This window comes from Jaculus jaculus, chromosome 12 (assembly GCF_020740685.1).
Source record: "Jaculus jaculus isolate mJacJac1 chromosome 12, mJacJac1.mat.Y.cur, whole genome shotgun sequence".
NCBI lineage: Eukaryota > Metazoa > Chordata > Mammalia > Rodentia > Dipodidae > Jaculus > Jaculus jaculus.
The window spans coordinates 101,671,325-101,742,948 of record NC_059113.1 but is presented as its reverse complement, the minus strand read 5'-3'; the positions used below and the strand labels follow the sequence as shown (position 1 = coordinate 101,742,948).

Below are 71,624 nucleotides of genomic sequence, written 5' to 3'. Positions count from 1 at the left end.
AAAGTCCCGAGAGGTGAAGTAAATTTTGAAAGGGTGAATAATTAGAAAGTTTCAAACTGGCAGGTTACATCATGTCTGCCCGTATTGTGTGGCTGACAGCATGGGCTGATGTCTCGCTGGGGCTCCCTTAGCGAGGGTTTCTTTGCTTGAGGAATAACACTTCTGTCCCATCCACAGTCTAAGGGGGTTCAGATCACGTCCATTGTGCACGCTCTGCTGGCTGTACATATCTCCCAGTGAGGATGCCGCCTAATAGTACGTTTGGTTGGTCTGCAAGTCAAAGACATGAAACCAGGGACTGTAGAGATGGCTCGGCAGTTAAAAGACCTGCTTGCAAAGCATGACAACCCAGCTTCCATTCCCCAGTTCCCACGTAAAGCCGGACGCCACCACATGGGTCTGGAGCTTGTGTCTAGTGGCAGGCATCTCTGGCATAAGCATTCTCTCTCCCTCTCTATAAATAAATAAATATTTTTAATATTTTATAATTATTTATTTATTTATTTGACAGAGAAGGAGGGAGGGAGAGAGAAAGAGAGAGAATGGGCACACCAGGGCCTAAAGACACTGCAGATGAACTCCAGATGTGTTCACCCCCTTGTTCATCTGATGAACGTGGGTCCTGGGGAATGGAACCTAGGTCCTTTGGCTTTGCAGGTAAACACCTTAACTGCTAAGCCATCCCTCCAGCCCAAAAAGCAAATAAATAAAGAAACAACTGTTATGAAACCAATTTTCAAAAAAAAAAAAAAAAAGTAAATCAATGTCCAGGAGCTGACCAGGTGTAGTTCGTTTGCTCATTCTGGCGTGTCCCCTGCCTCCCTTCTCCAGGTGGACATTGACATCAAGATCCGGTCTTGCACAGGGTCGTGCAGCCGGGCTTTAGTGCGCGAGTTAGATCTGAAGGACTACGACGATCAGCAGAGGCAGCTGGAGCAGGTGCTTGCCAAAGACCTGCTTCCATCCAGAGACCGGCAGTACTTGCCCGTGTTGAAAATGAGTCCAGTCCCAGACCTGATCCCAGGGAACTTCAAGAGCCAGCTGCAGAGCGCCCCGCCCGAGTGGAAGGCCTTAACAGAGATGAAGCAGATGCAGATGGAGCTCATGGGGACTGGGAGGGATGCGACCCGCGGAGACGAGGCAAATCGTGGGATAGGGTCGGTGGCAGAAAACCCCCGGAACCCGAGGCCTGGTGCTGATGCTGGACCCTGGCAACCTGGATACCTTGGGCCCGGAGGTGATGCGCATCCGACCCCTGGGACCACTGGATCGGATGGTGCACCCTGGCACTCTGGGAGCTCTGGACACGAGAGTTTCAGGCCAGACAGCCCCAGCCACGGGAACATCAAGCCGACCAACCCCAACTGGGGCGCATTTGAAGAGGCATCGGAAAGCAACAGCCCGGCGGCCAAGAGAGAATTCCACACGGGGAAACTGGTCACCTCTAAAGGAGACAAAGAGCTCCTGATCGGCAGCGAGAAGGTCACGTCCACCGGCACCAGCACCACCACCCGTCGTTCCTGCTCCAAAACTGTCACCAAGACCGTGGTGGGTCCCGACGGCCGCCGAGAAGTGACCAAGGAGGTGGTCCACTCGGAAGATGGGTCTGACTGCGGGGACCCCTTTGGGGGAGAGCCGACGCACACCTTCACCGGCAGCCTGGACGAATTTGAGCTGAGGCACCCAGGTGCCTCCTCCTTCTTCCAGCCGGGTCTGCTCTCGCCTTCCCTCAAGGAGTTCGGCAGTAAGGCCCAGTGGCGGGACTCCGAGTCCAGCATCTTCACGGACATCGACGCCCCTGACCACGCGGCCAGCGGAAAGGTTTCCACGCACCGAAAGCTGGTCACCAGCAGCTCCGCGCTGCACCGAGGCGACTCCACGTCGGAAGCCAAGAGCTACAAGCTGGTGGAGGAGGCTGGAGGCGAAGTCCCGGGAGAAACCCGGAGCACCAAGCGAGGCCGGGCTCGATCTCGCCCTTCCAGAGGTATCCACACTTCTTTCGGGGAGCCTTCCTTGATCTAGACTTAACTCCTTCCGCAGAGGGCTCCCAGAAGCACCTTGCACTTTTTTTTTTTTTCCTAACCCTCTGTTGGATGCCCTTGAGCTCACACATTTTGATCTTCTGTTCTGGGGGGGGGGGGCAGGGATTATGTGTGCTGTGTCCCCCTCTCTGTAACTCCCGAATGCCTGACAGTACCGGTGGTCATCATTCAATAAATACATGCCAAATGAATGAACGAGTCCTTCTGAAAGTCAGTTTTGAGTGTGCTTAACCAGATTCACCACTCAGAAGGTGTGTTGTGGGAATCGCCACACACTAGGTTAATCAGATGCTCAGTGTGTGTCTCCGCCGACACTTAGATTGGGGTAACAAGATTTATCAGTGTTAAACTGATGTTCACCTACCTTTGATGGTCACTTGCTATTAGTTAATTCGTTCAATACCTCTGAGGGAAGATTGCATTTTAAAGATATAAATGTCCCTTGTATAATTTGGTATCTCAATGTAAGGACATGTTTTCCCCATGGGAAAAAGGAAGGGAAGATGGAAGGGGGATGGAGGGAGGGAGGAGGGAAGGAAGGGAGGAAGGAAAGAAGGAAGGAAGGAAGGAAGGAAGGAAGGAAGGCAGGCAGACAATATTTACCTTCCTTAATCTGGGTCTTGCCTATCTTTGTGAAGTTAAATTAGAGTAACTTCTTCCAACCAGCTTAATTTTCTTTTTAGACTGTGATGATGTCCTCCAAACACATCCTTCAGGTGCCCAAAGTGGCATTTTCAATATCAAGCCACCTGGATCCAGTAAGATTTTATCTGTGTATTGCGATCAAGAGACCACTTTGGGAGGATGGCTTTTGATCCAGCAAAGAATGGATGGATCACTGAATTTTAACCGGACCTGGCAAGACTACAAGAGAGGTTTCGGCAGCTTGAATGACAAGGGGGAAGGCGAATTCTGGCTAGGCAATGACAACCTGCACTTACTCACGCTGAGGGGCTCTGTTCTCAGGGTGGAATTAGAGGACTGGGCCGGGCAAGGGGCTTATGCAGAGTATCACTTCCGAGTAGGCTCCGAGGCCGAGAGCTATGTCCTGCAAGTCTCTTCCTACCAGGGCACTGCAGGAGATGCTCTAAGGGAGGGTTCTGTGGAGGAGGGGCCCGAGTACACAGCCCACAACGGCATGCGCTTCAGTACCTTCGACAGAGACGCGGACCTGTGGGAAGAGGACTGTGCTGAGGTCTACGGGGGAGGCTGGTGGTACAACAGCTGCCAGGCAGCCAATCTCAACGGCATCTACTACCCCGGGGGCGCCTATGACCCCAGGAACAGTCCTTATGAGATAGAAAACGGAGTGGTTTGGGTCCCCTTCAGAGGGGCAGATTATTCCCTTAAGACGGTTCGCATGAAAATCAGGCCCCTGAAAGCCCAGGATGAATGAGCCGGACTTGGTTTTCCTGGTTTAGCAAAGTGGAGAGAAAAGAGGGAAGAGAAGGGAGTCAACTTAAAAAAACAAAACAAACAAACAAACAAAAAAAAAACAGGTGCTATTTTATTATTCTTTGTACTGTAGCTAAGTGTAACTGGGGCATATTAGTACTGTGAAAAATAAAAATATACAACTTTGTTTTTTTACCTTTAAAGAGATGTGTGGATTTTAGGGATGCCCAGGGGCATTTATTACATCAAGAAGACAGAATTGGAAAGAGGTCTTCACTACCACCTTAAGATGCTTCTCTTCCCCAAGGCATATAAGCCCTTTGCTGAATAGAGAAGTGAGCACATGCATTTGAGTTGAGTAGTTTTAAATTACTTTAAGTTAAAAGCTCACTGAGTTCAATGGGAATGGGAGAGAAACTCACCATTACAGAGTCTGTTCGTCTGTTTGTTACCAAGCAAACCAAAGAAGGCAGGGAAAACATTTTAAGGAGAATTCAGTCTTCAAGTCTCCAAGAAGAAAGCATGATGCAGGATAAATTGTTTTACAAAACCTAATTTCATTCAGAAGCACAGGGAAAATGCATTTAAAAGATTTAAAATCTCTAGAACACAATTTATACGCTGATAAACAATCTCCCAGTATAGATGTGGTTTTATTTTCCTACCTAGCATAAATATAATCTCATTATTTACTAAACCATGAGTTTGAAAGCATCTCACTAAATATGATTTAAACCATTTTCACAAATTCATTTCTACATTGGTCAATATTTTCTTTGATCAAAATTGCATCTACAGTCTTGATGGCCTTGGCTCTTGCCTTCAGATTCTTTTTTTTTTTTTTTTTTTTTTTTTTGGTTTTTCCAGGTAGGGTATTTCTGTAGCCCAGGCTGACCTGGAATTCACTGTGGAGTCTCAGGGTGGCCTCTAACTCACGGCAATACTCCTACCTCTGCCTCAGATTTTTATTCTTTTGAAAAATATTTTTGTTTATTTGAGACAGAGAGAAAGAGGAAGACAGAGAAATCAAATGAGAGAGAGTATGGGTGCCCAAGGCCTCTTGCCACTGCAAATGAACTCCATATGCATGTGCCACTTTGTGCATCTGGCTTTACATGGGAACTGATGAACTGAACATAGAACATCAGGCTTTGCAAGCAAGTGCTTCTAGCCACTGAGCCATCTCTCCAGCCCCAATTTTAAAAATTCTTATCCATTTCTAGTAAGAACTACTTGCCACTGGCCCTTGAAAGGTCTACTAAAACATTCCAAGCACATCAGCTTTACCTATATAGCTTCTAGAAATTGTATCCCTTCTCTAAAGGGGAAAGAAGGAAGAGAGGGCGGGAGAAAGAGAAGGGGGAAACAGACATGAGGAGGGAGAAAAATGGAGGAAGCAGGCGAGGAGGAAGGAAGGAAAGGAAATAGTGGGATGTAGGGAGGAAACACACAAAGTATGCTAACAAGCCCCATGGGGTTCTGGAAACTCCTCATACAAATCAAAGATCCGATTCACCTCTAACTTTTGGATAATTAGCAAGCAAACATCTTTAACCACTGAGCCACCTCCCCAGCAACTGATGAACAGTTGGGTAAGAACTTCCTCAGAATTAAAAGAAGTTTCACTTCTTTCAGATATTAGAGGTTTGGGTCACCTCTGCCCCACTCAGTTATACACACACACACACAAACACACACACACCTACACCAAATTTGCATTGGGAACCAGCAAATATTTCACTTTTCAGAATAACACACTATGTAGGAACAGATAATTAATGATTGGTGTGATTATAAATAGGGAGAATCATTAATTCCTAATTAATTTGGAACATCTTATTAAAGGGTTAGGTCAACTTTTAAGTCAGTAAACCATAGCCAATATTCATAGCATCGTGATAATTGGAGACATCCATGATCTGTAGACAAACACACCACCCAACTCTTTTGCACTTTACCTGTCTTCGTCTAATAGGTAGTTTATTTACCTTCTCTTGAAAATAAATTATTTCCTGTGGTACTGGGAATGGAACCTTGGAACGAGCACATGCTACTGGTAGTGAGCAAACACTTGACCACTGACTTATGTCACTAGCTGGCTAAGTTGCTCAGGCTGGTCTTGAACTAGAGCTCCTTTAGCCTCAGGCATCATAGGAGCTGGGAGTATATGTCTGTGCTACCAAGCCACATTTGAAACTATTAGCTTAGCTTCTCTCTCTCTCATTTTCTTGGCAGCCTGCTTCAAACTGCTTGTTGCTGTCTTGGGGATGCTTACCTAAGTCCATAACAATTATTCTGTAAATTTCATTCATGCCTCTTTCTAGTTGGCTCATTTTCACTATCTGTTATTTCACTTCTATCCCTCAGCATGAGTTTGTCTTTTTCTCTTGGATTGTGTCTGGTATGCAACTCCTTTCTATTTCAGTTTTTTAAAACTGATAATGTCTTCTCTCTCAGGCAGCTCTTTACAACAACTTCAGCATCCATCTTTACATCTGGGATTACAATTGTTCCATCAGTCAACCTCTAACAAGAAGAAAGTTATTTCTTTGTAAAAAAGAAAAATACTTATTTGAGAGAGACAGATGTGTGTGAAAGGGAGAGAGAGAGAATATGTGTGTGCCAGGGCCTCTTGCCACAGCAAATGAACTCCAGATGCCTATGTCACTTCGTGCATTTGGTTTTACATGGGTACTGGGTAATTAAACCCAGGGCTGTCAGGCTTTGCAAGCAAGCATTTTTAACTACTGAGCCATCTCTCTAGCCCCAGAAAGTTATTTCTTATTCAGAGAATTGTCTACAAGAATATGTCCCACCATCTTTAAGAAGCCAACTTTCTGACAAAGCTTCCACACATCAGCTCACCCAATGGTCCAAACAACGGTCGCTCTGGTAGGCCTGGGCCAAGAAGACAGACTGCAGGAGAAGAGCATGCCTTTTCTCTCTTCAGGAACTTTCTAGGCATTATTCCACATAGCACTTCTGCTTCTGCCTTATTGGGGACACAATGAAGCAAGGAAAGCTAACCTGTTCTGCTTTTAGGTTAGACTTAGACCATTCCAATTAAAATCAGAATTCTGTTTGTAAGAAAGAGAGTATGGGTAAGTATTGAGAGCCATGAGGACTGCTCTTGGCCAAGCCATGTTTCCTCACCCCATGGAGACTCAATGGCCTTTATCTCTGGTTATGTGACTGACATGCCACGTCAAAAGGCTCTCAGTAGTGTAAGCAGGAGAGGCTTGAGATTAAGTGAGATTTTCTCTGCTTTGTATATGAATGCTTTCACAAATTTGTCCATTTTCAACTTCAGCAGTCATTCATGCTACACTTCAGTTACACTGCGTTTTTCACCAGCTCTGGAATAATGGGCTTTCTAACAAGTCTGCTTGTTCTCATACACTGACCCAAAAGCGCCCGTTCATTCCTTTAAAAATAGTTCCAATAAGTTGCTTCTGTGGGCCCTTCTCTAAGCCTGATACAGAGGAAACTGAATTGTTAGTAAGGGCCTCACTGTTTCTGTTCATAGCTCAGAAGTGACTTGGTCTGTACTTAACCCACAGATGTTTGGTACCTGTGGCGCTAGATGGTGAGTTCTTTTAGGCCATAGTTCATCTATGACATGTTTTATGGAGTGGAAATAACAATTTTATTGGTACAAAAATTTCTTTGGATCTATCTATAGTCTCCATCCTATTTTAACTACCCTGCTCAATTTTTTCCATCTTTAAACATAACATTTTCCTTAAGCATAGCCTAAATTGGCTTTGAACTCCCTATGTACTGCAGACTGGTCTTGAACTTCTGATCTGCCTTTCTCAGCCTCTGAGAGCTGCTGGGATTATAGGCATACATCACCAAGTCCAGCTTTAAAGTGCAACTTTCAGGTGGATATGATGCCTTTTACACCCAGATTTTTGTTTATTTCTTTGTTTAGAAATATGCTTTACAGTTTTACTTGTATTTTTCATCAAGGAAGAAGCTACTTAAACAAGTCTTTAAAAAGTATTTTATTTGGGCTGGAGAGATGGCTTAGCGGTTAAGCGCTCGCCTGTGAAGCCTAAGGACCCCGGTTCGAGGCTCGGTTCCCCAGGTCCCACGTTAGCCAGATGCACAAGGGGGCGCACGTGTCTGGAGTTCGTTTGCAGAGGCTGGAAGCCCTGGCGCACCCATTCTCTCTCTCTCCCTCCATCTGTCTTTCTGTCTGTGTCTGTCGCTCTCAAATAAATGAATAAATAAAAATTTAAAAAAAAAATTAAAAAGTATTTTATTTATGCTGGGCATTGGTGGTGATGCCTTTAATCCCAGCACTCGGGAGGCAGAGGTAGGAGGATCGCTGAGAGTTCGAGGCCACCCCGAGACTACATAGTGAATTCCAGGTCAGCCTGAGCCAGTGAGACCCTGCCTCAAAAAACCAAAATATATATGTATATATATTTTTTAATTTACACTGGGCATAGTGGGGCATGCATGTAATCCCAGCACTTGTGAGGCAGAGGTATGAGGATTTCAATGACCTCAAGGAGGCTATCCTGAGACTATGTATCGAATTCCAGGTGAGCTTGGGCTACAGCAAAACCTTATCTCAAATATATATGTATGTATGTATGTATGTATGTATGTATGTATGTATGTATGTGTGTGTATGTATATATATATGTATATTTGAGATAGATATATTTCTCTGTGTATGTAAATCATGTATACATATATACAGAGAAAATATATATATAGAAAATACATATATAGAGAGAAAAAAGATAGAGAAAGAAAATTAGAAAGAGAGAGGGAAAAATGAGTGTACCAGGGCCTCTAGCCACTATAAACTTACTCCAGATGCATGTGCCACTTTGTGCATCTGGATTTAGGTGGGTGCTGGGGAATAAAACGAGGTCATAGGCTTTGCAGCGAAGTACCATATCTGTTGAGCCATCTATCCAGCTCTTAAACAAGTCTTATAATTTATATTCATTTATTTATTTGTTGATTTGTATACACACACACACACACACACACACACATATATATATATGTATGTAGGTATGTATGATATGTATGTGCAGGTGTGTGCTGTATAGGCCAGAGGACAACCAAAGTTTGTTTATTCTCTCTCTTTCAAACTTCTTTTGAGACAGGGTCTTTCTTATTATTTTTGCCACTGTGTGCTCCAGTCTAGCTGACCTGTGAGCTTCTGAATTCTCCTGATTCTACCTCGCACTGCCATAGGCACATTGATAACGTAGACACATGTGCCACATTACATCCAACTGTATGTGGGTTCTGGGGAGAATCAAACTTGGCTCATCAGACTTGGAAGCAGGTATCTTTAACAACTGTGCAGTCATTCCAGCCCCTAGTTAGTTGCTTTTTAAAACCCTACCTCAAAATCTAAAAATATATATATGCATATATATGCATATATATGTGTGTGTATACATCTATAGGTATAAATATATATGGATATAGATATAAATATTTTAAAGAGAGAGAAGGAAGCAGAGTGCTGGGGGGAATAGGTAGACCAGGGCCTCAGCCACTGCAAATGAACTCCAGGCTCATGTGCCACCATGTGCATCGGACTTTACGTAGATGCTAGAGAATTGAACCTGAGTCCTTTGGCTTTGCCAGCAAGTGCCTTTTTTGGTAAATCATCTCCCCAGCCCATAGTTAGTTGCTTTTTAAGAGAGCACTGAAAACTAGAACCCAGGCCAGTAGGTTTTGCAAGGAAACCCCTTTAATAGTTGAGCCATCTCCCAGCCCTGGTTTGACTTTTAACAAGACTTTGTCCCCAAGCCATCATCAATTCTAATCCTCTGTTAATCCTTCATCATCAGACCTTTATCCTTCAATTTCTGGGGTTGGGAACCTATAGCCATCTTTTTCCCTTCTTTCCCATAGACTTTCTGCTGCCGGGTAGACACCCACTGTCTTCTATCACTGCAAAAGTCATCTCATGGTATTTGGGAATCTTTTCATCCCTCCTAGGTTTGAGTTGTATTATATTATAAATATCACTGTTATTATTATTTGGTCTTGCTATGTAGCATGGTGTGGTGGTTTTATTCAGGTGTCCTCCATAAACTCAGGTGTTCTGAATGCTAGGTTCCCAGCTGATGGAAAATTGGGAATTAATGCCTCCTGGAGGGGGTATATTGTTGGGGGTGGGCTTATTTTTGTTATAGCCAGTTTCTCCATGTCAGTGTTTGGCACATTCTCCTGTTGTTATTGTCCACCTTATGTTGGCCAGGGGGTGATGTCCACCTACTGCTATTGTCATCGTTTTCCCCTGCCATCCTGGAGCTTCCCCTTGAGACTGTAAGCCAAAATAAACCTTTTTTTTCCCACAAGCTTCTCTTGGTTGGGTGATTTCTACCAGTAATGAGAACCTGACTGCAACACACAGGTTGACTTAGAACCTTAACTCGAGATCCTCCTGCCTTGGCTTCCTGAGTCCTTCAATTTCAGGGGAGCATGACTATAAGTGGCTGGCTCAGGTCTGGACTTACTCTTAACCATCTTTTTGTTTCCTTATTATTTATTTATTTGAGAGAGAGAGAAGCAGTGGAGAGAGAGAGAGAGAGAGAGAGAGAGAGAGAGAGAGAATGGGCATGCTAAGGCCTCTAGCCACTGCAACTGATGCACGTGCCACCTTGTGCATCTGGCTTTACATGGGAATTCGGAACTGGTTCTGAGTCCTTTGGTTTGGTGGGCAAGCACCTTAACCACTAAGCCATCGCTGCAGCCCTCTTTCCTCATAATTTCTATCACGGTGCCTTCCGTTCAGAATCCTGGTCGCCTCTGGGATGGTACAGCCCCTTCATCGTTCTCCCTGGCTGCAGTTTCCAGGAACATCGACTCCCAAAGGTCATGCTGACTTCTGTCCTACCTACGTGACTGGCGGATGTTAGTGGCTCTTTTTCTTCATCGGTGTCCTCTGCTTTTAGCTTCTGGAGGAGGGAAGACCCAAGCTCTTGTGTAATCTTCATCATCAGATTTCCTGAACTGTCAACAATCAAACTTGCTCCTGTTTTCTCACAGGCCACACACACACACACACACACACACACACACACTGTCAACTCTACCCCATGCCCGCCTCCTGATGGCGAGGCAGGGCAGCTGGCTTCCCAGCAGGGCTCTCTCCTGAGATCAGGGCCTTGGCATAAGATGCCCTTCTCCACCCCTGCCAGCTATTGAAAATGAACCTGAACATTTTACCAGGAAAATGTGATGGTCAATATTGCTGCTGAACTGGAGATTTTGATCCTGAGTCAGGAATGTGCAAGATGTCTTGCCACATTCAAGTCTTCCAGTTAGTAAAGCCATCTCTACCTTCCAGCCTGCAGCTCTGAAACTGTGTTTTATTTTCAGCATTGAACACAACACCGGACACAGTAGTAACTCAGTGCATTTTTATGAATTAAGAACTATTTTTCTATACCTACTCAGTGGATAAAATCCTTCCTATACCTGGTGATGGAGCTAAGTTAATTAAAGGACATATCCATTTTCATTCAAGGTATCATTCCATTTTAATTCATTTGTTGAATTAACTGTATGTAGTCCAGGTTTCTGGAAAGCCTTTAGAATAAGGAATTTGGGTAAATAAGTAAATAAGGGTACATTTGATTAATAACCAATGACTACTAGAATTTCCTTAACAAAGATAAGAAAATTTGATGAATACCTATTTTTTAGGTGAGAAAGTGGATGTTAAGGAAGGCTGGATCATGCCATGAGAAGGGACACACCTTGGTGAAGGCCAGCATATCATTCTTACAGGTTCTAATTGACTACATTGTGTCATGTATGACCCGTTCGGGAATAATGATCCAGTAGTTCATAGATATGTTTGAGACTATTGTGTAGAGCAATTGCCTTTAACTATTTCCCCCAGTGCAGCCACTGTTCTGATTATCTGTCATAGGTTTTGCTACAATGCAGTGTAATTGTGAAAGCTGTCTACTGCTGGGCATATGCATCTGGTGAATCAGAACCAAGGACCCACCAGCCAGTTCACTGACTTCAAACCAGGCCAACACAAGTCTGAAAGGAAACATCACCATATCAAGAGAAGCACATGCAAGATGGGAAAAACCAAAATCATGCCTCAAATCCTTGGTGTGGTCAAGCAAGTTCACATGATGTTTAGCACTGGCTGAAATAGCACGAGATTTGTAACATTAACTATTGGGGGCTGTATTGGTTTGATTCAGGTGTCCCCCATAAACTTAGGCATTCTGAATGCTAGGTTCCCAGCTGATGGAGATTGGGGAGTTAACGCCTCCTGGAGGGGGCGTATCGTTGGGGGCGGGCTTATGGGTGTTATAGCCAGTGTCCCCATGCCCGTGTTTGGCACACTCTCCTGTTGCTATTGTCCACCTGATGTTGGCCAGGGGGTGATGTCCACCCTCTGCTCATGCCTTTGCTTTTCCTGCCATCATGGAGCTTCCCCTTGAGCCTGAAATATAAAATAGACCTCTTTTTCCCACAAGATGCTCTTGGTTGGGTGATTTCTGCCAGCAATGTGAGCCTGACCGCAACAGGGGCCATGAAAATATGACATGAACCTTATAGCCAATGAACTTCAAAGAAAACCTATCCTCGATATCTCATGTTTTGTTTATTTGTTCATTAGTCATGAATTCACTACTTCACTTACTGCTTGCTTCCAGTTGAATTACTTATAAATCTTACAGATGGAGAAAAAAAAAAAAACATAATGAATTCAAGATAGGAGCAAAGATTGGCCTTCAAGAACATAGGAAGGGGTAAGGGGAGAGGAATGCACGCTTGGGAAGGAGAACCGAATGAGTTCTTGCACAAGAGCAGGTCATTGAATCTTCCATGTCTACATAGTGAAAGCAACAACGATTCAAAGCCTCAGAGCAAGTCAACTTAAGAGCCCCTGCTGGGCCTGAGGCGGGAGTCAGGCAGGGCTGCTCCCAAGCAGCGCTGGGTCTCCCTCTTCCTCAGCTCCCTGCTGAGGGTGGGTCACGGTGATTGCGACAGAGTGCTCAGAAAAATATTTGCTAGGTTCACCTTTGACTCAGCTCTCCTCAGGTCTTTGACCTCAAGGTTACATGCCTGCACAGCTCTTGCAAAATTGCGTGGAAGGATCTCCACTGGTGAGGTAGAGCAAACTGCGGCAGTGGGTGAGGCTGGGTGAAGGACACAGGGCACTCATTAAACGCTTCCTAAAATTCCTCTTATGTCTCAAACTTTTCAAAGTAATTTTTTAAAAAGTTAAAAGGCAAGCCGGGCATGGTGGTGCACACCTTTAATCCCAGCACTCAAGAGACAGAGGTAGGAGGATCGTCGTGAGTTCGAGGCCACCCTGAGACTCCATGGTGAATTTCAGGTCAGCCTGGACTAGAGTGAGACCCTACCTTAAAAAAATATATAAAAAAATAAAGTTAAGAAGAGAAATAAATATAATTCAATAGACAAACAAAAATTCATTACCTCTTAACCACATTTGGCTGGGAGGAGATAAATGGTATGATGGCTAACGTAACAAAGTTGTACAAGTGATGGGTACAATTCAAATGAATTAAAGTCCAACTTAAAAAAAAAAATAAAGTCCAACTTAGACGAAGAGGCAATAAAGTAGAAACAAGGATTTTACCCTTTGGAGAAACCTTAAACCCAGGTCCACTCGAAAGCATAGGACGTGGCCCCTATGAAGTCATGGCAACTTCAAGGATGGTCACTTGCTCAGCAGATGCCTCCCGGGAGCCCTCTGAGTGAAACAGGTGCCAGATAAGAATACGATCACAGATAAATACAAAGTCCTAGCTTGTAGCAGCAACCCCAAAATCTAGCTAGTGTTCAGAAACACTGGGGGATATTCGGTAAAAAGCAGAGGATCTTTGTAATGGAGACTCTGATGGAATCTATCTAAGTTAGTAGCAGGAGATGTATACTTTTTTGTTTTGACATCTGCATATTTAGATGACCAGCATGCAAGACATTGATGTGTACTGACTACTGAGGTTACCAGCTGAGCCACATTGCTTGCTGCCAGCAAGTCATAACACCCGGAGACTTGTCCTCAGGGTGGGATCTGTGGTCAGCTTAAAAGACAAGTCATTAATTACATTAACTAGCTGTTTCCCATGGCTCCTAGGGGCAGAAGAAATAGATGTTTGTGTCTCAAGTGTATCAACACTTTGTAGTTACAGTTGGTTGTATACTTTAGTCCTAATTGTATAAAAAAGCATTTTTTCTCAAGATGTGACACATGGTATGGGGTTAGGCAGGTAAGTAATTTTAATGAATTTTATGTTATCTTCATAATGTCATAGTTTTTCTTTCTTTTTTCTCTTTTTTGGAAGCAGAGTCTCACTGTAATCCAGCAGACCTGGAATTCACTGTGTCACCAAGGCTCACTTTGAACCTACAGAGATCCTCCTACCTTACTCTCCAGAATGCTGTGATAAAAAGTGTGTGTCACCACACCTGGGTCTGTCGTAATTAAATATTCTATTTAGATGCTGTTTTATATATTCAAAGATGAATGAGAAAAATTAAAGATATAGGCTTTCTTAGCAAATGCTGCTTTAAGGAGGTTTGCTTCTTTCTAGATGGACTTACATATGGCATATCATTGAGGAGGAATCGGTTTATACTATTTGTACATAGGTGATTACCATGAAATCGCCTTCTACTTTCATGGTTTTAATTTGTGGCTTAATTTCAGGCTCTAGGGACACATTCTGTCCTCTGTGTTTATGTAAGGGCAGAGCAGAGATCCAAGGACAGCACTTTCCCATCCCTTCTCCCCTGTATTTTATACTCTGCCCCCATGTGGGGCTTCACTGGAAAGTTACCACTACATAAAAATAAGGACATTCTGCCTGGTGTGGTGGCACATGCCTTGAATCCCACCACTTAAAAGAGAGAGGCCGGAGGATCGCCTTGAGTTCAAGGCCACCGTCAGCTACATAGTGAATTCCAGCTCAGCCTCACTAAAGTGAAACCCTACCTCAAAAAACATATAAGTGTGTGTATATATATACATCTCCAAGGCTTTTCTAAATCCTGAGATTTGTTCATTTAGTGTTTGTGAATTTGCAGGTTGCTGATTCTGGAATCAAAGCTAAGGAAGAAGTGTTTATTGTTAATGGAGAAAAATGTGGGTCAAACAAACAGATCAATATCTGACATCGTTGTCAAAAACTAACAAATTACCTAAGAGTTTCGCAAAGGCACGAGGTTTCAGAATGAAAAGTAATTTGTGTCGGGGGCAATGTGTGGTTGGCAATGAGAGCATTCATATAAATACAAGAGGATCAAGGATCTGGCCAAGGTGAAAGATAACAATCAGGACAAGAGTACAGCTAGCTCTTCATGACCCTTATTTCAGCTTTTCTGAACCATATATATATATATATATATATATATACATATATATATATATGTGTATATACACATACATACACACACACACACATATATATATATGTGTGTGTGTGTGTATGTGTATACACACCCATATATATATATACGAATATGTATATATTTACATATGTATAAATGTTTTCTTTATTTATATATTCAGAAAAGAGATTGCTGGATCATTACATGAATTCGGTTTAAAGTTTCCTGGAGACTTATATACTATTTTTCATGGCACCTACACTATGTGTGTTTTCAGCAACAGTGAACAATGGCACCACATGGTATCTAAAAGAATCAAAGGAGGTGCTGCAGAGACGGCTCAGCCATTAAGCACTTACCTAGAAAGCCTAATGACCCGGGTTTGATTCCCCAGTACCCACATAAAGCCAGATGCACAGAGCGGTGATGTTTCTGGAGTTTGCAGCAGCAAGCAGTTCTGCTGTTGTCTCTCTCACTCTCCTCTCTGCCCTCTGTTTGCAAATAAATAAATTTTAAAAATAGTCAAAGTGATTGAAGCAGAAAACAAAATGTTAGTAGCCAAGGAATGGGATGGGGGAAGATGGGAAACTTTTGGAAGAGGATCAAGTTACAGCAATGAACATGTTCCAGAAATCTCCTATGTAATAGTCTATGCAGGCAGTGATATAACATGGTGCACTTAAAAAATTACCAAAAATGTCTGTACTGCAAAATAATGAAACAAAACACAGTGAGACTATGAAACAAAGAGGTAAAAGGTGTGTTTAATACCTTAATTGCAGCGATAGCACGTCAAGTGTGTGTGTGTGTGTGTGTGTGTGTGTGTGTGTGTGTGTGCACGCACGCGCACAAGTGCACATGCTACCAGGCATCAAACTGAATGGTATTTTTTTGTTTATCAATTATATAGTAAAGCCATGAAAAAAATGTAAGGGCCTGATCTATCCTGGGGTGATGAAAAGCAAATTATGACAAAAGTGTAGGTGTGTAATGAAAAGGTCAAGAGATGGTACTAGCAGTAAGAAGTGACTATTTTGCCTCAACTACAGAATTGGGCTTAAGGAACTGGAGTGCAGAGAGCAAGGAGGTGAGGAACTTTGTCAGAGTTGGTCAGTTTTTGAGAAGTGTAAGAGATGACAGAGTGATGAGTTGGGTGCAGACTGTAGGGGACAGAAGGTGCAGCAGAGAGAACACGTGCAGACGAAACCAAGTTGACAAGGGACTGAGGAAGAGCTAATCTGCCCCGAAAGAAATCAGCAACCTTTGGTTAGGTGCTGGGATGGAGCAGATAGCCCCAGGACACCGCGCTTCATGAAAATAGGTGGCAAAGGTGACAGGAAGGAGGGAGGACTAAGTTGAAGTTCACTGAAGAAATGTGGGTGTCATGGTTCCCCCCACACAGAGAAGTAGAAAGTAGAAAGTCCACTGTCACATTAGGTCTAGTGTGATCATTTAAAAGAGAAAAATCGGGCTGGAGGGATGGCTTAGCAGTTAAGGCACTTGTATGCAAAGCCTAAGGACCCAGGTTTAATTCCCCAAGACCCACATAAGTCAGGTGCCCAAGGTGGAGTATGTGTCTGGAGTTTGTTTGCAGTGACTGGATGCCCTGGTGTTCACATTCCCTTTCTCCCTCTCTCTCTCTCTCTCTCTCTCCTCAAATAAACAAGTAACATATAAAATCCTTTTAATAATATTAAGTATAAAAATAAAAAGAAAGAAATCCAATTGAGAACAGCAGAACTCCTGCATGTCTATTTCACTTAAAAAGCACACAATGAAAGTCTCATCTGATTGTTCTCTGGGAGGCTCAGACCTTGAGGTATTCTTAAGGGACAGAGAAGTGGTTTTGCATGCTGTGGAGTGTCATTGTGATTAGCCAAAGGCTCAATGCCAGCCCATTAGATATTTGAGATTGTGAAAACTTTCTTGACCCACAAGTTCAAGTCTTCATTGATTGGCATCAAAGATCACAAAATAAAAGAACATTGATTTATTACAACAGAGATTGGTTTAATTAATCATCTGTCAGGAAATGTTTTTAGTGACACATCTTAGATAAATAAGTAAGATTCTTTAAAGTAGACTTTTAAACATTGGTTTCCACTTTGCCTGACTGCTCTTCTACGAGGTTAGGTGAACCCTCTTCCTAATTTGAAGCTTTTCACAGTCAGCTGAAATCAACTGACTCCACCCATCAAAAAAAGTGCTTTCCATCAGTTCTTGTAGGTAAGCCAAATGAGAAGTACAAAAGACAACTGTGAGCTGATTTTAATGTCCTTTATCCTGTACCTTTCCCAAAAATACACACTCAACTATTGAGTTTCAATGGATGTAATACACCCAAGAAAATTCCAATAACATAACATAAAAAAAACCACAAAGTCAAACATAGAAGAATGAAAGTCTGTTTTGAAGAACTATTGCTGAGGGAAGAAAGGCCTGATCTTCATAGATATCTTCTTCATTGAGTACCACGACCCCTTCCAATTCATCCACACCACACCATCATCTGTGCCGTGCTTGGTCATGTCCCAGGAGTAAGCACCGCCCCAGTAGTATCTCCCATTCGGATTGGCTGCATGACATCTGTTGTACCACCATCCACCACCATCTTCTTTTGAGCACTGCTTTCTTGGGTCAGCAGATACCCTGGAAGGAAGTGCATTTGGGGTTATTCAACATAGAAACACTATTGTCAAGTTAATGCTTTATAGAGAACCCACACAAGAGTACTAGACACAGCCAGACAGGGTATTGTTCCCTTAGCGTCTTATTATAAAGGACCAACAAGTCCTTCCCAGCCTATGACAAGAAGGGAAGGCAGCTGGGCATATGTGGCCAATTCATGAAGGGTTTATATTGGTTACTTTATACTAAAGGATAATGTTTCAGATATCTTAGTAATAGAAAAACAAAATAAAAGTTTTGGTAGGCACATTAGAAGATATAAATACAGATGTTTATCTAAATGTCACAACTCAAAAACTGTCAGTGCTCTGACTCCATCCCTTAGTGGTTATGTGACTTTCGGGTAAATTACTTAACTCTCTTAATTTATCTGTAAAATGAGAAAATAACTGTGTCTTTCATTTTATTCATTTATTTATGTATGTATGTATTTGTTTGAGAGAGAGGAGAAGAGAGAGAGAGAGAGAGACAGAGGGAGGGAGGAAAAGAGAACAGACACACCAGGGCTTCCAGTCACTGCAAACAAACTCCAGATGCGTGCACCACCTTGTGCATCTGGTGTATGTTGGTACTGGGGAATTGAACCCAGGTCCTTGGGCTTCACAGGCAAAGTGTCTCTCCAGCCCCTGATATGCCTTTAATACTTGAAATGCTCTAGAGTGCTATGCACATAGTTCAAGGCCAGTGGCTGACAGATACATAGTAAGTGCCAAGAAAGGGCAGTTGAGAATAGGCTGCTGTCTGTTGTTGAGGTTGCTGGGTGGCAGTGTTAGCGGGGACCCTTACAGCAGGGGTGAGGGCTGCAGCGCTTACCAGCCGTCATGGTCTCTGTCGTACGTGCTGAAGAACATGCCGTTGTGGATGGTCATGGTCCGGTTCTCCCCCACCAGCTGCGAGGCGCCGTCCATGAGCGCGTTGCCAGCTGTTCCTTTGTACTTGTCCACCGAGACCTGGTACCTGCCGGCCTCGTTCTGCACTGTGAATCCGCCGTACAGCGCCTTCACCTTGTCTCCCTTCCAGTCCTCCATTTCAATCAGAAGTTCCGTGGGGCCCATCTTGGTAAGCTGGCTAATCTTATCATTCCCAAGCCAGTATTCACCTAGAGGAAAAATGAAGCAAAATCTCACCAAAAATATAATTTCTGGAAACAAAAATCTGCTCTCCCCACCGCTCTTTAGCTTCCACGCTTTTACAATTCAATTCCTCTGAGTGTCCTAAAATCTTAAAACAGATAACCCATATTGGATGTTGTTGAAGGAGGAAAATCTCATAAATAGAACAATTTTATTTTGTACCCCTCATCTTTACCTGGTAAGCCACAGTATTTTTTCCCATCTTCGTTGGTTGCAATATTTCCAAATCCTCTTTTATATGGGTCCCATTTCCTGCCAAAGTCAACACTACCATCTTGACGGTTCTGTATTATGGTCCATCCTTAATTGATGGAAACAAAATTAGCATGAGTTAACCAGTAACAATACTGCTATAAATGAAAGTCTAAATCCATTGTCCATTCATTTTATTTTATACTCACTAAATTTGGTTCTGCAAGGATGATGATATAATAAGGAAATCAATATGAGAGGACAACTTTTAAAATATTTGGAAATGCAAGTGTTTTATCTTATTCCAAATCATGAATCATGGCTATTTAAAGCTTTTAATGTACCAGGTTGAATTCCAAATCAAATAGCTCATCTCCATCTATATCATAGAAAGGAGTTATTTCCTAGCACACAAAATAATCGCAGAATGACAGGTCAACTGCTGTCTAATACTTACCTCCATTTTCTGTGTTCATGTCACAGTATACTTTATATGGCTTGATGGAACTGTCAGGCTGGATGAGATACATTTCAGATGTTTCACCTCCTTTCCTAATAATTTCCTCACATTCTGTAAGAACAAGGCAACACACTATGTTAGCAGCAACAACAAAGTTACATGGTCTTTAGTTACTCATTCTTTAACGTCACTGATGACACAGTTTACAGAGTATTGTTTTGTTATAGACATCTAAGAATAATATTGGAGAAATGGGATCTACTTCTTACTATAAACCAAACTTAGTTTTGAGGAATTCTACCAAATGAATGCAAAGAACAAAACAAACAAACATCCCTTTTCTACCACCTCTTTTTGTTTTTCCCTGGCATATCCACAGAACACATAGGACGGGGCACTCCAATGTCTGTCCATGATTCTGCCATCTGTTCCCACGGGCACATGCCCCTGCCCCTCACAGCATCCTTATCTTCCACCCTGCTAGGCAGAAACTGGTGGCATTGTCAGCCAAGGCAGACTAACCCTCGTGAAGGGTATTGTCATGACGTACTAGGGTATTCTTGCTCTGCCAGAGAAAATGCAGTCCACTCTTCAGTTCTTATCTTTAGAGGATGTGAGTCTCTCTAGAACCTTATGGAAATTTGCTTAATAGCTACTTACCTTTCCCAGACACCACGGGAATATTGCAACTGACAGTACATGGAGTGCGGCAGTATTCCATCTGAGCCGAGACATCAGATTCGAGTTTTTGAATTTTGCTTCTCAAGTTTTCCAGGATTGAGCGGAGGACACGCAGATTAATTGGGATATTTTCATTCACAGTCTCATCGATATATAACCGCTGGTCTTCCAGCACTGAGGAGAACTCATTTATGACGTTTTCATTAGCTGGAAAAAAAATGAAAATATGCAGGAATGGTCAGCATTTTGCCTCATAAAAATGCATCCTGCCATACAATGATGATCTTGATTTCCTGAGAATAAACCAGTAGACACTAAGCTGCTATCATGATATACAGTTGAAGTTAAGGGAAGTCATTTGATCAAAAAAGGTTGTGTGTGTGTATGTGTGTGTGAAAGAAAAGAGTATCTGGATCTTCCATCTCAAAGCAAGGTGTCTTGGATTAAATGCAGTTGATTTACTTATGCATCACATGTAAGTATTACAGAGCCTCAAAATTCATAAGGGCAATACATGATTCCTTTGACCAATCTCCAAACTTGGGTAAGCTACTCACTGAGATACCTATGCCATATTAGCTTTTCAACTTATTCCCTAACCACTAAGCCAGTAGCACTTTTCATTCACATGCTAGATATCATTATTCCCAAGTCTATTTGCATATCATAGATTACTCTTCCATTATTCAAAGCCCCAACTGTTACATTTATAAATGATCATATTTTTTCACCCTTGGGCTATTCTGGGTCACAAGACAAATTTCTTACAAACTAGGGCTGGAGAGATGGCTTATCAGTTAAGACCCTTGCCTACAAGCCAAAGGACCCAGGTTCAATTCCCCAGTACCCAGGTAAAGCCACATGCACAAGGTGGCACATTTTGTGGAGTATGTTTGCAGTGGCTGGAGGCCCTGGAATAGCCATTCTTTCACTCTATCCGTCTCTCTCTCATAAATAAACAAAATATTTTTAAAGGTTTTACAGACTAAAAAATAACAGAACACATTGAAACTTTCATAGAAATCATTCTTATAGGACTGGAGAGATGGCTTAGCAATTAAGGCACTTGCCTACAAAGCCTAAGGATCCAGGTTCAATTCCCCCCACCCCCACCCAGTACCCACGTAAGCCAGATGTATAAAGTGGCACATGTGTCTGGAATTCATTTGCTATGACTAGATGCTTTGATGCAGCCATTCTCTCCCCCCTCCTCTATCTAAATGTAAATAATATAAAATATTTTAGAAATCATTCTTATAGAGGGAACTAAGACTTGAGTAGTGTTTTTCTGGCTAATTGAACATGAAAGCAACCAAGAGAAGGCCAGGCAGGGCAGGAACCTGCAGACTCAAAATAGTATGAATGTTCAGGCAAGCATTGAAACGCCAGCCTTATAGTGCGCATTCTTATAGCTAACAGTCCTGACTTAAACGGAGACCCCAAGACAAGCTACCTTTGACTTGCGCTTGCCTCTTTTTCCACATGTCCTTTAGCAGATTCATGTACTGGAAGGTGGTAGTGGACGTCTGAGAAATAGTCTCCACCTTATTACTTAGCTCTGCAACACTGGTTTTGATTGGTCTTTCTTGGCTTAACAAAGTTTCTTGCAACTGACATCCTGTAGGACACAACACTCCCTATAAACAAACAGGAAAAAAAAATTATCAGGTATGAGAGGAAAAATTTTTATTGCCGACTATTGTTAAAATAGTACATAGTAAAAACTTACTGATCTCATGAGTCAACATAAAAGCTAGATATTTGGGGGCTGGAGAAATGGCTTAGCAGTTAAGGCACTTGCCTGCAAAGCCAAAGGACCTCAGTTCAATTCCCCAGGACCCACGTAAACCAGATGCACAAGGTGGCTCATGCATCTGGCGTTCATTTGCAGTGGCTGTAGGCCCTGGCATGCCTATTCTCCCTCTCTCTGTCTCTCTCACACATAAATAAATAAATAAATAAATAAATAAATAAGACATTTGATTTTCTTTATGGAGTCTCATAAATTACCAGCATAGTTTTATTTTTACTTATGCATTGGTTTTAAATATTTTACTTATTTTGTTTGCAAGCAGACACATACACACACAGAGAGAATGGCCACACAAGGGCCTCTATCCACTGCAAATGAACCACCGACACCTGTGCCAGCTTGTGCCTTTGGCTTTACATGGGTACTGGGGAATCTAACCCAGGACCTTAGGCTTTGCAGGCAAGTGCCTTAACTGCTGAGCCATCTCTCCAGCACCCATCATACTTTTATGGAGAGTAAAAATAGTCCTTACCACAGAAGACATTTGACTGGACTATAAAAAAGTAGGGGAAATACAAAAGTAATAGGAAAGAACACAAGAAAAATGGCATAAACAAAAAGGACTCAACTTTTTGTTCAGAATTGTATGCTTAAGGAAACTAGCAATGATGGAAAGGTGGGCCCAAGAACCATTAGGCTTTCTCTCCATAGTACATCTGCCCCTGCAAGAATGCCGGTGGCCTACCAGGTCTGGGTCAGCATGAAGACAGCCTCCGGCATCAGGGGGTCTTCTTTCCACCTTCTTTTGGCTGGCAGCTACTTTGGCTGGGCGGGCCCGATAGCCGCCTCCGCTAATGGGAGGAGGAACAGGTCTCAGGCTGGGAGGCTCTTCCCTCCTCCTGTCAATGGGTCGATGTCCGCGGGCATCCATGATGTCCTACAGGAGCCAGACAGGAACAGAACACAGTGCTACAGAAGGTGAGAATGGTAATTGTCCCAAGCCCTTGCTTTGTAACTGAGGGAAGCACAAGTCCGGCCACGGGCTCCAGGCCCATCCACTGGCTATTTGGTGGGGAAGCAGGCTACAGGGTCTCTTCAGTAGCTGACGAGAGACCAGCTGTGCATGAACTATCACAGCCACAGAGGGTTTTTCAGTGGCTCTATGACAAAACTGCCTCAAATTGTGAAATCTAGGCGTTGGAACACCCAAAATCATCATCAATACTAAAGGAAGGACACAAATTCCCAAGCCACTGGGATCACTCAATTCCTATGATCATTATCAACCATTTTCCTACTTTCAGTTTTCATAAATTGATGATCAGACCATTACATAAACATATTTGAGACAATAACATTTAATGCAAAATAAATTTTACTCAAAATTGACTTGGAGTAGGACAATGTATGAACCTAACATGTTACAGGAGGACCAGGGTACTCTGGGATACGGTGCTGCTTGAGTTCACTTGACTGTCCACAAGCTATGAGTCCTTGGACAAGTTGCTTTGTCTATGACTCAGTTTCCGAATAATAAGAAACAAAATCATAATAAAGTCTATAATGCATATATATGACATCCTTAAGTAGGAATTGGCACATTTTAAGTGCTCATTATTATTTTTGTTCTGATTGTACATAACAGATACTATTAAGTAACTTTGTAAATTCTTTGTCATCAACAAAATTATGTTTTAAACCATCTCATGAAATACCCTATCTAATTTCTATATCAAACACAATTATTTTTCATATGTAAGATAATTTTCATAGTTGAGGTGTTGGGATTCAAATTATTTGCAAATTTAAAAATATCTAAGGGCTGGAGAGATGCTTAGCAATTTAGGGTGCTTGCCTATAAAGTCTAAAGACCCAGGTACCCCAGTAAATCCCCCAGTACCCATATAAACCAGATACACAGGGTAGTTCATGCATCTGGAGTTTGTTTGCAGTGGCTGGAGGTCCTGGTACACCCATTCTCTCTCTATCTGCCTCTCTCTTTCTCTCTCTCAAATGAAATAAATAAAATATTTATTTTTTAATCTTAAAAAAAATTAAAATTATGAAGAAGAACAAAATACACAGTGCAGAATTAAAGTTTGGCTTTGATTAAATATATTCCATATGTTGTCAGTAGTTATACTCAGGGGCTCACTTGCAAATTTATAAATTTCAAAATGTAGAACAACAGCTGCGCTTCCTTGCAATTGTGTGAGTCTAAAAGTTGTTGGATGAATGGGATCTGGAATTTTGTCATTTGTACATGAAATTATTATTATTTTATTTAACATTTAGTAGGGTTGTGCTTAGACAGAGTACAGAAGGCCTGGCTCCAGATTCCCCTGCTTAATGACTGAACCACATACACACATGACATTAAAGCATGAAGCACCCACCCGGAGGAATGAGTCACTTCAAATATATGGTATTTGTTTGTTTGTTTTTATAGAGATGTGGTCTCACTCTAGCCCAGGCTGACCTGACACTCATTCTGCAGTCCCAGGCTAGCCTTGAACTGAAAGCAATCCTCCTACCTCTGCTGCCCAAGAGCTGGGATTAAAGGTGTACACCACTCCACTCAGTCAAAGATATGGTCCTAATCAGAGCTTGTCTGCTCTAATGCATACTTAGAAGTGAAAAATGATCCACTAGTTTATTGGGAATTAAGTGACGAATGCAGCTAGGAGGTAACATTGTTTTGGCTTCCTCGGAGAAAAAGAAAATAAAATTTAAAGAACTTATGGGGATATTTAGGTTGATGAAGATCACTTGTTGAAATAACCTAAGCCAGCAAATCCACTTGCGTGCTTAACCTACTAGACTTTTATGAGAACTAATTGGTGAGTAAGGATGGGAAAGCACTTGGCAAAGTAATTTACAGAAATCATACTCTAAGTTTGTCTTACCTAATGAGACTAACCAGACAAAGTTTTATCGGTATTAATCAGACACTCAAAACACTTATGTTCCTTTCAAATTGAAGGGGCCAAGACAAATCTCCTTATTTCAATATTATTGTGTATTCAAGTTTCCAGTATGAGACTGGTATGCCCAATTAATTAAACCATGATACATTTGATAATGAGATTAAAGTTAAGTTCTTTCAATGTTTATTTTCTGAAATTCATTTCTAATTTTCAGGAACACCAAAATAACAATAGTTGATAAAAACAACACGTGACTAGGGCATGGTGGTACAAGACTGAAATCTCTTCTGTCAGGAAGCTTAGGTAGGAGAATTGCCACAACTTTGAGGCCAGCCTAAGTTATACAGAGAGACTGCCTCAAAAAAAAAAAAAGAAAAAGAAAAGAAAAGAAAAAAAAGAAAGAAGGAAGGAAGGAATGATATAAAATACATCTACAAATGAAAAAGACTGAGCTATGTCCCATAACCATTATTAACAATAAATGTATCCTCACCATTTTAATTCTTTGCCATCTGAAAAATAAACCATGCTTGCCTTTACTAAATTCAATCTATTCTACTTTTAAATTTGTTGTCTCCACTCATGGTCAGTACCTCAGGACTTATATATTACCCTTCCTTAGCAAGGTGGAAGCAGTCCACCACAGCTTTTTGTTTTCTTTCAAAATATTGCTCTTTTACTATTGTGCAGCATATAAGATTTTTAGATTCTTTACAATTGTAATATGTATTACATGGACTAAGCAGAACTCAGAGAATTTAACTTAACAAGAGACAAAACATATCTTATATTAGCTAAGTTATTTTCATCCTGAGGAAATAAAGATGATAAATCAGAAAATAAGAAATTGCTTTCATCTGTAAATACTAAGAAGTATTCCATAAGTAAAAGAGTCCTTGAGATTAATAATTTAGTTTTATAAACACCATCAATTCTAACTTCATTTAAATAACGATGCACATAATTATTATCCCATTACATTGTATACTCCTAATATTAGTAATGACATAATTTTTTTTTAAAAGTCACCTCTTCATCGTAGTCATCGTTGGCAGCTTGGGTCTTAACTAAGAAAACACACAATAGTAGCAACGATAGATGTTTCATGGTTTCAAACTTTCGGAAGTTCCACGAAACCATCCTTTGCCTATAGATTTAACCGAGAGACCTTCAACCCTATATATACCAGGTCTTCTCTGAGGCATAGCTTTAGAAATGGTTACCTCCCCTTGGTTAATAGTTAATTCTTTGGCTCACTTGTTGGCTGAACCATTTTATCACTTAAGCAACATCTTCCCAGCAGGACTTATTTACTTATCACACAACTACCCTTCACTGCCGGCCTAATTTAGAAACACTAACTGCTTCAACTCACTTAATCAGATGACATGATGGGAAATGTAGACTTTCCTGAGAGACATGTGTGTCACAGTTCTCATAAGTTAATATGGATATAGCACAAGTTCACAAACAATATGGAAGAAGAGATTGATTCAGGTAAAAAAAAAAAAAATGTTTGATCTACTGAGAAGGTGCTCTGTGAACTCACTAAAGATAAATATACCACAAATGCTTGTGCTTTGAGGAAGACATATAATTCACTTTTAAAAGTGGCCACAGGTCAAGAGTTGATATATCATCATATGATAGACAAACATCTGAAAGAAAATGTCCAGGCTTCCTTTTATGTCCACTTTTATCAGCTTTCATAATTTGCCCTTTGTTAATATATTAAAAATTCTAGGGCTGGAGAGGTGACTTAGCCATTAAGGCACTTGCCTGCAAAGCCACCGGACCCAATGTTTATTTCTACAGTACCCACATAAAGCTAGATGTACATGGTGGCATGTGAGTCTGGAGTTTGTTTGCAGTGGCTGGAGGCCCTAATGTGCCCGTTCTCTCTATCTGCTTCTCTCTCTTTCAAATAAATAAATAAACAATATTTCAAAGGAAATAAAAAAAGAATTCTAACTGGGCGTGGTGGCACATGCCTTTAATCCCAGCACTCGGGAGGCAGAGGTAGAAGGATCACTGTGAGTATGAGGCTACCCTGAGACTACATAGTGAATTCCAGGTCAGCCTCGGCTAGTGAGACCCTACCTCAAAAAGCCAAAAAAAAAGTAACAAATTCTACATTATTAAGATAACACTAGATATCAGAATCCTACATCAGGATTATCATTTAACTTATGGAATAGTAATATTCTGTTTCATTATTATATTTTATTTTATTTTGCTATTTATAAAAACAATATCATTTTAACAGATGGAGCCTTCATATGTCTATTTTCATGAATACTGTTAGACACTAGATGTGACCCATTTTCCTTCATCTTCCTCATAAATCACCTTATCTTTCTTATCTGTTCATTTGTACCAAACAAGATTAAGAACTTCTTCACAAATCAAAAGGAAATCCAGTGTTAACAACCCAAAATCCAACAGCTGCATTGCTTTACAGTATTTTCTGTTGTTTGTCTAGAAAATGAAACATTCTCATTAAATTTAGTAATGTTCTTACTAGAAAGATAGCAGGTTATCTGACTTTGGGTCAGGAGGGTGTTTTCCACAATATACTGGAACATAATCTTGTAATAATGGGAGACTGTAAACTGCTTTCTTAGCTTGGAAATATAGATTACTTTTCCAAATCCTTTTCACTTAGCTTTGTAGAAACAAAATATTGAGTTTAAGTGAAGAAATACATTTAATTGTGTCCTACCAAATCTGTGCCCTGTTTGTCAATAGGCAGTAAATGTACTTTGAGATTTTATTTTAGTTTTAACTTTTCTTAGCGTAATAGTCTGACAGAAAAATCAAGCACATATGTCCTAATTAAAATGAGGTATAAGAATATTTCCATCCAACACATAATTGATCAAAATCCATTTTTTACAATCTAACAGGATTTTAAGTGATCAATGCATTGCTGTTGAGGAAGAATGGCCTTTAGGAAGCTTACCTTTTTCTTTTGAGGTGATACATTTCCATTCACTAATGCTTTATCAACCAACTAGACTTGATAACCATTATAGGAACTTGTGAATGTTTTTAGTTTCTTCTAGCCTGGGACAGCCCCTTGTTCAACACTACAGCACTTTCTTTGCTCTGACTGGAATTCGTACCATACTCAATTAGAATATAGAAGAAAGCTTTGCTTCATGAGAGTAGAGGTTAAACACTCGTTCTACAAATAGTGCCTGAGATCTTCAAAAAGAATAGGAAGTATGCCAGAGGGAGAGGGAGGCAGGCTGATGTAGTAGACATTCAGACAAGCAATCATAGAATGAACGGGTGAACTGACCTTTATTGGTACATGGCTCCAAAGCCAAACTCTGTCATTCATTTATCTTATTTAATTCTTGAAACAACTACATTGGGCAGATGATGAAACTGAGACTCACAGAGGTTAAATCAACTAACTGAGAGCATATATGTAGCCAGAACTGGGACTTGATCCAAGTCTGATCATCCAAACAGATAATGCTTTGTACACACTATACTATATTAGAGCCCAGTGGGATGTATTCACTATATAATTTTACCTGTACCTCTGCTGGTTATCATTGCTGTGCTGGGTTTTAAAATCTTTCAGACTGACATACACATGCTTAGCTCTTACTTTCACTTATACATTTTACTCTCCTATATGGATATTCATATATCCATAAATATCTGTGAGAGGCGTGGGGAATACATTATTGATCAGTTTCTGAATTCTAGTTCTTGTTAACTTTTTTCCCTGAAATATATACAGCAACACTAACTAGAACCTTAAATTGTCTAATACCACAAAGGCAATGCTCGTTACATTTTCAATGGGAAGAAATGTCCTTGTAGAGATTGCCCTTACTGAAACACTTAAATATTTTTGTATGCTGGTACGTACCATTGGCAGAGGCGAAAGGGAATAGTATTTGCTCAGTTATGTTGTCAGACCAAGAGTTCTGTGTTCTTCATATTTAGTTGATGTCGTTACATCAGTCAAGGACAGTCGATCAGTGACACAGAAAACAAAGATAATTTATTTTGTTCAGTAGCTTCCTGGCACCAAAGGCCAAGGCTTGAGGGCACTGGTATCAACTCATTTCCTGTTACTATTTTGCCAGTTCACATGAGGCCCCATCTACACAGCACAGGACCATGTGGGCTTAGCATATATTCTCACCTCCTTTGTGGCAGGTGGTATTCTGGAGGCAAATACAAACTCCATAAGGAAGAGAGACAAGTTGTTTCCAAGAATGACGGAAGTTAGAAATGATTCACCGTGATTTCTGCTGAGCCTGAAACAGTCAGGGGAAGTTTTGACACAGTGACCTAGGGAAAATGAGATCTCAAAGGAAAAGGACTTCTGGACTTGAAACTTGGGGCCGAGTGATGATCATGGTTTATATCATGCTGGCACTGAGAGGTGTTTCGTTTCTATCTGACAGGGGGTTTGTGAAAATATTTCAGTGAGGACAGGGAGTAAAGCGAACCGATTTGTCTAAACAGGCAAATAGGATTTTTTTTTAGTCTTTAAGTATGTAGTTTTTGTGTTTGCACTCACTTACAGAAAGAGAACCACCATCTAAAGGGAAATTAGCCCTGGGGCGTTAGCCAACCACAGCTTCCAGCACAAACATCAGAACACTGGCCCCTCCACCTCCCCAGTACCTGACTTTGGTCCACCATCCTCAGCGGAAACGCTCGTGCCAGGAAGAGTGGATGTGAGCTCTGTTTCTGTGGTCAGCTCCCTCTGTTGACCGGGCAGCGGTGGCTTCCTTTCAGTGTGAGGCTGACATGGAACGTGACAAACAGAAACAAGGGGACACGGTGTTCTTTGACCAGATGTACATCCCAAGAGCAGGAGGGAAGACAAGATCACCCTCTGCTTCTGTCATACTACACAAGATATCTCATGACACACTGACCCCGTGGCATGACATGTAGTGACTACCTCTTCGAATTTTGCTCTCTTTTTCTGGTGACCACTAATGCCGAGTGTCATTTCCATGGTCCTGTTAGTATGAAGGCACTATATATGACGAGTCCAATGGCTACCAACATGGGCTGTGAACTATTTGAACTATCTGGGTTAGAAATAAGAGGAAGAACTATTCATTTATATTGGGGGAGGGTTCAAGGTAGGGTCTTACACTAGTCCATACTCACCTGGAATTTACTATGTAATCTCAGGCTGGCCTGGAACTCACAGTGATCCTCCTACCTCAGCCTCTTGAGATCTGGAATTATAGGTATATGCCACCATATTCAGCCATCAATTTTAACAAAAAAAAATTAAAAACACTTTCTATGAAAACATTCATTAAAAATCAAAAATGGAACTGCAATATAAACTAATGGCCTTATCTATCATTGCTTTAGAGCAAAGGATACACTGATTTTCTTGGCCTGGAGCGATGGTTCAGAGGATAAGGTACTTGCCTGCAAAACCTAATGACCTGGGTTCAAATCCCCTGTACTCATTTAAAGTCAAACATACAAAGTGGCGTATACATCTGAAGTTCATTTGCCATGAATAGCGTCCCTGGCGCACCAATTCTTTCTCTCTCTCCTTGCAAAAAAAATAAAAATCCAAAAAAATATATTTTTTTCATTGTTTAGTGAAACAGTGTGGTTTGAAAGAAAGACTTAACTTTAAATTAGTATCCCTGGTTTTACACAGGCATATGTAGCCAATATTTACGTCAATGAATGCTTTGCCATGTATGCTGTAAGGAAAAGTTTCTGAGCCCTTATGTAGAGAAATAGTGACATCTACTGTTCATATAAGGCACCTCACAGTGTTAGTCAGGGATTCTTAATCATTTGTGAATCTGGATTCCTTCATGAATCAATGCAACATGGAGGGGTAGGAGCTTGACATGACAGGAAGAACCAGGTTCCTATAGAAAACAAAATCTGTCTATGATATATGTAGTTTATGGGTTGCAGAAATGGATAATAAGGTCACATGACTTCTATGTATATCTAAAATAAGTCAATTTCATGTAGATGGCATAATTCTATAAGTTCAAGAGCATTAAAATGAGCAAAATCTAGTGAAATTTACTTCCATAATCACAATATTTTAAATAGATTTTGAAATATGTTTGTTTATTTATTTATTTGCATGGAGAGAAAAAGAAAGAGAGAGAGAGAGAGAATGGACACATCAGGTTCTGTTGCCACTGCAAATGAACTGCAGATGCATGCACCACTTTGTGCATCTGGTTTTGCATGGGTACTGCAGAATTGAATTCAGGCTGTTAGACTTTGCAAGCAAGTGTCTAAATCACTGAGCAATCTCTTCAGCCTCTATAATTAGAATGCTTTTATGAGTCTGGGTCTATAAATTGTTTTCAGAATAGCTAAATAACTCACAAGTTAGTTTGACCCAGCTAGACAGTTGTCATATTACCATTAATATACTACGACTTATGTGTCTGCATTGTTATTGTTATTCAAATATTCTGCTCTTTAGTTACTGCCATTGATGGGTAAGGTACAACAGGATTTAATTGCTCAAATTATCATCACTGGGCACTTTTAGAGAAAACAAAGTCTTATGGAAAACTAACACCTAAATTTAGAAATGACATAATTTTGAAGTACAGACATGGTTTTGATATTTTAATAGATGCTCAAATAAAGTCATGGATCCATACTATCATAGTTTTGCTTTATTTACCCCTTCTTAGAATGTATTCACTATGTCCTGAGGACAAATCCTGTGAAAGTAATTAGAGTTAAGGAAAAACACTAGTGAAACCTTTATCTAGGTTGACAAATACTCAGTTCTATCCTATTTTTAAAATGTTTTATATTTTTGTTTATTTGAGAGAGTGAGAGGCAGAGAGAGAGAGAGAGAGAGAGAGAGAGAGAGAGAGAGAAAATGGGCACACCAGGCCTCTAAACACTGCAAACAAACTCCAGATGCACTCACGACCTTGTGCATCTGGCTTTATGTGAATACTGGGGAATTAAACCAAGGTTCTTAGACTTTGCAAACAAGTGCCTTAACCACTTGGCCATCACTTCAGCTCTTAACTCTATTCCTTTTGCACGTCTATATTTGTGGGTGCATGCAGAACTTCCTATACATGTGGAGGTCAACATCAGGAGTCTCCCTCTGATCTTCCACCTTAGTGAGACAATGCCTCTAGTTGAACCTCACAGGCCGGTCTACCTAGCCAGCTTGCCCAGGGCACCCACCATCCCAGCACTAGAATATCAGGCTTGGGGTGACACACCCAGCAGTCAGTGGCTGCTAAGGATCCAAAGTTAGGTCCTCCTGCTTCTGCTGTCTGCAGCCCCTTTATTCATTATTACTACATAGAAAAACATAGGGTCACAGTTGATCATAAAATGCAGATTTTCCCTGAGTACAAAACAAAATGCCAACACTTTGGTGTCGGAATGCCTATAAACAGAAATAGCAGGTGTCCAGCTGTTTCTTCCAATAGCTTTGAAAAATTGTATCATAGCATTGCTGATGTCATATGAATCAGTAGATAACTAGAAAATGGCCAAATGTTATAATTTGAGATATCAAAGTACTCTATGTTCTTAAAGTTCTCAATTGAGAAATCCACATAGCAAAAATACAAAAATATGTGGTTGTGCTACACTTTGTTAAAATTATATTTCACATCCCCACATCAAAACTCCTCAAACTAATAAACTGCAACATTCACTCAAGAAGGGTCTACTACATGGGGCTCAGTGGCAGAACCCTTGCTTAACAATGCAAAAGGCCCAGAGTTCAATTCTCAGCACTACAGAAAAATAAAATAAGTTAAAATAAAATAAAAGGGCGTACTGAAATGGCGTTGTTTTTAGATTCTACAAGTACAGCACTGTCTACTGGGTTGGTACCAGGTGATCTAAAACGTTGAGAACATGGCAAGGGAACCCACAGGGTTCGCCCTGCACACACAGTCACTAGAACTTATTACTTGGCGTTTCTGAATTAAAAAGCACTAAACTTCCAGGAAAATATCACATGAAAAAATCAACAACACAAGCAGGGCTCGAACCGCTGATGCAAACAGGCTGTCCCGTGAGCGGGAGTTTCATTGGTCCCGCAGACGCGAGGCCCCGCCCCTCGGCGTGAGGCCACGCCCCCCTCGGCCGCGGAGGCCGACGGGAGCCCTGCGCGCGCGTGCGCGCCTGCGTCACATCCGGCGTCCGGGCTCCGGAAGTGGCCGCAGTGTGGTTGGCGGCGGCGGCGGCGGCGGCGGCGGCGGCGGCGGCGGCTTGGGCAGTGGACGGGCGTCTGTGTTTCTTGGCCGCGGGAGGGCTGAGGTCCGCGGCAGCGTCATGGTCGAGGTACGGTGACCCTCGGGCTCCCGAGACTCGTTGGTCTCTGCGCTTTCTTCCTCGGCAGTGGAAAGTGCTGGGAACCCCTGAGACGCGAGCCGGGGCCCGGGAAGATGGCCTACGGCGATGGGGCGGCCCGGTGAGCCTTGCCGAGGGCCAGTGCGTGGCGCCGGCGGCAGGTCTGCGAGCACGCCCCCGGCGCTCCGTGCTCTGGGGCCGCTGGGGGCGGCGGGGCTGTCTGCAGCCCGAGCCCCGCGGGCGCCGCTGCTGGCGCTCAGTGCACCGCCCGGCTCGTTCAGCCCCCACACCCCAGCGTTCCCTTAGCTCAAAACCCCCCTGCTCACGTGCAGGCCTTGTGTAGCCACATACTCCCCCATTCCGTCCACCGGGGTCCAGATCCTCTGCAGATCGCGCTGATACAGTCCAGCGTCATCTTCGGCCTGGGCTTCTGCATCACTGCACCACCCCCCACACACAGACACACACGCTTGGTCGTCATCTTCCCTTCCATTTGCTTCCCCCGGTCATCCGATCTGTTTAAAACGGCAGTTGGAGGGATATAAGCAACCAGTGGTTGAGTGCTTGCCTGGTGTGCATGCAAGGCCCTGCATTTGATCCCTGGTATCGCAAATCTAAAAATTAAACTAATAAGGAAGTTGGTCTTGTTTGTCCTTGGGTTACTAGAACAGAAAAAAAAAAAAAATGTAGGCTGTTGCAGTTGTCTGAAAGGCCTGGTGTCCCTTGCAGCCCCCTTACGCAGCACAGCACACCCTGCACATACGGAACTACACGGCATTTCGGCCGTTCTTTCTGTTCACTGAAAAACCTTTGCAGAGAGCCTTTTGTCTCCCGATTGTCCATACCTCTTCTGTCCAAGGCTTTGCCTCTGAATCATCCCAGGGAAATCATTCATAATTCCATTTAGGTCTGTCTTTTTTTGAAAAAGAAAGTATTTGGAAAGAGAACGCGTGGCAGAGAGAAAAGGGCGCTTGCCAGTGCAAACGAAGTCCAGATGCATGTGTCGTGTTGGGCATCTGGCTTATGTGGGTACTGGAGAATTGAACCTGATCTTCAGGTTTTGCAAGCAGTCGCCTTTAACCACTGAGCCATCTCTCCAGCCTCTCATTTCGGTCTTTCTGACTCAGCCCCTTTCTGTCTTCTCGGGACTTTCCTAACTATCGATGTATTTTGCTTATTTGAACCTGTTGACCCTTGAGTGTGGGGCAGTGACCATTCTCTTGTTAGCTTGTGGCAGAGCCCTTGCCAGACTCATAGTCCAGGTTGAGGAAGCATTTGTCAGCCAAGACACTGTTCCACTGCAGCATTGAGGCCTTCCGCCACCGAGGAGCTTGCCATCCATCCCTTGTAGTTGGCCACTGTAGCCTGTGATGCGTAGCAGCGTGAGAGGCGAAGCATCTCGCCTCTTTAAGCGTGTGAAGTGTGTACCCCATTTGGCTTTGATTTAGGTTTTCATGGACGATTTGTAGCCAGCTGTTTTCCTGCCTGCTTCTTTGTAGGAGGTGCAGAAGCATTCTGTGCACACGCTTGTGTTCAGGTCCCTGAAGAGGACTCATGACATGTTTGTAGCTGATAATGGGAAACCCGTGCCTTTGGATGAAGAGAGGTACGTGAAGTTCTTTTCCAATTGCTGGAATACTCAAGGGAGCAGAGCAAACGAGCGGGCGACCTTTAAAGTCGTAGAAGTAGTTCTGCTCTTCATAGGTGACCTAGTTGCCAGTGTCTGGTTGTTTACGCTGGCTTAACTTTTTTCTTCTGCCTTGTCTTTTGCAGCAAAAAATTCCATTTGCAGTTTACACATATCCAGCAATTAGTAGAGTTCCTGTTAGATATTTTGTTTTAATCAATCATGCTATATGTGTATAGCTTCCTCCTGTTCTCAGAACTTTGATGAGCAGAGATTGTATGTGTGGCCCCATTTTCTTATAGCATAATGAAGTTCTTGAGCAGTGACAGGTTGTCTCTGTGTCCCGACTCTGGCCGAGATGCATTATGTGCAATGTTCATGTTACCTTTGTTACACTTCTTTTGTGATCTGCTTCATTCTTCAAATAAGCATTAATATTTAATTTGTATATATAGGCAGTTTTTTTAAATAAATAAAGTTCTTAAAAGATTGTACTAATTAAGTACTTTAGTCTGGTTAAACATTTTTTGTTTGTTTTTCGAGGTAGGGTCTCACTCTAGCCCAAGCTGACCTGGAATTCACTATGTAGTCTCAGGGTGGCCTTGAACTCATGGTAGTGCTCCTACCTTTGCCTCCCAAGTGCTGGGATTAAAGGTGTGTACCACCACACCTGGCTTGGTTAGGTAAAACTTTTTAAGATATCTGTTAAAGATGGCTGTAGAAGTTTGTACTATGTTTGTATATTTAGGCGTTTGAAAGGCTATATTAGTAATGTTTTTAAATGAGTCGGACCCTTGAGTATGCTTCAAGAAGAGTTTTCTAGTTACTAGGTAACAACAGGATACTTCTTAGGTTTAGTGAATACTGTGATGGATTGGGAGCAAGAGTAAATATATAGGGTGTGAAAGTGCACTTAGATTTTTTTCAAATTATTTTTAAAATATTTGAGAGAGAGAACACACCAGGGCCTCCAGCCATTGGGAATGATCTACAGATTCATGTGTCACCGTGTGCATGTGGCTTATATGGCCATTCAGGAATTGAACTTGGGTCCTTAGGCTTCATAGACAAGCACCTTAACCACTAAACCATCTCACATTTTTTATTCTTTAAAATGCTGTTTTAACTTGAAAATTTTACTGGAAATTTTCTGTAATTACACCAACTGTGCCTATTAAAGTATTTATTCTGGCTACTGTAAACTTTTACACTCATGATATTTAAAGTATTTAAGGATGCATCTTATAATCTTTAGTCACAAAAGAAAAATGGCAATCAAGCTTCGCAATGAATATGGTCCTGTGTTGCACATGCCTACTTCAAAAGAGAATCTTAAAGAGAAGGGCCAGCAGAATGCAACAGATTCATATGGTCATAAACAGTATCCCGCCAACCAAGGTGAGTGTACTATTAGTAAGGACTGTTAAGGTATATATGTACATTTCTTAAATAGAAAAAAAAAATCTCTTATTGATGCTGTACTGGGAAGGACAAGATAGAGTTACTCTTAGAATGCATGTTCTGCCCTGCTCTTAGGAATAGCATTTTTGTGAGCCATGATGAAAGAAAATGTAATACGCAGTTACAAGGAAATAAACTTAGAAACAAAAAAAAGATGTTGAAAATGATGAAACACACTTTGAGGGTCTTTGTAATTAAAGCATAAAACTTCATAACTGGCCCCAGAAAACAGTGAGGCCACTGCTAAGCTGATGACTTTCCTTATAGGAAACAAAAATATGGCGGCATAAAGAAGCACAGTTCTTAGGATGGGGGCACGGGCACAGTGGATTCTAAAGGAAGAAGTTTTAGACTGTTCCTGACCTGGGGGGAAACCCTGTGACACGACTGTAATTCAGAAAGATGCAGTGAAGTAAGGAAAGTGTAATGAGTGAGAATATAACTGCACATGAGACTATTTGAAGAAAAACCAGAGGGAGTTGCCACTTGGCTTTGAAGGCCTCTTTCCCACCATTGCTAGACAGCAAATGCATGAGCTGGGTCCTCTTAGCAGCTGATGGCAAGGAAGTAGCTCTGTGTGGTTTATGAGGTCAGAACAAGCATGAGAACTGCCCTCATTTCTGATTCTTCAGCTGGAATAGAAAAATCTCATTGATAGTATTAATACATTTAAAAGGTGATACCTGAATAAAAGGTAAATTCATTATCAGTAACTATTTTGTTGTTTTAGGACAAGATGTTGAATATTTGGTGACAGGTACACATCCATATCCACCCGGACCTGGTATGTTTAATATGGAAATTGTCTTAATTTCATTGTCACCTATATGTTCTTGGGCACTGTGGTAGAAATTTAGACAATATTTATTTACTTATTTTTGCTTTAGATAAACTCAGATATAAGCTTTAACAATGATAGAAGCATGTACTATTGAAGTGGTTGACATGGATGGTGTGGCCAAAGAAAAGCCTGGGGGCTTCGCACGTGACTCAAGCTTATCCTTGAAGGTCTCCGCTAGTGTTGCTCTTGGGAGGCCTCGGGATTCCAGCAGTCCTGGCCCATGTTTACTCTGGGAACACTAAGTGGTCACACGGCTCTTTCTGCTCGTGGCAATGATGCCTGCACACTGACTTGGACAGCTTGGATTATTAAGCTGCTCATGATCACATCAGATTGGAGAAATGTGTTACTAACAGTATTTATTAGTAAAGCTAAAGACAAGTTGAATTTAATCACAGTGGCTACACTGTCACTGCCTGGAGAGTCTTCTGTGTTTCCCCGTTTGCTTTGAATACATGTAACTGAGAGCAAAGATGGCTACTGAAAGGAACTGTTTTTTTTTATTTTAATAGGGGTTGCCCTGACTGCAGACACCAAGATCCAAAGAATGCCCAGTGAGTCAGCTGCGCAGTCCTTAGCGGTGACATCACCTTCTCCTCAGGCCAGGTAGGAACAGTGGCCCAGTTCACAAAGGGCCTAAAAGAGTATTTTGCCGTTTACACTTTTTAAAATTTTGCTTTTTGTTAACTGTGTATGATATTCTCCTTTATCATGATTGACCAAAACTTACAATAAAAAACTTGTACAGAATATGTTGCCTGTTAATGAGTTACCGTGTGACCTTGTTCAGGGCTGAGGCAAATCGAGCGACTGCTGGAAGTGAGTACCGGCACCCCGGGCCGTCGGACCGCGCCCCGCCCCCGGCCATGAGCTCCGTGAGTGTCCCTGTCACGCTGACGCAGGTTTCCAGCCTGTGAAGCGTGATACCTTATTCCCCTTTGTTTCAAGTCTTGGGCTGGACAGATGGCTCATGAAGGCATTTTCCCACAATGCCTGACTACCCCCAACCTGTGTTTGATTCCTCAGTACCCATGTAAAGCCAGATGCACAAAGTGGCACATATACCTGGAGTTGTTTGCAGGGCTAGAGGCCCTGGCATGCCCATTCTCTCCTCCTCCTCTCTCCTTGTAAAAAAGTAATTTTAAAAAATGAAAGAAACAAACATTGCTTTGAGATAGTCCTTTGAGAATTGAGACTTGATTGGTGATGTGAGTGGGTTGGTAATCCTCTCATCTGTTCAGAGAAAGTCTCAATGCCCACAGGGAGTCTCCACAGGGAGTGTTGTTTAAGTCTTGGGGGTACTTTGGTTTTTAAGGCACTGCCTCATGTAGCCCCTGGCTGGCTTTGACCTTGACCTGAGGATGACTTTGAACTCTAGACTGTCCTGTTTCTACATCCCAAGTTTTGGGATTACAAGCATAAGCCACTATACCTGGTTTAATTCCATGCTGGGACTCGAGCCCTGGGCTTTGTGTGTGCTGAGCATTGTGGGGTCACTGCAGTGTATCCCCAGCCCCAGTCTGAACCTCTAAAGGAAAGCATTTTATGGGCGGAAAGACATTTTGTATTAATGAGTTGTTAACAGTAAGTTATTCAGGTTGACTCTTCCTTGCCTCACAGTGCTTGGGGCCACAGCTATTTCAGAGTTCAGATTAATTGATAGATTTGATTTTATGTTTTGAAATACTTGCATATACTTTGCCTGTTAAGCACTCTTAAACTGAAATTCTCAAGTCTGAATTCAATTTTGACTTTGGAGTACTTTAAATATCAGATTTTCAAATTAAGGGATTAAGGAGCTCAGCCAGTATCAGCTTCTATACTTGTTAAAATAGTAATTAGATGAGAAGATGAAAAGATACAGGCACCGGGTTTCCCATCTTAGAGCCAAGGCAAGCACCGGTTACTGAGTCTCAGCCAGGGTCAGTCAGGCAGTAATGAGATGAGAAGTGAAGAGACGCAGGCGCCTTGCTTTCCGTCTTAGAGCTGAGGCTGGTAGAGATTCATGTCTTCACCCAGGCTCCATCAGACAGGGATTGTACATTTGGATTCCAAACCCGTCCTCAGAAATACTTGCTCGTTACTCATGCTCTGCTTCTGAGGTTTTAATCTTTTTAACTTAAAAATTAGCATACAGAAAATTGAGTTCTGATTAGAAGTCTTAGAGTTGTGTTTTAATTGAGAAAATGTACTTTAGCTGTCTTTTCCTCTTTGGCTAAAGAAAAACATATCCTTTCATTAAACCATCTTTCAATTTCCATTTCTGAGTTGATGGCTTGAAACTTTATGAAACCCTTACTGTTTCTTCTGTCTGTCATATGCCTAGATGATGGTGGAGAGTGGCAATGCCAAGAACTCTGCCCTGATGGCTAAAAAAGCCCCCACCATGCCAAAACCCCAGTGGCACCCGCCATGGAAACTCTACAGGGTGAGTGGGTCATGCCAGCATGTGGGGCTTAGGAGCTTCCTGTCAGCGCGCCTGATGGTAGAGTGAGGGCAGGAGGCTGAATGTGGGAGGCAGTAGAGGGGCCTGAGGTGGGGGTCATGCACTGTTTCCACGGATACCTTGAGAAGGAGAATTCCTTAAGTGAAAGGTTTACTGATGGCCTTGGTTTTGATGGTACATATAACAGCAGTGCAGTATTAACAGAAGGCTGTAAATGTGGGAAGCAGAAAAATTTAACACAGCAAAGGATTTCTTTTGCAAATTTCGGTGAAATGTTTACTTGATAAAGGAATTTCTTTAGGCCTAGAATGATCCCAACTGTAATAAAATGATTCAAAATAGATTGGATCAGTGGGCACACAGTCTGAAAGGTACAGCTAGCATGGTTCTGTTTTTGAGTAGGTTATACAGAAGGAAGCCCTTTTATTTGGCATATAGGTCTAACGAATTTTAATAAATATATCGATTTGGTTAGTCACTACTGCAATCAGTGCATCACCTGAAAAAATACCCCGTGCTGTTTTAATCATGCACTCTTCCACCCCTGGTGACCGCCGAGCTGTCTGCTGTGACTGCGCTCGTGTGTTCTCGGCTGTGCCATGCGGGTGGAGTTGTACAGAAGGCTCCTCGTGAGACTGGCGGTGGGGTCCTCTTCAGGTTGCTGCACAAAGAACCTGACCAGAAGCAGCTTACAGAAGGAAGGCGTTCATTTTGGCTTACAGGCTCGAGGGGAAGCTCCATAATGGCAGGGAAAATGATGCAGAGAGGACATCACCTCCCAGCCGACATAAAGTGGACAGCTCAGTAGGAAGTGTGCCAGACACTGGCAAGGGGAAGCAGCTATCACGTCCGTGAGCCCGCTCCCACACCCACTGCCTCCCAGACATTTAAGTTGCTGCCAGCTGAGGACCTAAGCCTTCAGGCCACATAAGCTTATGGGGAACACCTGAATCAGACCACCACACATTAATTGTAGGAGGGATGGGTAATGCATTCCTTTCTTTTGTTTAGTAATATTCTACTAAGGTGTACTACAATTTGTGTATTTAATCTCTTTGTCTAAAATATAATTGTAGCATTTATAAGATTCTAATTTGAAAATGGGAGTGCATTTTAAGTTCAGATAGTCTACAAAATTGGATACATTTTAACTGATGTCTGGATGGGTACCCACTGTCGTTTTGTTTTGTTTTCCTCATACAGGTTATCAGTGGGCATCTTGGCTGGGTCCGGTGCATTGCTGTGGAACCTGGGAATCAGTGGTTTGTCACTGGCTCTGCTGACAGGACTATAAAGGTAACAAGGAAACATGATTTTGGGCTTGCCCTGTCAGCTTAATCTTTCAAAGATTTTGTTATTTATTTATTTATGTATTAGAGACAGAGAGGAGAGTGTGAGGGGGAGAGAATGGGTGTGCCAGGGCCTCTAGCTATTGCAAAGGAACTCCAGACACATGCACCACAATGTGGTGATCTGGAGAATCAAACCTGGGTCTTTAGGCTTCGCAGGCAAGCGCCTTAACTGCTCAGCCATCTCTCCAGCCCTTTTATTAAATTTATTTATTAGAGAGAGAGAGAGAGAGAGTGCGCTTTATCTTTTGAAAGTGACTTCTTGGGCAGGAATCAAGGTTGCAAGTCCCTGCTTTCCCATAGTTGAATATGGCGTGACATTTCCTGGTATACCAGTAATAGTTCCAAACAAACGTCTGCTTGGAAAGCGGTGCTTAATGTTGTGTCTACCTACACCAAGTCCATTGATTGATGCTTCAGGCTTTCTTACCCTGTCATTATAGAGTGAAAGCGTACTTGTGTTGGCAAATGGGGAAAGCGGAGCTGTCGCATAACCGACATCAAACATAATCTATCATTGGTGGGAATTAAGATGAATTTCATTTTAGTATTTCAGTGTCCAAAGATTATTGTATTTACTTCCAAGCCTTTTTTCCCTAGGTATGTAAATATGTGTCTTTTAAAAAGTCTTCGTTTGTTAAACAATTTGCGTTGATGTGGCCCGGCACTAGGCATTGTACATGGGGCTTTACTTGTATTGGACAAGTGCTCTACCACAGAGGGACCTCCTCGGCCCCTTGAGAGTTATTCTTACTATGGTTTTTTAATTGTTGTTGTTTGTTTGTTTACTTCATTTATGTCAAATGCATATTCTTGTGAAGAATTCAGTGTCATTTAAAATGGTTAGGTTCTATAAAATTTAAATAGTCTGTAACCTGTTTTCCTAGTGTTAAACATTACTACAGCTTTTAGATTTTAATTACTCTAAATAAATCTTCATGTGTATGGCTTTTTATAAATTTTACTTTGTTTTGAAACATTCTCAGAAATGGAAACACTTATATTGGGCAAATGTTTTTGGGGCTAATACCCAAAGTACAAATTTTCCAGAATGTGTGAGTTGATGCTTATAATGTACTTGAAAGGCTCCATTTCAGCCTGTGGATTGTGACTCTCTTGAAAGATGTACTAGGGCTGGGGAGATGGATCAGTGTGTCCGATGTGGGCTGCACGAGGGCCTGGATGTAGACCCCCAGAGCCCACGCCGAGGGCCGGCATGTAGACCCCCAGAGCCCACGCCGAGGGCCTGCTTGTAGACCCCCAGAGCCCACGCCGAGGGCCAGCATGTAGACCCCCAGAGCCCACGCCAAGGGCCAGCATGTAGACCCCCAGAGCCCACGCCGAGGGCCTGCATGTAGACCCCCAGAGCCCACGCCGAGGGCTGGCCCGTGCCGTGTGCTTGTCGAGCCGGCACTCTGGGGATGAGCCGGCCCCTTGTCAGTCTGGCTGAATGAAAGAGCTCGTTCAGCAGGTGTCTCGACAGTAGGAAGACACCTAGTGTCGCCGGTATGTGCCTGCCGCATGCCTGCAGAAAATCAATAAAATCTTAAACTGCTTACACAGAATGCTAGCGAGATGGATTTGCCACAGCTTCACTGCTTTCTGGGTAAGTTGCCGTTACCCTTGTGAGGTCCGCACCGTGCTTTCTTGCTGTCGCTGTCGGTGACGCCCTCCCACATCGTAGGAGTACCAGCCTTGCCAGCTCTGTACGTGCTGTGCAGAGCCCTTTTGCTGCTGCGGCAAAACCCCCAACCTGAAGCAGCTGATGGGGAAAAGGGTTTATTTCAGCTTGTAGATTTAAGAGGAAGTCTTATTATGGCAATGAAAGCAAGACAGGCCCAAGCAAGAAGCCTGGGTCACAGCTCCACGTCAACAGGAAGTTGTGCATGTCGTGGGCTTGGAGCTAGCCTCTATCACCACAGAGATTTCTCCCACTGACATCCCTCCTGCAGCCAGACTCCTCCTCCAAAAGGCCCAGCAGCTTTCCCAGATTACCGCCGGCTGGGGACCAGTATTCACGCCACATGCGCAGCCGGGGAGGGCCATTCCACTCAAACCGCTACACATCATTTTCCAACTTGAACCTTTTCATTATTTTTTCTGCTTTTATTTTGAGGAAAATCAGTTTCAGAATTGTCTTATTTATATGTTTATAAATTTTTGTAACCTCAGGAATCTAGATTTTTGCTTTTGGGAACCAATAAAAAGAAAAAGTAAATATTCTTGGATTGCAGATCTGGGATTTGGCCAGTGGCAAATTGAAGCTATCGCTGACTGGGCACATCAGTACCGTGCGTGGCGTGATCGTGAGCACCAGGAGCCCTTACCTGTTCTCCTGTGGGGAGGACAAGCAGGTGAAGTGCTGGGATCTCGAGTATAACAAGGTAAGCCGGGGGGAAAGGACTTAGATGGTATCAGCCACTGCTTATTTGTTAATTGGCTTACATGCTGGGGATTGAGTGCACAGCCTTGTGCACGCTGGAGAAGTGTGCCACCACAGCCCCACCGTCTCCCCGTGTTGAGAGAGTTTAACTTTGCCGTTGCATCTTAGGTCATACGGCACTATCACGGCCACCTCAGTGCAGTGTATGGTTTGGATTTGCACCCAACGATCGATGTGCTGGTGACCTGTAGTCGAGATTCCACTGCACGGGTAAAGGCAATGGAGTGTGCGTGCGCGCGTGCGTGCGTGCGTGTGTGTAGATGTCGATGCTTGATGTACTCGTGTTTGATAGTACATGTGTGCAGATGTAGGTGCTGGCATCATATTGCTGAACTCCGTATTACACGTGTGGGGATGTAGATGCGCGCGTGATGTTACCCATAGTCGGTATGGCACGTGTGTGGATGTGGACCCTTGCTGTACATCAATACCGGATAGTGAGCTACGGCTTCTTGACTCTTCAGTGCTCTGCTGCCTTAATTGTTCAGTGCTTATGTTCTTTCCATCTTATTCTGCAGTCCTTGGCCTCGCATGCTTATTACCGTTAGTTTCCTGCCCCTGAGACGTGACATGCTCATAGTCTACTTTGTCATGCTGCTGTCCATAAGCAGTTTCATTAGACTTTCCAGAACCCTGATCTTTCCGCGCTCCCTACCTTTCTCCTTCCCTCCCCCTCCGGCCACCGTCTCCTGTCTGTATTGCCCACAGCCTGTAGACGATTGTCCTTCATTTCAGTAGTCTCTTCACTTTAGTCAGCCATGGTTGTCTTGTCAACTTCCTGCCTTGAACTGGTCCCGTTATCTGTGTGAGATACGCATACCTGTTGTTTTTGACCATTGTCTACTGTGTTTTTATAGATATGGGATGTGAGAACTAAGGCCAGTGTACACACATTATCTGGACACACAAATGCAGTTGCTACAGTCAGGTGTCAAGCTGCAGAGCCACAGATTATTACTGGTATGATAGACTCTTGTCAAGTGTACAGTCTGTCCACAGCAGTGACCGCGCCCGCCCTCGTGTTACCCCGTCCGCACTGACGGCTGCCCCGTAGGTGCATGTAGCACTCTGTGTCCGCCTCTGTAGCTGTGGGCATTGAAATGTCTGAGGTCTCATCCAGTCGTTTTCACTTCATACTTTTACATACACAGTATGTTGTAGTCTGTCTAGAAAACTGCTGTCATAATTAAATGTTACAGGTGTATATTATTTTAGTATTATAGTTACCGTTCTTGGAGATTGAGGTTAGAAGACAAATGCATTGAAACCAATAACCTCGTATGACTCTTCTTATTAGCAGTGGACTTTAATAATACTGGGGAAGCACTTGATGTGTTTTATTAACTAGAAATAATTAGGGTAAAAAAAATCATTTTCCCCTTTCCCTCTATTCAGATATACATTACTTTATGTATTCAGATACATTATGTATTTGATTTGTTATTTAACTCGGTACTTACTCTTTGGTGAACTGATGATCAGGCGTTTTAAATGTAAAATGGACCTGTAGTTTTGAAATCATGGGGAAATTAGCCATAGGGTAGGCCTTTTCATTTAGTTTATGTGTATGTATAGAAGGCTATTTTGTATTTTATTGTGTTTAACAGTAGTATTTCTTCTCCTATTTTGATATGTGCATGTTTTCATTGCAGGGAGCCATGATACTACAATACGATTATGGGACCTGGTGGCTGGAAAGACTAGAGTGACCTTAACTAACCATAAAAAGTCCGTCAGGGCTGTGGTTTTACATCCCCGGCAGTAAGTATATTTTGCTAATTTGCCTGTTTCCTTCATAATTAGGTATGGTACTGAAACACCAGCATTAGTACTGTTTCTGTCGGCCCTTTAGCCATTGTCATTTCTGGGCCTCTATAATTTTCCTCTTGTTGTTATTTTGCTTCCTGCCCTACAGAATGAGAGAAGAGGCCTTCTCCATAGTAACGAGCATACCGGCTAAGACGCGAGACATGAGAGGAGGCGCCCTGAGCTCAGCAGGGGCGCGCAGCGCGGCCTCGGAGCTGGCGCTCAGTGCGTGCGCCCTGGCACTTGGCTGATTGTACTCCTCCTCTCGTTCTCCTTTCTCTCTTGTCCTTTCCGTTTCCCCTTCTCATTTCTTCAGCTTGCTCTCTTTACTATTCGCCCTTTCTCCAAAATTGTTATATAATCTTTTGCCCTGTATGTGAAAGTAGGCATTTCTGTATTTATTGTTCTAATCCAATGTAAAGAGCATTGAGGAATTGAAAGGAAAATAAAACCTTAATTTAGGATTTAAAAGATTTTTCAAAAAGTAGAAGTCTGCTTTAGTTTTTCACATTCTGACAGTAATATTTTGCTGGAGCTGTATAGATCACCACACATACATGGGAAAGATAGCTGTAGACTTAAAGCCACCTTACTGGCTTGATTTACTTTGCCATTAATTCTTCTTAATCTCATTTCAGTTACACATTTGCATCCGGTTCTCCAGATAACATAAAGCAGTGGAAGTTCCCTGATGGAAGCTTCATTCAAAATCTTTCTGGTCATAATGCTATTATTAACACACTCACGGTGAATTCTGATGGAGTGCTTGTATCTGGAGGTAAAAGGAGACTCTTGGGATGTAGTCGGTCATTGTACGTTTGAGTAAATAAGTAGTTTCTCTGCCACTACGCAGAGGTGCTGTAGCAGGATCCAGGTAACTGGGTCTGTGTGAATGCTCACACATGGGTTCTTCCATGTTCATGATCCGTGTAGATGGGGCATGATGGAACTCTACGTTCCCATGGGAGATTTATGCTAAGGAATTGTCTACACTTGGTTGGGTGTTAAGGAATTACTTGAGGCCTGGTTGGGTGTTCCTCAGGAAGTGTAAGTCATGTCTTGTGGTGCTTTTTTAAGATCTGAAAAAGATTCTGAATGGAGCACAAGGGAAAGATAAACTAACAGGAAGGGGTTTGGGTGCCTGCATCTCCCTTGGCTGTGTAACTGAATGCCTGACGTGACGTTTAGGTAATGGTGAGTACCCAAGCTTGTGCCACACTGAACTGTTAAGTGTGACCACATCTTTCCTTTCAAGCTGACAATGGCACTATGCACCTTTGGGACTGGAGAACCGGCTACAACTTCCAGAGAGTTCATGCAGCAGTGCAGCCTGGGTCTCTGGACAGTGAATCAGGAATATTTGCTTGTGCATTTGATCAGTCAGAAAGTCGATTGCTAACAGCAGAAGCCGATAAAACTATCAAAGTTTACAGAGAGGATGATACGGCGGTAAGTTCTTGTTTATTGCATGGTTGATTATTCATTTATTTACTTAGAGACAATGTCTGCCTATAGTTGGGACTGGCCTAGGACTCACTGTGTCTGGCCCATCCTGGCTTCTAACTTGTAGCAACCATACTTCTTAAATCTTGCGACTGGAGCCACCACACCCAGCTCTTCACGTGTATTTTGAAGTCACATAACAGCCACAGCAATGTGGCAAGGGTCTTGTCATTTAATTACCAGAAGGAAAAATGGTCTTTACAGTATTAAGGTGCTTGTCAGCTTTATTAGCGATCTGCCCCTAGGTTCCGTGTGGGTGGGTTTCATTGATGCCAGTGAAGCCACTGATCCTTATGTAAAGCCCATTCTTCCTTGCTAGAGTTACCGAAGTAGCTCACCTTGGTGACCCTCAGTCATAAGTTGCTGTGCAAATTAACTTAGATCCCCGGGCTTTGGTGCTGCTGACCTACCTAAGTGGAAATCTGGCTTTAGGGAGATCTGCAAACCACATTTGCCATCCGCCCATTCATCCGTTATTAGACTTCACAACTGTTTATACACTCTTGAGGAAAACGTTTTTGTTAAAAGGAAATGTGTTAAGTAGGGGACAAGCTAGTAATATTTACTTAAATCGGGCTGGAGAGATGGCTTTGTGGTTAAGCGCTTGCCTGTGAAACCTAAGGACCCTGGTTCGAAGCTCGATTCTTCAGGACCCACGTTAGCCAGATGCACAAGGGGGCGCACGGGTCTAGAGTTAGTTTGCAGTGGCTGGAGGCCCTGGTACGCCCATTCTCTCTCTCTTTCTCTGTTGCTCTCAAATAAATAAAAATTTGAAAAAATTAATTATCTTAAATCTGCTTTTCTATCTTTAGACAGAAGAAACTCACCCAGTCAGTTGGAAGCCAGAGATCATCAAGAGGAAGAGGTTTTAATGTGGCCTGTTGCTATGGTTTTGGCAGGTTTCTAAGCTTAGCATTGCTGAGGACCTCCAGGGGTTTGTGCTGTGGCTGGAACATTGAGCAGAAACTCACTTGCTGAAATCATTGCTGCTTCATACTTTACAATAAATGTCCCCTGTACCCCCACCTGTATTTTTATTTCTAAAATAAACAGTTTGTGACTGTAGAAGCTATTACCAAGTGTGCAAGTTTACTGAACATAACTATTGGAAAGCTAAAACCATTTTGACAGTTTTACTAAAAAATTTCCTTTTAAAGAAAGTATTAAATCTTTTTGTGGTCTTGCTATAGCATAATATAGGACATTTGAAAAGGAATAGGCTTTTTTTTTTTCCTCTTAACTTTTGGAAACAGACTTGTGACTGACCCTTTGGAATCAAAGGACTTGAAGCGTGAGCACTGTGCGTGGCCTGCCGAGCTGCGCTGTGGATCTGTTCAGCAGATCAGTGTCTCCTGGACACCCCCCCTCCCCCCGGGGGGCTGGCTGTAGAGGCGCTGCGATGAGAGACGCCACCTGCAGGGAGCCCAGAGGACCGGCCCTCCCTTCTCTCCCTTCTCGGTGGAATGAGCATTTGCGCTGACCTCGAGGGGCAGCGGGAAAAGGGTTTGTGTTTGCTTCATTTGCGTGATGTAGATCAAAGCAGGGCCTCATACATGTGGGACAAATGCTGTACCACTAGGAGAGCTTAATCCCTAACCCCCAGGAGAAGGATTTTCTAAGATGAGATGGAACCAGGGAAGGGGAACATGAGGCACTTTCAGAACAAATGTGTGCCTGCTGCAGTTACGCAGTGGGGCGTGTAGCTCATGAGAAAGCTGCAAGTGGTAGGGCCATGTCTATGAGGAAACGGGAGAATACCTAGAGATGGATGCCGTCGGAGTTCCTTAGAGTGTATCTAGGACTGTGGTCCTGATTCTCTAGAAAGCGCTCACGTTGAACACCTAGGCCTCTCAGCGAGTACACTACCTATGGGATCCCGAGTTTCCCATCCACTGAGACTTGTCAAACTTCATCTGTAGTCAGAAAGCAAAGCACTTTCGTTATTTTTCATAGAAATTGTGCTATGCATTTGAACAAATGTCAAGAAACACATCCCCCATCTTGCATAGTGTAGATGGGAGTGAAATGGATATTATTATTAAAATAAAATCCCTGGTCCTACTTCATTTCTAGGAAATCGCCTAATAGAACAAGCTGACAACCCTGCCAGCATGTTCATCATGCCTCTGCTCTGTGATAATTAACATAGTTCAGGAGCTAAGCCCTCGGCCCACCTGCTCCGGCCAGGCTTCGCGTGGCACCACTTGGCCACCCCAGCTGATGGGCAGCCGCATCTAACCACACCGCCGACTCCAGGAGCTCGGGGAATGAAGGAACAAGGGTTTCCTGGTCTACACCAAGATGTTACCAAGGCTGGGAATGAGAAGAAAACAAGCAGACGTGATTAGTATTTAGTATTAAAACAAGAGGGGAAAACAAGCTGGAAAAGGAAATAGGAAGGGAAGACAAAGGAGGAGGAAAGAAGGCAGTCTCCACTAAAGGTACCAGGAAGAGTTGGAAGACTCAGGCAGGGAGACCCCAACACACACACCAACCTGTATTTGGAGAGGGGGGCGGAACCCTGGAGAGATGGCTTAGCGGTTAAGGCAGGCACTTGCCTGCAAAGCCAAAGGAACCGGGTCCGATTCCCCAAGACCCACGTAAGCCAGATGCACAAGGGGGCGCACGCGTCTGGAGTTCGATCGCAGTGGCTGGAGGCCCTGGCGCGCCCATTCTCTCTCTCCCTCTCCCAAATAAAATATATTTTAAAACTTAAAAATAAATAAACGGGGGGTTGGGGCTGAAGAACAAGACACGGCTCTTCCGGTGGCTTCATCCTGGAAGTGTGAAGGTGAAGACGGTCATGCACAGTCTCTCCACGTGGTCACTCGCCTGGCTGAGCTGCACCATCTCTCCGCAGTCCCTCCTGCGGTCACCAGGGTGCGGCCTGCGTGGGCCTTCCCTGATGGGATGCGTCCAGCTGTGCAGTCCGCCTCTCCACCCTTGCTTTTCCTTCTCTGCCTGTTAACGTTGTGTCGGGAGAGGAGGGCACCTTCTGGGTGATGCATCCTGTAGACACAGCCTGCTACCAGAGGCTCCCGGGCCGGGTTTCTGCCTCCAGGTCCCGCAGCAGGCTTGTCGGCCGCGTCTCGGACCCAGCGCCTGGGAGTGCTGCCCTGCCCCAGGTCTGGGACCTCGGGTCCACCAGGAGGATTTCCCCACCAAACCTTCTAGCTCTGGTTCCCAGAGTGGGACCTGCAGGAAACTGCTTTTGTTTCTAGAGCCACCCAGTTTTCAACTCAGCAGACACCTTTTAAAGAGACATCATGCCCAATGGCAATCCCGCCCCCCAACATAACTGCTGCTTCCATAACGCATAAACTGCAACCCCATGAGGAATACCTGCAACCCCGCTGAGGAGCGTCCCCAAGGGGATGGGGGCAGCGACAAGGGAAAAGAGGACCAACACATGATGCATCCATACAAAGCATAATAATAATAATAAAACATTTTTTTAAGGGGGAAAAATGTGGCTTCTTGCTACTGCTTCAATGGAGTGCCAAAAACAGAAGAATTTCCTGACACCTGCATGATCTGATCCTCTCTCTGCCTGAGGCAGTAGTGTCAACAATCTGCATTTGCACTCACTCTCTCTTTCTTTTTCTTCGAGGCGGGGTCTCACCACCCAGGGTGACCCTGGAATCCACTGTGTAGTCTCAAGGAGGCCTCAAACTCTGGAATTCACTTTGCAGTCTGAGGGTGGCCTTGAACTCACAGCGATCCTCCTACCTTTGTCTCTGGAGCGCTGGGATTAAAGGCTCGCATCACCACCACACGCAGCTTCGAGCTCAAACTTGAGCCCAGAGCAGAGCCCTCCCCTCTTGGACTGAGCCGCCTGTAACATAACTCCACACACTTTCTCCAATTGTTCCACTTTCAAAAGTTTCTTTGCTACAGAAACCAGTGTTTTGTTTTTTTTTTTTTTAAATTAGTTTATTTATTTTTCACCATCACCTCCCTCATAGGATAGCTGGAGAAACAGCTCAGTCTGTAAAAGCACTTGCCACACAAGAGTGAGGACCCAAGTCCAAATCTACACACTGGGAGGTGGCTGGCTGTATATATACATCTACTTTGGCTTTTTCCCAACACTCCATGAAAACATCTCCGGACTCTTGTTAGTCATAAAGCCACTGGACAAAAATAACAGAAGAGAAGAAAGCAGAAAACATTTTGAAATGAGACGACATGAAAATAGAAGGCTAGATTTTCTTTCCTTAGTAAGCAATATTGCAACTCCAAAAATGTTGTTTGTCAAATAATAACACTGCCACACTCAAGCTGTGGAATTAAAATGCTGCATCTTGTGAACAATAACCCATTGCACTTTGTTATGCTGTTCTTTCCTTGCTTGTGTCTGTATGTGTAAAGCAATTCTTAGCCTTCTCTGTGTGTATGGATTTGTCACAACTACTCTAAGTGACATCACACTGGACATGGAGGTTTTGTTTGTTTTCTTAGCCAATGTATTCAGAACTCTTCCTCTTCCTCTCTGTTTGGACATTACATCACTGTTTTTACTGGAAAATAAAATATACGGGCTGGAGAGATGGCTTAGCGGTTAAGCGCTTGCCTGTGAAGCCTAAGGACCCCGGTTCGAGGCTCAATTCCCCAAGACCCACATTAGCCAGATGCACAAGGGGGCGCATGCGTCTGGAGTTCGTTTGCAGAGGCTGGAAGCCCTGGCGCGCCCATTCCCTCTCTCTCCTTTTATCTGTCTTTCTCTCTGTGTCTGTCACTCTCAAATAAATAAATAAATAAAATTATAAAAAATAAAATAAAATATACTTTCTCCTTTTCTCACATGTTATTACAATGTGGGTAACTTTTGTCTCTGTGCTGTTTCTATAAGGCAGCAGATAGCAGTATAATTGCTGAGCCAATGTGCAGGTGCCCACTCTACTATTGACAAATTGCACTGAATCTTCCTTCAACGATTTACACTGCTTTCACATCTAAATTCTGCCGAATCCTGGCATTTATTCCTACTCTAAACATTCTGTAAATGAGTTGAAACATGCAACATTTGCCCAGAGAGGAGATTGTGTGAAACTTCATTGAGGTCTGACGATAGGAAAATCTGCTGGAAAATCTAAATGTCCACCACTCTGGTAGCAGTCCAGGGGCTGAGGAGACGGCTGTGCCCATATCCACCTGTTCCCCGTCAAGTGCAGAGCAGAGACCTGAGAATTGCTTGGTCTCAGGAAAAGCGCAGCACTACATTCAGAGAGAGACTTAGTCTCAAGACAATATTCACATGAGTTATAGAGGAAGAACCCTCCGTGTTCTCCTCTGGCCTGCCAGCACCTGGGCACACATCTTCACATACACCATAAGTTCATACACCCCCACCTGCCCACGCCACCACCACACAGACTTACACACCAAAAATCAACCAAGTTCAGGAAATCGAAAAGCTTACTTAGGGGGCCTTTCCAGACTATCCTGCTTGTTTGACAATGATATATATATATTTTTTTCTTTATTTGAAAGAGAGAGAGATACAGAGATAGGCAGTTAGAGAGAGAGAGAGAATGGTGGTGCCAGGGCCTCTAGCCACTAAAAGCGAACTCCAGATGTGTGCATCTGGCTTACGTGGGTTCTGGGGATTTGAACCTAAGTCCTTTAGCTGTGCAGGCAAGTGCCTTAACCTCTAAGCTAGCCCTCCATCCCTGACAATGCTTTTGATTGCTTGATAATATTTTTACATAGATCAAACACAATCTGTAACACTGGAAAAATAATATATACTTTTTGTTACTGAATAGCTTTTACAATACATCATTATTGAGAATTCATAGGACATACAATCCACCCATTTAAAATACACAGTTCAGTAGGCCTTAATATATTCACAAAGTTCTGCGACCGTCACCATGATCAGCTGCAGGAGCCCTCTCAGGAGCAAGCTCTTCCATTGCCTCTCGCCACTCAGCCTTAAACAAACGTGAATATACTTTGCACAGTGCCTGGGTCTGTTCTGGACATTTCATATGGATAGACTCAGACAACGCGTGGTTTTTCTATTAACAGATTCTTCTCCTTGTGACATTTGCAAGGTTGAAGCATGTTGGAGCCTGTGGCGGTGGCTACCTTCCTTTTGTTTTATTTTTATTATATTTTTTAATTTTTTTGTTTATTTTTACTTATTTGAGAGTGACAGTGAGAGAGAGAGAGAAAGAGGCAGAGAGAGAGAGAGAGAGAGAATGGGAGCTCCAGGGCCTCCAGCCACTGCAAACCGAACTCCAGACGTGTGCGCCCCCTTGTGCATCTGGCTAACGTGGGTCCTGGGGAATCGAGCCTCGAACCGGGGTTCTTAGGCTTCACAGGCAAGCACTTAACCGCTAAACCACCTCTCCAGCCTGCTACATTCCTTTTGATAGCTGAATACTAATCCCGTGGATGAACACGCACACTCTTCCAATCATTACTTGACCGATGCTGCAGTAAATAAACCTTTCTACATTCCAAAAGCATAATAAACATTTGCTTGATGGTTTTTGATGTCTTTGGAGGAAAGAGCCTGCACTTTAAAACTTAATTTGTTAAGCAAATCTTATATTCATTTGGTATATAAACAAATGATCCTAATAGGTTGTGTATTATGAATGACATAAGGCATGTTTCCAAATTTTTGCCTGATAAAAATCAGAAATTAAGAAACAAAATGGTAAGACAAATTTACTTTTTATTAAGAAAATGGACAAGAGCTGGAGAGATGGCTTAGTGGTTAAAGCTCTTGCCTGGAAAGCCAAAGGACCCAGGTTCAGTTCCTCAGGATCCATGTAAGCCAGCTGCACAAGGGGGCGCATGTGTCTGGAGTTCATTTGCAATGGCTGGAGGCCCTGGTGTGCCCATTCTGTCTCTCTCTCAAATAAATTTAAAAAGTAAAACGAGATAAAATAGAAACAGACATAATCTAGAAGCTATATATAAAGGTACTATTACATCAAAATATTATCCATGACATGCAACTAGCTAGGATATATTCAGACTTAAATTTAAGTCCTCCTCATATTTTGTTGTAATTAATGTCTTTATAAGCAACATCTGGGTGTGTTTTGCTCTTCTAAAATCAGCTATGTACACCGTAGCCATGGTAATAATAGGAAAAGCAAATGTTCTCGGAACACTCGCTGTATGCCTGGCGTCATTCCAAATGATTTTACATATATTGACACATAAGACTTACAACCAGAGTCAGTGGCATAATTTGCATAGCCCCAAGCAAGATGCAAATTCAGGGCCTGCGGTGTATAAATCCAGAGGAACGTGCTGTCAGCAGTGGGCACCATGGTGCAGAGAAACTTGTCCCCCTTTTTGTTCTGGTGGTACTTTTTATTTGCTATTTAGTAACGTTCTAAGTAAACATAAATTTTTTTTTAAATGCTAGCTTGAATCGTATTTATTTTTGCAATGGGTTGTGCTCATTTAAATGCAAATATGAAAACATTTAATTCATTTGTAAAGTCAGTGAATTTACACTTTGTATTTTATAGCTTATAAGTGCTTTCGTATGCTCATCACAATGGTAGAAATGGGGCACAAAGCTCACTATAGTTTTATTTCCCCTCTCCTTCCTAGGATCAAACCCTGGGCTTCAGAATGCTAGGCAAGCGCTCTACCACTGAGCCACTCTCCAGGCCCATATTGAATTATATATTTTTTTAAAGTTTTTATTTATTTTATTGAGAGAGTCAGAGAGAGAGAGAGAGAGACAGACAATGAGAATGGGCAAGCCAGGTCTTCCAGCCACTGCAAACAAACTCCAGAAGCATGTGCCATCTTGTGCATCTGGCTTACATGGGTCCTGAGGAATCGAACCTGGGTCCTTTGGCTTTGCAGGCAAACATCTTAACCACTAAGCCATCCCTCTAGCCCCCCCCCCCATATTGAATTATCTTAAAAAATAACTTATTTGCAGGCCCTCGCCGCCCTCTCTTGGCCCGGGGTGCGCCCAGAACAAATGAGGCCCCTGAGTGCTCCGCCTAGTTCAGAGGATAAAATCCCCCAGCAGAACTGAGAGTCAGCAATGGCTAAGCCCCAGGGGGTGGCTCCGGTGCTGATGTCTAAGCTGCCTGCAAACGCCCCCGAATTTTACCCATCAGGTTACTCTCTAATTACACAGAATCCCATGAGGATGGTTGTGAGGATTATCCAACCCTATCAGACTATGTCCAGGATTTTCTGAATCACCTCACAGAGCTGCCCGGCGGTTTTGAAGCCGAGATGGCACAGTTTGCAGAGACCCTGAATGGCTGGGTCACTGCTGATGACGCCCTGCAAGAGCTTGTGGCTGTCAGCAGGCCACGTCGATTCCGAATTTCTGTATATGGGAGCTCGCCTGGGTAATTACCTGTCCCATCACCTGACAATTAGCCCAGAGTGGCAACTTCCACCAATTACTATGTCAGAGGGGTCGCACTGAATATGAAATTAAAGATCAGGCTGCAAAAGGGGACGAAGTGTCTCGAAAGCGATTCCATGCATTTGTACTCTTTCTGGGAGAACTTTATCTTAACCTGGAGATCAAAGGAACAAATGGACAGGTAACAAGAGCAGATATTCTTCAAGTGGGTTTGCAAGAATTGCTGAATGCTCTCTTCTCTAACCCTATGGAGGACAACTTAACTTGTGTGGTAAAATTACTAAAGTTGACAGGGTCAGTTTTAGAAGATACTTGGAAAGAAAAGGGAAAAAATCTGATATGTAAGAAATTACTTAGAGAATTGAAAATGTTGTCCTAGATGCAAACTGCAGCAGAGATGTAAAACAGATGCTCTTGAAGCTTGTAGAACTCCGGGCAAGTAACTGGGGTAGAGTCCATGCAACTTCAACATACAGAGAAGCCACACCTAAAAACGACCCTGACTACTTTATGAATGAACCGACATTTTACACGTCTGACGTGTCCCTTTCACTGCGGCTGATCCAGATTACCAAGAGAAATACCAAGAGTTACTTGAGAGGACTTTTTCCAGATTATGAAGAAAATGGGACAGATTAATCAGGGGCTGGTGATTCATACTTAGATGATATTGATGATGAGATGGACCCAGAGATTGAAGAAGCTTATGAAAAGTTTTGTTTGGAATCAGAGCGTAAGCAAAAACAGTAAAGTTAAAGTTGAGTTTATTGGTTTTGTAAACGTTTAGGTATGGTGACTTAGCAGAACATGGGAAAGCAAGAAATGTGTTACACTTATACCAAATTAAGGATGTTGAGTTATGTTACTAATGTATGCAACTTTAATTTGTTGAACACTATCTGCCAAAATAAACTTTATTCCCTATAACTTAAAAAAACTAATTTATTTACTTATGATGAGTGAGAGTAAGAATATGGCTACTTAGAAACTCCAGACACATGTCCACTTTGTGTATCTGGCTTTACGCGGGTCCTGGGGAATCAACCTGTCAGGCTTTGCAAGCAAATGCCTTTAACCACTCCCCAGCTCCCATATTGATTTCTTCTTCCTGGTTTTTTTTTTTTTTTTTTTTTTTTGTGGTAAGGTCTCACTCTAGCCCAGGCTGACCTGGAAATCCCTATACATTCTCAAGGTGGCCTTGAACCACGGTGATCCTCCTACCTCTGCCCCCCAGCACTGGCCTTAAAGGCGTGTGACACCACGCCTGACTTGATTATTTTTTGTATTTTTTATTAATTAAGAACTTTACTGTATGCATATATCACGTGTTGGTTCATGCTGGTTCTGCTCACCATAAGGTAAGTGTTGGCTTACTGATGGTTGAGACAAGCTGAGGGGCTGGCCTGCCTTTTTCTTCCTTCTAGGTTGTCATTTCAGTCCGTGTGGTTGGTGTTTGTAGGCAATGATGGAATAGGAAAGGATTCCTTGGTTTTTTCTTAGAACTCCTTCACAGCCTCTTCTTGTGTCGGGGGCAAGTTCTTCTATGGATGGCGATGCTGCCCTGTGTTCTTGTCACAGCCACCCAAGTGAGCCTCCCTGGGGGCTGTGAAGGGGTAGGCGTTTACAGAGCCACCTGGGTCCCCTGCTTTCAGAATACCCAAACCAGATCTAGATTTCAGAATGCCAGATGCCAGTATTCAACATCACGGAATTAGCTTAAATCTCTCAAGACCAGTGGGGAAAGTGAGATTTAAGAGCCACGTGTGGTGCGGCACACACGTGTAATACTAGTACTCGGGGGTGGAAACAGGCAGAATGTTATGATTTTGAGGCCAGGCTATTCTGCATAATAAGGTCACCAGGGACATGGAGCAAGGCTCTGTCTTAGAAAGCTAAATGGCTGGGCATGGTGGCGCCTCCTTTAATCCTAGCACTGGGGAGGCAGAGGTAGGGGGATCCCCATGAATTTGAGGCCACCTTGAGATGACATAGTGAATTCCAGGTCAGCCTGGGCTGGAGTGAGACACTACCTTGAAAAATAAAACAAAACAAAACAAAAGAACGTCCTAGGCCTCTCCACACAGCCAGGACACATCCCATTGGGGTCTCATACAGGCTTCCTGGAGTGTATCCAGGTTTTGCTGAATCGCTACTGGTCCTGTCATTGTCCCTCTGAAAAGTTCTTTCTCGTTAGGCAGTTTAGGGGTGACAGGACCCCAAAGTGAGTAGCTTTCTCCTTGACTAAATGTGGGAACAGTTCTAGGGCCTGTAGGTCAGAAACATCAGAAAAGTCTGGCCTTCCCTTTTCTCTGCCCCCTTAGGGAGTCCTTCCAGTGCCTTCCAGAAGGCCCTTCCTAGAGATTGAAAGTTTCTGGTAAGATGGTCCTTTTCCAGAAAGTCAAACACCTGGCATTTGCACCAACTGGCTAGACCAGCTGTCCATCCATAGGGTTCACATAAAAATCCCCAACCTGAGTCTGGCGATGGGCTTCTCAACTCTCCTCTAGTCTTCCTGGGCAAGAGCTCTGCTCTGCTTCTTTCTAGTATGTTCTGGGTTTAAAGCTCCCTTCTCTTCTCCCTCTAAAGCTTTAAGCTATAATCTTTCCGGACCTTAGTTGTGGATTTCATTCTTCAAATTCATGAGACAGGAATCCAGAGACACCCAAAGGTTATCAGTGCGTTAGCAAATCGTATTGGCGCATTGTCAAGGAGCCCTAAAATACCCGTGTCTCTGGTGCATCTCTCGGCAGCAGGCGTCCTCGACAGCATATGGAGCTGAGGTGGCAAGAGTGACAGTCATCTTGAACTTCCTGTTCTCTGAAAATAACCACTGGATATTTAATGTTTTTGTTCCAGATAATATTCATCATGTAAGGGAACACCAGCATTGCTCCTCTCTCAGCTTTTAAAACTATTTATTTATTTTTAGGTCCACTTGTAGAAATGTCAAATGCTGAGCAAAATTCATGATTTTTTTTTTCTAGTACATTTTGACTTCAGTGCTCTGTGATTTGTTGCCAAATGTGAACTGACCTCTTTCACTTAGAAACTACACACACACACACAAGTCCAGGTCCTCAAAGAAGACCCTGGGTGGGAAACAGACATTCAGGCCCAAGGTACAAACTTTCGGCTGTAAGATGAAAATTTTGGAGGACCAAATGTTCAGCATAGTGACTATAACTTAGTAATAGTGTATCATAAACCTGAAATCTGCTCAGTGAGCAAATCTTAAGACCTGGCACCACACACATAAATAGTGACCATAAGAGGTGATGGAGACGTTAATTTTGCCATGTAGACATATGCACCACACATCACTTTTATTACATGCATTTTGTTAGTTGCACCTCAGTAGGAGCCATAAGAAAAAGAAAGACCTCAGACCATCCCGGGCAGTGAGACTGAGTAGGGCATCTAATGGTTTCCTTGTAAGAAACATTATATTTATGAATAAATCTGTTTTGAAAAGCTATATTGGCAGTTGGCTCCCAAATTATTTCAATGAAGCAGAAGTATTAATAAGAGGCATACATTAATTTAGTGAAAATTATAAAATTCTTCCATAAATGAGGGAATGTCAGAAATTTTGATTTTTGATTTAAAAGTGTAACCCTCCCATCCCAGCCATGAACACCTCCTGCCTATCCCTTGCCTTTGTTACTTCTTCTCATATGTCACTTATTTATTTGAGAAAGAGAGGCTGAGACAGAGGATGGATGGGTGCACAGGTCCTCCGGCCACTACAAATGAACCCCAGATGCATGCATCACTTTGCACATCTGGATCAAAACACAGGGCACCAGGCTTTGCAAACAAGTGCCTCTAACTGCTGATCCATCGCTCCAGGCCACAGTCCATATGTCACTTTTTAACATAGCTTTTTAAAACTGTTTCCCTAAGGTATAAGCTTCACAGGAGCCAGGCTGTCTTTTTCATGATTAGTGCTCAGGGCTCAGTAGGTATTTGTTCTTTGTTAGGTAATCAAAGTCAGACATTCCAATTACTGGGGAATCGTCTCCCAGTGATCTGATTTGAATTTTAATAAAAAAAAATATGACCAAGGTAAATTATTGAATGAATTAAACAATGGGTGTTGAGAATAATTTTAATGAGTTTAATACATGCTTTTATGAAATTCAAATGTAATCAATGGTGAGTGGCAAACTCATCCATTTGGAGGACACTGATGAAATTAATCTGAATTTGAACGGGAGACTCAGCATCTCACTGCTGTTTGTCAGTTTGTTCAGCTGGGTTTTTTTTCTTTTGATCAAACTCCGCCCTCTACTGCCCGTTCTTGGTATGATGCGTGGCTTGCCAGAATTGTAATTTTTACCTCCAAAATAATTTTTATAGTGTCTCTATTTCCAAAGAAGTCAACTCTGTATAAAGAATACCAGTAAATATGATATGCATTATGTATTTGTTTACTTTCTGTCTTCAGTTCAGGCACGTAAGTAAGCGAGGAGTGTTTGAGAGTCAGTGTAAAAATAAAATCACTTCTAACGCTGTTTTCTGTAACCTGACGCTGAGTTGTTGGAGCCCCTGATAGTGAGCATCGTTCCCCTCTGTGGCCTCATGATAGACTGCGTTTCTGAAAAAGAAAAAACAAGGGCGGATAGCTTGTCTTTATAGCTCTCAACAATGATGCTGATCAGAAATAACTGGAACTTACTATAACCAGAATAGAAATGACACACTCCTGGGAACGGACATGTTTGCCTGGTATCTCAGATGCGTCTGTGGATCCTTCAAAGCCTTGGCTGTCCAGGCCTGTCTCTCGTCAGAACTGACATGATGGGTCCATGGGGTCCTCTTACCTTTACTCTCATTCGGGATCTGAGCCAGTGCAGCAGAAGGAATCCAGAAGCTGGGCTGGCCAACCGTCCTGCCACTTAGCAGTGACAATAGTTTCCCATTTCAGCTTTTTAGTTTTCCCACTGGCACCATAAGATGTTAGCAGTTGCAACCCCATGGCCCGGCTGCATCCATCCAAGGGTAAAAGCATTGCTAACAGGCCTGAGTAAAGGTTCTCTGACTAGTAGCCCTCACGTCCCTGGGAATGTCCACTTCTATTGCTGGCTGCCATGGTTCTTGTCTTATAGCTGCCTAAAATATGTGCCCGACGCTTTTTGGCTCTCTTTTCACCCCTGGGTAGTGAATTGGTTCCAGACTCTTAGGACAATGACATCTCTTGAGTAACACTTTCTGTTTTAGGATCAAACTGTGATGTCTCTGGTCAACACATGCCAACTTTCAGATGGTTACTCTACCACAGCTTTAGTAAAAGCTAAATTTTGGAAAAATAATTGATAAGAAACAGATTTTTCTATGATATAGCACACATTATTACTACAATGCATAGGAACTATGGTGTAGGCAAAACAAGTTGTTCTTGATTTTAAAGTGCCCCACAGGGCCTGGAGGGATGGCTTAGCAATTAAGGCATTTGCCTGCAAAGCCAGAGGACCCAGGTTGGATTCCCCAGGACCCACATTAGCCAGATGCACAATGGGGGTCCATGTGTCTGGAGTTCATTTGTAGTGGCTAGAGGCCCTGACACACCCATTCTCTCTCTTTCTCTCTCTCTCTTTTCTCTGTTAAAAATAAATAAATAAAAATATTAAAGTGCCCCACAGAATTAATTTTAGATTTCATTAGTTTTGTGATAGCATTTATTTTGGTCACTTACTTACCAATCTCAAATTATGCAAGTGTAGATGAGGCTTTCTAATTATCAGTGCATCCTAGTGGCTAAGAATTTTTCAAGAAAACTATAGAAGAATTATATACTTAGGGTAAAAGCCCGTGTCAGGGGAAAAATTCTTCAAAGACTTGATAATAAATATAAATTAATTGGCAAATATATGTTGAATTACATACTTAAGCTTGGAGCATATCTTGCCATTTAGTTGTGGAACACGTAACCTGCTTTTCTATGAATGATAAGAACACAAACCCCTTTTCTCATTTAGACTTTATAAACTGTTCATTAACAGCACTTAAAATTTTTAAATTTAAAAATGGCATTATTGATAAATACTTACAAAGAGGAATTGATGTTTAATTATTTCTCCTTCATTTAAGTAGACTGAGAGATGAAAAATGTAAGATATCCCTTTAAGTTATTTCTGTTAAAACATCTTTCAAGTGAGACATAGATTTGAAAAGATAATAACGTTCTTACACATTTATTTTATTTTATTGAGAAAGAGGGAGAGAGGATGAGCATGCTAAGGCCTCTAGCCACTGCAAATAAACTCCAAACATATGCACAACCATGTGCTTCTGACTTACGTGGGTACTGGAGAATTGAACCTGGGTTCTTAGACTTAACTGCTAAGCTACCTCTCTAGCCCCAAAAGATAATCATTTTATCCAATGTAAACTCATAAATAAATTATGCTATTGTAAAGTGTAGGTCTGGGAGGTATTTATTTATCTTTATTATCTTAGTTTTCTTAAGACAATGTCTCTCTACATAGAACTCACTTTGAGGGACCAATCTGGCATCAAATATGGCAATCCTCCTGCCTGTGCTTCTTTGAATGCCAAGATTACAGGAGTGTGCCGCTATGTGTGGCTGCTCTTAGAGATTTGATATGAGTTGTTTGCCAAAAAAAAAAAAAAAAACAAAAAGTGATCCTATGTAAAAGCATTATTCTTGGAGTCTCTGCTTTATAGACTTTTTAAAGATTTTTTGTTGTTGTTGTTCATTTTTATTTATTGAGAGTGACAGAGAGGGGTGGGGAGAGAGACAGAGAGAGAGAGAGAGAATGGGCGCGCCAGGGCTTCCAGCCTCTGCAAACGAACTCCAGACGCGTGCGCCCCCTTGTGCATCTGGCTAACATGGGACCTGGGGAATCAAGCCTCGAACCGGGGTCCTTAGGCTTCACAGGCAAGCGCTTAACCGCTAAGCCATCTCTCCAGCCCTGTTTTATTCACTTTTAATCATTGGTCTTTGGCTGTCTTTATGCCAGTACACTGTTCTAAAGACCATAGCTATGCAGTAAGTTCCGACAACTGCGAGGCCATCAGTGTCATTCTATACGAGGTTGATTTGGCTCTTCTGAGTTCCCTGAGATTCCATATAAATCTGAGGATGGCGAATAGTTCATCTTGAATGCCAGCTAGAGGTTTTAGAATCACTGTGGGAACACCGCTCTGAGTGTATTTGTGAATATCTTCCCAGAAAAACCTAACAAAGGTGGGAAGATCCATCCTGAATATGGGTGGACCCTCCCCACTGAATACAAAGGAGAAAGTGAGCTGAGCGGTGACATTCCTTCTTGTCTGCTTCCTGACTGTGGAGCCAAGGTAACGAGCTGTCCCATGGTTCCACTGCCATATCTTCCCAACTACAATGGGTGGCTCACCACAGTGGGAGCCAGAGCAAACGCTTCCTTCCTTATGTAGGTTTTGTTGGGTATTTTGGTTTAGCAATGAAAAAGTAACAAGTACAGATGGATTTATTTTCCCTATTTCTGCAAATAACACCAAGATTTTTTAAATAAGAAAAAATTTTAATTAAATTTTTTCTGTTGTCATTCTTTTTTTTTTCTGTTGTTGTTGTTTTGATTGTTGTTTTTCAAGGTAGGGTCTCAGGCTCAGGCTGAATCAGCTCAGGCTGACTTGGAATTCACTATGTTGTCTCAGGGTGGTCTTGAACTTATTCATGGCAATCCTCCTACCTCTGCCTCCTGAGTACTGGTATAAAAGACTTGTGCCACCAAGCCTGGCTCGATTTTTTAAAATTATTTATTTACTTATTTATGAGAGAGAGAATGGGCATACCAGGGCTTCTAGCCACTGCAAACTCCAGATGCAGGTACTACCATGTGCATCTGGCTTACGTGGGTTCTGGGTAATCAAACCTGGGCCTTTAACCTTCACAGACAAGTGCCTTAACCATTAAGCCATCTCTCTAGCCCACAGTTAAGATTTAGGAAGGGATTTCATAGAATCTGTAGATCACCTTGGATAACACTTACAATCAGATGAGATAGGATTAACCTTGACTCCAGAATTTGTTTATGAGAAAGAGACCAGATATGTCCATTGAATTTGCAGAGCATTACGATTATCAAAGGACATTTCTGGGCTGGAGAGACAGCTAAGTGGTGAAAGTGCTTGCCTTTGAAGCCTAAGAACCTGGTTCAGTTTCCCAGTACCCATGTAAGCCAGATGCACAAGGTGGCACATGCATCTGGAGTTCATTTGCAGTTGCTATAGGCCCTGGCATGCCCATTCTCTCCCTGGCTATCCGCCTCTTTCTTTCTCTCTCTCTAATAATAAAATACAATAAATAAAATTAAGGGACATGTCCTTTATGCCCATATGTCACATTCCTCCTTTCCTTTGTAGAGCTGATCCTTTTTTTAATAGCCAACCTTTCTCTGAATTAACTGGATATGAATATTCTTATAGATATATTTATGGACATTTTGATCATTAATCAGTGGAAATTTCAAGATATGGTGCTTGGAGCATCCATTCTACTTTTATTCCAGAGCTCAAGGACCTTCAAGGAGATAAGTGGCAACAATAGACCCAGGATGAATGTAAATTCCCTCTCTGGCTTCTGACCACAACAGGCCTTGAACCTTAGGAGTTTTGCACTATTCATTTGCCTTTAATTTATACTTTTTCTTTTTATGACTGATAATCTGAACCTTTTGGACAAATCTACTTAAAAATATAACATTATGAAAGAGCCTAATTATTTTTCAGGACTCTGATAATCTTTTCTTCCCCTTAAAGGCCATTCATTCATTCACCTGTTTTGCTCACTTAGATAAAGCATAATAGAACGCACATGATGATTTTCAAAGCTATTTTGAAATAATGGAAACCTTGCCCAAACCTTTATAAAGAAAAGGGCTTACTTTAATAGATTTTTGAGGGGTATCCTAGCAACCACACTATAGTGAAATTTATCAATTTCTCAGAAAGAATTTGCACTAAATTCAAGAAAAAAGACACTTCAATTTTAGTTTCATAGGACCATTTTTTTTTTACATTGTTCCAAGGATTGGTTCTTCTTAGATATCTTCACTCTTGGGACTTCACTAAATGCCCATTAAAAACATATTTGGTGTTCTGCTGAGGCTAGCTCTGTCACTGACGTTGAATTCTGCCTGAGACTAGGAGATAGATAGATAACTAAACAAGCAGCCCAATGCACAGCAAAATATCTATGTGTTTGGTTTTAATTTGTATCCAAGCAAAAAGTGACACAAAACCTTCTAGATTCCAAGGAAAGTGAAGGCTTAGCAAGGAGGCACATTTATTCTTGCTAATCTTGATTTTTCTTGGTGCTCTGAATTGGAGATTAATTTGTACTACCAGAGATTCATTGCTTCCAAATTGAGGACTTCAAAGAAAATTACAATATTAATTCTGCATACAAATGAAACTCGATATTTTTTTCCCAGGTATGTGGACAATTCAGGCATGAAGTGGCATGGATGAAACATGCCTTCTGCAAGTAGGGTTCAGAATTGAGCAGGTTATTAAAATTAAATAGCATTAACAATGCAGCTCTGGGTAACAGAGAATGCCTGACTTGGAAATTCATGTGTGTGAGCAAGATCTATACTCAATCTTTTTGTTATCTTGAAAGCAAGCTGAAATTGTTAAGTGCATTTGTCTAAGAGGACTTATAACATATTGTTTACAGTATAATCCTTCAGCATCTGCCAAGATATATAGGTGGCTATGCATATCGAGAAGATGGACAGGCATAGGCATATAATTATTTTTAATTAGCAGTATGATAATTTATTTAAAGGCTGTCACAGGCATACTCATAACATTTCTCTAATGGTGATCAAGTGATACTCTGAGAATTTTCAAGGTGATATGTGTGACGATGGCTGTCTTTCTAACAGCAATACCTATGGACAAGACTTGGAATTTAGGGGGAATGCCTTTTTGCTCTCAAATATTAGACATTTGATAATGACCTATTGATTTTGTCACACTAAGTATTCTTAATGATTTTTAAAATTCTTTTCTTTTTATATTTTTTTTGTTTTTTTCTTAATGATATTTAAAAAAATATTTTCTTTTTACTTACTTATTTGAGGGGGGGCAAACAGAGAAAGAGAATGGGCACACCAGGGCCTCCAGCCACTGCAAACAAACTCCAGATGCATGCACCACCTTGTGCATCTGGGGAATTAGATCTGGGTCCTTTTGTTTTGCAGGCAAGTGCCTTAGCTGCTAAGCCACCTCTCCAGCCCCTTAATGAGATTTTTAAGGTATAATCTGAATTCTTTAACATTTTCTTATGTGAATGAGACTTTGACCTGTTTTAACTTTATTTTTGCTTTATACATCCTGTTCAGTTTTGTTTGTCTGATTACCCACTGGATCCTGCTTGATTTGTTGTTATCATTCTCGTTGGTTTCCTGGAGTGGGTTGTGTTATAAATTGGGTTTTAGTGCTGGTGATGATGACACCCCCCCCCAAAAAAAAAGCCTGGAGCAAGGTAAGTGAGGCAGGTTGTATGCACACCTCAGTGACATGTCTGTCCTGTCCACATTCTTGTGAAGTCCCTATCCTTTGATTCTTTCATGGCCAGTGTCATCAGTGTTGAGTGACCAGATAATGTGAGCCAAGATGATTTCAGAATCCCACAGGCTAAGTAAGAAGGCTTTGAGGGGCAAACTTGTTTGTTTCTATAACGTCTTGAATCCATATCGCCCGAGCAGTCCCTAATTCATAGCTCATGGAAAAGCAGTTATTCATTTCCCAGTCACTGTATGATGATTCTAGGCACATGCTTGCTATAAATCCACTATTTGGAACCCAGGAAGTGAGCAGTTTCTCAAACACATTCTGTCCTTGGGTCAGGGTCCTAGGTCAGTTAGAAAAAGCCTGGAGGGCCTGGAGGGATGGACTAGAGGTTAAGATATTTTCCTGCAAAGCCAAAGGCCCCAGGTTCAATTCCCCAGGACCCAAGTTAGCCAGATGCACAAGGGGGCACAAACGTCTGGAGTTCGTTTGCAGTGGCTGGAGGCCCTGGTATGCCCATTCTCTCTCTCTCTCTCTCTCTCTCTCTCTCTCTCTCTCTCTCTCTCTCTCTCCCTCTTTCTCTGTCAAATAAATAAATTAAAATAAAATATCTGAGAAAAAACCCAGAGAACCTAGGCAAGCCCAACCCCTGATTAATCCATAATTTGTCTCCCTTCTTTTTTTTTTAATTTTTTTTTTAAATTTATTTATTTGAGAGCAACAGACACAGAGAGAAAGACAGATAGAGGGAGAGAGAGAGAATGGGCGTGCCAGGGCTTCCAGCATCTGCAAACGAACTCCAGATGCGTGCGCCCCCTTGTGCATCTGGCTAACATGGGACCTGGGGAACCGAGCCTCGAACCGGGGTCCTTAGGCTTCACAGGCAAGCGCTTAACCGCTAAGCCATCTCTCCCGCTCTTGTCTCCCTTCTTTTATGAAAAACTAAACCAAAACTAAACACCCCCTCTTTCAAGCCCCTCCCATGAGCTGAATTCCTTTAGAAGAATATCATGGAATTAGGCTCTGAGTGAACTTCCAGCCACTCTTTCCAAGGTCGTTCGGTGTGGTAAAGGGAGAGTCAGACAGAACCAGCAGCCATCCCTGCCCATCTCTACCTCAGTCCCAGGATCCTGGAGCCAGCGTGCAGAAAACTGAGTGAGAACACCAGAAACGGGTCTGTTTCATCAACCGATGCCCATCGGAGGGTATTGTATATCTTCAACAGAGCTGCACACCATTCGGAGCATCTCATTACACAAGCCTAAATGAGCACTCCTCGGGAGATAGCAGGGAAGTCCCAGGAACTCTAAGAGCACTAGTGACTATTCCTAATGGTTTTCCATCTCCATCTCCGCTGCCATGGGAGCGCAGGCATCCACCACTGAACTGGAGAATTGAATTCTGAGAGCAGTAGAAACCAGTCTTGTGATTCTGGAATACTGTTAATTAAAAGAGAACAGCATTAAACGACCTTAAAAATAAAACCCTGGTGTGTGTGTGTGTGTGTGTGTGTGTGTGTGTGTGTGTTATGAATGCTGGTGCGTAGGGAACAGCAAGTCTAATTAGAGAAAGAGGAGGCATTCTAAACAAGACTTGTGGCTACTTTCAAGTGCTCTGAAGTTGGGAGCGTTGATGCCTTTAAACAGCCCCCCTTTCAGAGCTTCCACCCCCCCATGGATGGAAGATTTTAGTTTGCTTCACAAGTGGAACAAAGATGTGACAAGAAATGGGGCGGAATAAAAAAGAAAAACAGATTCCCCAGATAGGAAGTGGGCAGAGGAAGTGAAAGAGAGGAATGAAGGACTTTGAGAGAAAGAATTCGTAAAGCAGAGCTGAAAGAGGGGAAGGAAGACAGAACAGAGGAGAACAAGGGAGAGAGAGACAGACAGACAGACAGACAGAAAAGGGTGGGAAGGAAAATGGAGAGGACAGGCCTGGATGGGTTTCAGTAATAGTTTAGTATTTTATTTGAATATTTGCTATTTGGCTTTATTTTTTGCATAACCTCGCATGTGTAAGGGTTACCTGCCCACAGGACTCAGCGCGTTCTTTCAACCCCTGTAGGAGGCGCACGCTGGGCACCGAGACGCTGCACCCCTGGGTTTCTGGGTGAGCTGGCTGTCACCCTTGGGGCAGCCTGCGCCCTTCACCAGCACCTCCTAGAAGAGGACCGTCCAGGACTGACCTGTGCTGAGAATCTTAAGGAGTCTGTGTTGTGTTTTTTTTTTTTTTTAACTTTTCCTTTTCTTGGTTTATTTTTATTTTTTGTTTTAATTTATTTTTTATTGATAACCTCCATATTTGTAAACAATATCCCATGGTAATTCCCCCCCCCCCCACTTTCTGCTTTGAAACTCCACTCTCCATCATATCCCCTGCCCCTCTCAGGCTCTCTTTTATTTTGATGTTATGATCTTTTCTTCCTATTAGGATGGTCTTTGTAGGTAGTGTCAGGCACTGTGAGGTCATGGATAACCAGGCCATTTTGTGTCTGGAGTGGTTTTATTTATTTATTTTAGAGAGAGAGAACGAGAGGAGAGATAGAGAATTGAGGCACCAGGGCCTCAGCCACCATAATCGAATCCAACTCCAGATACTTGCGCCACCTAGTGGGTATGTGAGACCTTACGCTTGCCTCACCTTTGTGCATCTGGTTTATGTGGCATCTGGAGAGTTGAACATGGGTCCTCAGGCTTTTTAGCAAAGTGCCCTAACTGCTAAGCCATCTCTTCAGTCAGTTATTATTATTGTTGTTGTTGTTGTTGTTACTTTGAGGTAGGATCTCACTGTAGCCCAGACTGGCCTGGAATTCACTATAGTCTCAGGGTGGCCTTGAACTCACTGCGATCCTCTTACTTCTGCGTCCCAAGTGCTGGGATTAAAGACAAGTGTCACCACACCAGCCTATTATTTCTTTTTAATTTTTCAACTGGCAATTTTCATACATATACATAATGCAATTTGATCATAATCTCCTCCCATTACTTTCTTTGGTCTCCCTCCGCTTTCCACTGACACTCTTCTCATTCCCATCTAGTCCTTCTTCTATTTTAGTGGCCTTTTTCCCCTCCTCCCTCATCCATGAAGACATTATTATGCCTATAGATATTATTTGGTCTTATATAGGTAACAACAGCTACTGTGAGATCATGGTCACTTTATGTCTGGAACACAGCATTCCAAAGCACTCCTCTCCATCCTTGAGCTCTTACATTCTTTCCACTGCTTCTTCCACAATGGCCCCTGAGCCTTGGAAGGTGTATGTGTCTGTGTTTTACCAAAGCCAAAGATCACTTGGAAAAACATGGCATTTATCAAATACATTGATCATGTGTTGATGGAATAGGTTCGTTCAACCATGCCCTTATGGCGTCATAGCTGCTTTCTTTGTAAAGAAGTCCCCTTCTGGGAACTCTTCACTGCTCAGACAGCTGAGGGAAGAAAGTACGTCAGCTTCAAATTGTTGGCACTGTCAACTTTTACAAATGATATGGCATCTTGGAAGTGAAAACATAGACGCAACTTGGTTTTTCAAAGCAATGGTTAAGAAATTGGTAAGGAAGCCGGGCGTGGTGGCGCACGCCTTTAATCCCAGCATTCAGGAGACACAGGTAGGAGGATTGCTGTGAGTTCAAGGCCACTCTGAAACTACATAGTGAACTCCAGGTCAGCCTGAGTTAGAGAGAGACCCTACCTCAAAAAAAATAAAAGAAATTGGGAAGAAAAGGTCCTTACTAGGTAGGCTCCTAACATCATTAGTAGGTGTCACTATTTTAATGAGCAAGCAATTTACTATGTGCAAGGTGTTGTATTTAATGAATCATAAAGGAACTCTCATTTTATGACTTTTTTTTTTTGAGGTAGGGTCTTACTCTAGCCCAGGCTGACCTGGAATTCACTATGTAGTGCATAGTGGCCTCAAACTCATGGCTATCTTCCTACCTCTGACTTTATTCTTTGAATTTAGCACTCAAAATTGGCAATGTTCTAAAGATTCTGCCCAAACACTGAAACAACTATGTTCACATTATTTGAGGTCATCATGGGATAATGGCATCCATGTTTGAAGTCACAACCTGTGAAAACTTATTCATTCTCTAACTTGTGATTTCATTTGCTTATTCAATGGTGTGTTTACACTGCATGATTTTATAATTTAAGATGATCACAGTAAGACACAGGTGTATATGACCATTGGGGGTAGGTAGGCATGGTGGCACACAGCTTTAATCCCAGAATTTAAGAGGCAGAGGCAGGCGGACCTTAGTGAATTCAAGGCCAACCTGGAACAACAGAGTGAGTTCCAGGTTGGCCCAGGCTAGAGTGAGACTCTACCTTGAAAAAAAAAAAAAAGAATGCTAATGTTTGTTGTATGTCTAATACTAAGGTTTGGTGGATGGTGTTTCATAACATCCAGTTCCACTTAAAATGTTGCTTTGGCCTGGAAATACGGCTCAGAAGTTAAAGGTACTTGCTTGCAAAGTTTGATAACCTGGGTTTGATTCCCAAGTACCCACAAAAAGACAGATGCACAATGTGGCCCTTGTGTATGGAATTCGCTTACAGCGGCAGGAGGGCCTGATGTACCCATTCTCTCTCTCCCCAACTAACTAACTAACTAAATAAATGAAATACTTAAAAAAAAAGTTTTACAAAAAATAAGTCAACTAGCCGTCACCTCACCATCCCTGGGAACAAGTCCAGGGACGTTTTTCTTCCTTAAGAAAGATGACTAAAAGAGCCGTCAGGTTTTGTTACTTTCCTGGCACTGAGAAGCAGTGGGAAAAGTAAATGTTCTGTGATTGCTGAAACAAATATTCAAAGAAATACAAAAAACTTGACTTTTTTTTTTTAAACCCTGCCCTACAAACGTTTTACAAATTTTCATTTTACTAAGGAAGAAAAATCATGTGAATTGTTTGTGTCTAAAGGACTCTACTTGAAAAGGCAATGCAGTCTCCTAGCAACCAACACTTGTCCAAATGAGAAAAGTGTCTGCAGGACACCCATGAATAGAGCAGCATTCTCATGGCTGTGTGAAAACCACCAGGCGTCTTAGCCCATTGCCACCTCCCAGTGCTGGCCTCTGGGACCCTCAGTGGCTCCAAACAGGGTGGCCAGCCAGGTCAAATGGAGAGGCTCTCTAAACCTCTTCTAGTGCTGGAGTTCCCTTTTCTCACCCTCTTAAACGTTCCCTTTTCGAAACACTTAGCATTTATAAGGAAGGCCTGGAAGCCATCTGTACCAGAACTGGCCAAAATGGCAACTGCTAGCCCTGTAGGGTCTTCTGGAAAAACAACCCTAAACCAACCAGTTCTGAAACAACCCTAAACCAACCAGTTCTGAAAGAATGGGAAAAGGTAAAAGTGGTTTGTTGTGTAATTCTGAAGCTTATGTTTCCTGCAGGTTTAAATCTAAACGTTTATCTCTGTAGTAGGAACAGCAGGTCACCAACAACACAATTCCACCTTGAAATAACCACGCACTGGTGAACCTGAATGTCTTAGGAATGATTGTTTTGCGTCCTCATTTCTATATTTGGCTATGGGGAATACTGGTATTCATGCATGGGGCCAAAGAAGAACCTCAAAAGACATATTGCGATTTTTCCTCCCTGATTTCTTCATCTGTCCTTGTCTTTCTCCTTAAACACTGCCATCAGGTGGTATTGGAGTGCCCTGCCTGTTCCAACAGGAAATAACCTAGCATCTTGGAAGATGAGGTGAAACAGTAAAAGATTGCAATCTGATGTTTTTGTATTTGTTGAGAATGGAGCCCAGGGGTTTGTGGATGCCAGGCAAACTCTCTACCTGTAAGATACACCATCCTGTTTGATCCTTTGGTTCCCAGCTGGTTAGCAATGGTGTGGAGCCTTTAGAAAGTGGAACTTTGCTGGAGGAAGTGCGTCCTTAGGGGTGGGCCTTGAAGTTTTAACTGCCCAGCCTCACTTCTGGTTCCTCTCTGCATCCTGACTGTGGATGTAACATGGCCAGCTGGTCCCCTGCTCCTGCCTCCATGCTTTTTCCCATCATGGTGGACTATATTACCTGAAACTGTAACTCTTCCTCCTTTAAGTTGGTCTTGGTCAGGGATTTAGTTACAGTACAGAAGAGGGGTTAATGCCCCAGGCTCCCCCCGCTGAGTCTAGGTGGACTGGCACACTGAGTGGACAAGGGTATTGAATCTCAAACAACCAGTGCCGACCTGACCACTGCCACAGACATCCTCCAACTGCAGCCCCAACTCCCAGGGGCCTCACAGACCCAGTAGAACCAGTATGTCCTCTT

The 71,624-nt window shown here is 42.6% G+C and overlaps 3 protein-coding genes and 1 pseudogene across 3 annotated transcripts in view; 3 read left to right on the top strand and 1 right to left on the bottom strand.

Moving 5' to 3' along the window:
* Fga (fibrinogen alpha chain) overlaps positions 1-3,640 on the top strand; it is an 8,422-nt gene extending 4,782 nt beyond the window's left edge. The window contains exons 5-6 of the mRNA XM_004655958.2: positions 832-1,984; positions 2,726-3,640. Coding sequence (XP_004656015.2) covers positions 832-1,984; positions 2,726-3,438 — 1,866 coding nt within the window. The 3' untranslated portion in view covers positions 3,439-3,640. The remainder of the gene's footprint in view (positions 1-831; positions 1,985-2,725) is intronic.
* Positions 3,641-16,849: 13,209 nt separating this feature from the next.
* Positions 16,850-25,812, bottom strand: Fgb (fibrinogen beta chain). The gene is made up of 8 exons (XM_004655877.2): positions 25,680-25,812; positions 22,469-22,660; positions 21,424-21,607; positions 19,950-20,177; positions 19,287-19,400; positions 18,813-18,938; positions 18,318-18,603; positions 16,850-17,465 (listed from the first exon to the last, which is right to left on the bottom strand). The coding sequence occupies exons 1-8, from the start codon at positions 25,788-25,790 to the stop codon at positions 17,234-17,236; spliced, it is 1,473 nt and encodes a 490-aa protein (XP_004655934.2). The 5' UTR covers positions 25,791-25,812; the 3' UTR covers positions 16,850-17,233.
* Positions 25,813-32,873: 7,061 nt separating this feature from the next.
* On the top strand, positions 32,874-47,520 carry Plrg1 (pleiotropic regulator 1). The gene is made up of 15 exons (XM_004655875.2): positions 32,874-32,963; positions 34,472-34,578; positions 35,855-35,997; positions 36,791-36,844; positions 37,414-37,507; positions 37,692-37,776; positions 39,228-39,329; positions 40,551-40,643; positions 42,931-43,080; positions 43,248-43,349; positions 43,997-44,099; positions 44,792-44,900; positions 45,584-45,723; positions 46,201-46,394; positions 47,261-47,520. Exons 1-15 carry the CDS (start codon positions 32,955-32,957, stop codon positions 47,318-47,320), a joined length of 1,545 nt encoding a protein of 514 aa, XP_004655932.1. The 5' UTR covers positions 32,874-32,954; the 3' UTR covers positions 47,321-47,520.
* Positions 47,521-54,465: 6,945 nt separating this feature from the next.
* LOC101597389 lies at positions 54,466-55,566 on the top strand (annotated as a pseudogene).
* Positions 55,567-71,624: the final 16,058 nt, after the last annotated feature.

Excerpts from the sequence above, each read along its gene's own strand:
- Fgb (XM_004655877.2), bottom strand. The coding sequence starts at position 25,790 with ATGGTTTCGTGGAACTTCCGAAAGTTTGAAACCATGAAACATCTATCG. Across the intron at positions 22,661-25,679 it reads ACGATGACTACGATGAAGAG|GACATCATGGATGCCCGCGG; the intron begins GTGACTTTTAAA and ends TGGCTCCTGTAG. Across the intron at positions 20,178-21,423 it reads GAGGCAAGCGCAAGTCAAAG|CTAATGAAAACGTCATAAAT; the intron begins GTAGCTTGTCTT and ends TTTTTTTTCCAG.
- Plrg1 (XM_004655875.2), top strand. Across the intron at positions 34,579-35,854 it reads GTGCCTTTGGATGAAGAGAG|TCACAAAAGAAAAATGGCAA; the intron begins GTACGTGAAGTT and ends TATAATCTTTAG. Across the intron at positions 46,395-47,260 it reads ACAGAGAGGATGATACGGCG|ACAGAAGAAACTCACCCAGT; the intron begins GTAAGTTCTTGT and ends TTCTATCTTTAG.